This window comes from Salmo salar, chromosome ssa06 (assembly GCF_905237065.1).
Source record: "Salmo salar chromosome ssa06, Ssal_v3.1, whole genome shotgun sequence".
Classification (NCBI taxonomy): Eukaryota; Metazoa; Chordata; class Actinopteri; order Salmoniformes; family Salmonidae; genus Salmo; species Salmo salar.
This window is the reverse complement of record NC_059447.1, coordinates 17,602,984-17,675,072: the sequence shown is the minus strand read 5'-3', so window position 1 is coordinate 17,675,072 and position 72,089 is coordinate 17,602,984. Positions and strand designations below refer to the sequence as shown.

Genomic DNA, 72,089 nt, shown 5'->3' with positions numbered 1-72,089 from the left:
AGAATGCACTCCCAGGACTTCTACTTCAATAACAAATGTTGGTTTGGTCCCAAATAATCCATTGTTATATCCAAACAGCGGCGTTTTGTTCGTGCGTTCAAGACACTATCCGAATGGTAAAGAAGGGTGACGAGCACGGCGCATTTCGTGACAAAAAAATTCTAAATATTCCATTACTGTACTTCGAAGCATGTCAACCGCTTTTTAAAATCAATTTTTATGCCATTTTTCTCGTAAAAAAGCGATAATATTCCGACCAGGAGTGGTGGTTTTCGTTCAAAGAGAGGGAAAATAAAAACATCTCGTGCCCTCGTGCACGAGCCCCAGTCTAATGGTCCTCTGACAGGCCACTATCCAAACGCGCTAATGTGTTTCAGCCTGGGGCTGCCTCGATATCATTCAGCTTTTTCCCGGGCTCTGAGAGCCTATGGGAGCCGTAGGAAGTGTCACGTTACAGCAAAGATCCTCAGTCTTCAATAAACAGAGACAAGAAGAACAAGATCTTGTCAGAGAGGGCACTTCCTGTAAGGAATCTTCTCAGGTTTTTGCCTGCCATATGAGTTCTGTTATACTCACAGACACCATTCAAACAGTTTTAGAAACTTTAGGGGGTTTTCTATCCAAAGCCAATAATTATATGCATATTCTAGTTACTGGGCAGGAGTAGTAACCAGACTAAATCGGGTACGTTTTTTATCCGGCCGTGTCAATACTGCCCCCTACCCCCAACAGGTTAAAACTGGACTACGCTGCGACCATGATGGCCGTAAAGGGAGAGTAGATAACTGCGAAGCCTCGACATTCGACCAAACTCAGAAACATGATAAGAGCTCTGCGCCAGTCAGACGGACGCGCAGCGCTCGCCATGAGAAAGGGTATGACGCCTGGTAGTGACACGCAAGAGCGTAGGACTCAAAGGCAACCTCTGGGAGAGTTAACCATGACAAGTAGCCAGGGATGCAAAATGACTAATGCTCAGCAGTCTAGTGACTCAGTTCACGCGCTGAGAGTAAAAAAGAGAAAACGTGCCAAGGTTGAGAATATAGAAAACAGACGACACTAATGTGAGCTCTGTTGTTATGTTGTTGGTGGCCATAGACAATCTTTGTTTGGTGTGTGCCATGTCGAAATAACTCTACAATAATTACAATAAAAGTGTACCTTCAACAATGAAGACTAGTTAGTGTATAGTGGTTTGTGTCATTTATCACCCTGGGCGACCTGGTTTGACAAATGGGGTGTTGTGTGTATGACAGATTGGGACTGGGTCTGGGAAAGATCAGGGGTCGGAATTACGGGAATATATCACAGGTCAGACAAGTGTTTCGCTTCACTTACTTTTATGTGGCTTCATAATCCGTGACATTAGGCACAAACTGTTCTACCTCTCAGACATATTCATTCATTGACTGCAGGCAACTACACATTGCATGTTCAACCACATACAAACACGGATATTCCGGTTGACTAAAGGGGTATCAGTGCGCAGTGTTCATATTGACAGTCCTTTTCTCAATAAGGTAGAACCATTACATACATGAATGCCTTCAGCCAAAAAGTATTTCTGGATAAGAGCTCAGCTTGGAACCTCTGTGGATGATCAAGGGGAGAGTCCAGCTGTACTCGAAATAGCAGTGGGCCACGATTACAATTGACGACCAGTTGCTTGAGCACTGCTTCCTGGACCCTCAGTCTCAGCTGCTCTTCTCTCAACCCAACAGAAACTGGGCGGAGGAATTACTCAGATTGTGTCAATCTGAATCTGTGTCTCCAGCATACAGGGGAGAACGTGCACCGGTGACCCAGATTCTAGCTCTCTCACCGTATTCCTGTTGTTGTACTGGATGGTATTGTATCTCCTGTTGAACTGGCTGAAGCCGGACAGAGCACTTCTCCAGAAATTGATCCGCATGCTCAAGGTCTCCTCCAGGTGGGTGACGCTGACAGACGACAGGTCGTTGCACGAGTTTAACGTCAGATCTGAGTTCTGTGACAGGCTGATCGGATTTGGTGTCACCTCCCTTGCTGATTGCCTGTTCCAGCTGCTTCGTGATGCTCTCAGCCATCTGCAGCAGCCCCCAATCCTTACAATCACCCTTGAGCCATTCCAAGGCCAGGCGAGGGTGCCTGGTCACCTCACCGAGAAGCTGTCTCACCAGCAGAACCTCCTTGCCTTCGGAGATCATCGAAGCCATCATTTTACTCAGGCTATGCGAGACGCTGGCAGACTTGTGCTCGGAAACCATAGTCCCAACCCCGGATCTCAGAAACACATCTGGGAGCTCGGCTGTGTTTAGCCCAAACATATCGGGTTGCTGGTTGAAGGCCAGGAATTGGGACAGGTTGTCGAGTAAAGGTTTGCCGAACGCGTTGCCCACGGCCGAAAGCCCCGCACGCTGCTGCTCTCCGCGGGATGAAAGCATCACGTCAGCCAGGTGTGTCTGGTTGAGGCCATGGTCAGCCCCTGTATGATCTTGTGAAAGAGAGTAGCCCAGCTCTTGACCATTAGGTGCGCTCTCTTGGCCAACGAGGACAGAGTGGAACCCCCTGACCAGCAACTATCCCACATGGAGATGTGCCTATAGAGGACCCCGTCCACGGTGGTCGTAAAAAGGTCCGTCTCCATGTCGTAGAAGGCCAGACAGGTCGAAGCCCTGCATTCGGGTATGACTGGAAACCGGCCGTGCTCGAAGGTCTTCATCACACCCCACAGGGCCATGATTGCCATCTTCAGCTCTGTTTCCTTGATTGGGTCTCGCTTGAGCGCGATGTCCCGTTCGACCCAGTCTCGGATGATCTTGCACACCACGGAGACCTGCGTCTCAGTGACCGAATGGCTCATCAGCAGTTTCAGGGTGTCTGCAAGTTGATCAAGCGGCACGTCCAACACCGAAGGCAGAGCACGCTCGTGAGCCTCTCGTTCCTGCACGGCTTCCGACGCGGCATCCGGGGGACTGAGGCCGTCTCTGAAGCAAGGTTCGTGCTGTTTGCGTCTGCCCCTACCGACATGGTCGGCTAGGGCTGAGTGGCCAGACTTCCACTGTCTCTCAGGCCTCTGTTCTCCTCTGTTTACTTCGGATATACCTATCATCATCATCATTATCCCCCGGCTTCCTGTAGGCCTCCCTGTGGACTGCCGGGTTGGACGAGACTAGATTGGTTATGGTAGCTTTCCCCGACAAACCTAGGCCGAGAGCTCTGAGTTTCTTCCAGGGCAAGAAAATGCAGGGCACAAAGCCCGCCAAGATAGTCCAGCGGATCTTGTTCCTCAGGGTGGTCTTGATGTGGTCGTGCACATGGTTGGAGGAGTAGTAGTTGATGAGGTACCACACCAAGCAAGTGGAGCTCTCGCTGTTGCTCCCCAAGGCGTTGTAAAGCAGCAACTCCACAGAGAGAGCCGGGCTGAATGTGTTGACAACTTCCTCTATTGCTGTGGATCCTCACTTACGTAAAGCCAGGAGTCAACGTCCCGATGGATAGGGATCAACCCGTAACGCTCGTAGTTGACAATGTCAGACTGACCCCTTTCACGTTGACCAAACTCTCTTTTCCTGAAGATGTCTAATCCGTAGGAACTCGCTCTGTCTTCCAAAGCGGCCTCAGCCAGCTCCTTCTCACAACGGACCAGCTGCTCTCTGGAGGCGCTCGTCGCAGCTCTCGCCATCTCCCTTCATGGTCCGATCGTGTAGCGTAGCGTCTCTATCCTGTCAGTCGTTGATGTCAGGTTAACGATAGCAACATGCTTTCTCGTATACTTACAAAGTTCCCAGCCTAGGAGCTGAGTCTCCAAGATGTTCTGGATGCTGTTTAGAGCCTTCTGTTGTCTGTGTAGTAACAGGCAGAGCCTAAGTAACCTAAACCGAGGCGGTGGTGGTTATTACCACTACTACCAGGATGACAGAGACGACGACAGCAACGATGACAAAGACACAGATAGAAAGGTCCAGGCACGTGTCGTTGAGCTCTCCAAACTCAAACGCAATGCCATCGACGTGACCACAGACGTCATTGCTGCGGAAAACCTGCTGAGACGACACGATGACGATTCCAGTTTACTAATGCACCATGACAAGTGCTCTAATGCACCATGACAAGAGATGTATCGAGCACTCGATAAGCTCCCCAGTACATCACATGGAGCGCAAGTCAAGTGGACTTATAAGCTACCTCTCAACCATATGTGTTACGCTCACGACATTATCTAACTGAAAAATATAAACCTTAACAATGCACGCTGTCCGTCTCCTAGGTTCGTCTTGAGATTCTCTCTATCTCTGCTTTAGCTCAGACAGATCGCCCGGGATTCTGTATAATTCACTCGACTAGAAGACGGACGAGATTGCCCGCATCATGAGTGTGGTAACCATGGACCCGAGCAGCTACACGCTGAAACCACTGGAGACGATCTCGCGTTTGGAGAAAGCTCCCAACTGGTCGCTCCGAACAGCACATTCACTAAGTACATGACCGATAATATAATCAGAGCCTCAGCTACCAACAGTTCCATCTCAGCCGACGCCACTGTCGTGATATCGCAGGCCCACATGGGAGTTACCCTGTTCAGACAACAGAGAGACACGAGTCGCCTACTTGCTGGCTTTGTGTACAAGATGCTGGTCCCCGACGAAGCGGTTCCCACGGGTACGAGATTCTGCAGGCACTACAGGATCACGGACCAGTGCGAGGCTCAGCAGGGCACCTAGGACACAATCAGCAACGGAGTGCAGACCAAAGAGTACAGTCAAGTGTTCCAGCATACGTCCAAGGTTGTCACCATGCATTTTGGGAGCCTCCTGAGCGTTACAGTGCCCTCGGTGGCGATGGAGCTGATCAGAAGAGAGTTGGACAGGGTCAGCACTCCCTGGGAGCTAACTAGGACCATTTGAGGTGCTCAGATATTGCGCCGCTCAACCCACCTTGACAGACAGAGTCGCGCAAAGGACCAAGACCTCCAGTCGTGCCGAGAAATTGGACTCTATATTGGTAATGGCGGAACTCATGTGCGGTATGCTCAACATACAGCCCCACTCTGTCATCTGCACTCTGGAAAACGTACAGAGGATACTGGGGAGTGATAAGCCCGAAGTCATGATTGTGAACACTCTGTTCCGCGTCATCTCCCAGAGAAGCTCCAATGGCATGATATGGTCTCAGATCGTCAGCGAGGACACCAAGATCACCCCCGAGTTCTCTGTGTACACCATGGCCAACGAGAACGGTAGAATCGGAGTAGGCTACGAGTTCACCATGCAACAGGTCACCCAGCACACTCTGGGTGACAAGGACCTACCCTTCACCAACGAATCGTGCTTCCAGGACAGCTCCATTGACATGAAGGTAAACTACATTCGAGTCGGAGGGCCCACCGATAAGATCCCCATTGTGCAGGTGGATGGGGTGCAGATGGAGCACGGTAACAACAGAGACACTTCCACTGAACACAAGGCCTTCTTTAACTCCGAAGGGTTCAAATGGGAGTACTTCACGGTCGGCTGCATGGTGCCTGCTATGAATCAGATCAACCCCTCACATGTCCTCTCCACCACAGACTCCGACCACATCAACTACAAGCAGCTTGCCCAGCGATCACCCTCGGCTTCGTACCTCCACCAGTATGACGGAGTGATCGCCTGAGTCAGTCTTCGTAGCCTACTCCCCATGTGTAACCAGAAAGAGCTGTTCACTCAAGTGCGTAGGCTGAGACTGCAAAATGATGTGAACGCGTTGATGAGAGGCGATCCCAACACCATTCCTGTAGAAAAACTGGCCTGTCTCGGGCACAGTAGAGACTGGTACAGTAAGATAGGGAACCCCGCGTCCATACTCGAGTTCGACACCCGCAACATGGTGGTACCTCGCCCACCGGACAATGGTGACAGAGAAAACGTGGTGCCCGAGTGCTGGGTTGTCAGGCCTAGGGTGGCTCTTTTCAACTCGTCGCCCATGAACAGCATCGACAATGAAATAGCTCAGATCGGCAGCGAGTTACTCACTCACTTTGGCAATACAGAGCACGCCAAACAGGTGGGGGATAACTTGTTGTTCCTCGAACGGGCGCTCCATTACGAACAGGGTATAGCGTTAATGATTACATTGAGACGGTCTATCCTGGATGGAAGTGACACTACCATATTCAATGATGCCGACTGGACCAAGGGAAGATTATTTTGGTCTTGGTTAACTTGTTATGGATAGGGGGCAGTATTTTCACGGCCGGATAAAAAACGTACCCGATTTAATCTGATTATTACTCCTGCCCAGAAACTAGAATATGCATATAATTATTAGCTTTGGATAGAAAACACTCCAAAGTTTCTAAAACTGTTTGAATGGTGTCTGTGAGTATAACAGAACTCATTTGGCAGGCCAAAACCTGAGAAGATTCCAAACAGGAAGCGCCCTCTCTGACTATTTCTTGGCCTTCTTGATCATCTCTATCCAAAACAGGGGATCTCTGCTGTAACGTGACATTTTCTAACGCTCCCATAGGCTCTCAGAAGGCGCCAGAACGATGAATGGTGACTTTGCAGGCCATGGCTGAAAAACAGTAGCGCATTTGGATAGTGGTCGATCTGAGAACAATGAGACTGGGGCGCGTGCACGAGGAGACACCATGTTTTTTTTTTTTCGTCTTTGAACGAAAACAGGGTTTCCCGGTCGGAATATTAATGCTTTTTTTGCGAGAAAAATCGCATAAAAATGGATTTTAAACAGCATTTGACATGCTTCGAAGTACGGTAATGGAATATTTTGAATTTTTTTGTCAAGCAACGTGCCGGGCGCGTAACCCTTCTTTACCCTTCGGATAGTGTCTTGAACGCATGAACAAAATGCCGCTATTTGGATATAACTATGGATTATTTGGTACCAAACCAACATTTGTTATTGAAGTAGAAGTCCTGGGAGTGCATTCTGACGAAGAACAGCAAAGGTAATCCAATTGTTCTTATAGTAAATCTGAGTTTGGTGAGGGCCAAACTTGGTGGGTGTCAAAATAGCTAGCCTGTGATGGCCGGGCTATCTACTCAGAATATTGCAAAATGTGCTTTCACCGAAAAGCTATTTTAAAATCGGACATAGCGATTGCATAAAGGAGTTCTGTATCTATAATTCTTAAAATAATTGTTATGTTTTTTGTGAACGTTTATCGTGAGTAATTTAGTAAATTCACCGGCAGTGTTCGGTGGGAATGCTAGTTACATGCTAGTCACATGCTAATGTAAAAAGCTGGTTTTTGATATAAATATGAACTTGATTGAACAAAACATGCATGTATTGTATAACATAATGTCCTAGGGTTGTCATCTGATGAAGATCATCAAAGGTTAGTGCTACATTTAGCTGTGGTTTGGGTTTATGTGACATTATATGCTAGCTTGAAAAATGGGTGTCTGATTATTTCTGGCTGGGTACTCTGCTGACATAATCTAATGTTTTGCTTTCGTTGTAAAGCCTTTTTGAAATCGGACAGTGTGGTTAGATAAAGGAGAGTCTTGTCTTTAAAATGGTGTAAAATAGTCATATGTTTGAAAAATTGAAGTTTTTGTATTTTTGAGGAATTTGTCATTCGCGCCACGCCTATCATTGGATATTGGAGCAGGTGTTCCGCTAGCGGAACGTCTAGATGTAAGAGGTTAAAGGAACGTCAAATAGGCCCCCGATGTTTATCTCTAGCCACTCTTCCCCGTGATACGGCGAGTCTATTCAACACTGGAGGAGACGAGAGTACCGTGTGCTCTCGAATATCCTGCTAAAGATGGGGTTGATTAAATGACAGGTTGTCTGGATGGGGTTGCAGGCAAATATACCAGTTCCCCTGATTCGAGGCGCTAGCCTATCAATCAGCGTCTCCCGGGTCACATCGTTGACGCACATGAGCTTCTTGTCAAAAATTCAAAATATTCCATTACCGTACTTCGAAGCATGTCAAACGCTGTTTAAAATCAATTTTTATGCGATTTTTCTCATAAAATAGCGATAATATTCCGACCGGGAGTCGTTGTTTTCGTTCAAAGACTGAAAAAGTAAAATGGACTCTTCACGTGCACCCGTCTCATTGTTCTCAGATCGACCACTTACCAAATGCGCTACTGTTTTTCAGCCAGTAACTGCAGAGTCATCATTCAACGTTCTGGCGCCTTCTGAGAGCCTATGGGAGCCTTAGAAAGTGTCACGTTACAGCAGAGATCCTTTGTTTTGGATAGAGATGACAAAGAAGGCCAAGAAATGGTCAGACAGGGTACTTCCTGTACAGAATCTTCTCAGGTTTTGGCCTGCCATTTGAGTTATGTTATACTCACAGACACCATTCAAACAGTTTTAGAAACTTTGTGTTTTCTATCCAAAGCTACTAATTATATGCATATTCTAGTTTCTGGGCAGGAGTAATAACCAGATTAAATCGGGTACGTTTTTTATCCGGCTGTGAAAATACTGCGCTTTGGTCTACTCCTTACGACGAGTGTTACACTTTTAAGGGTTATTTACAGTCATCTGTGATATAATAGACAGAGCCAAGATGTATGTATGCGCCAGGCACCTTTTATTTTGTATAGTAGAAAATATAGCGTTCCATAGTAGGAAAATACAAAAAACAGTGTTAGTGCAAAAGTGTAAACATAAACACGTATACTAGGTAATAACACATCGTATGGTATAACACGCCAATATATCCTGCACTCGCTCTCTCTGATAGCTGTTCAGAAAGGTAGACCTCAAGCAACACTATACAATATATACACAGCGCTACTACCATTTAACGAAAACTGTAATACTCTGTGGTAGTGCAAAGACGTGTGAGACCAATATAATCACAGCCAATGTGCTACTTGCATGCGTATTGGCCGGGTTTAGATTCAACATGACCAACTGTTTCTTAGCAAGACGAGTTTTATTATCTACAGTTTGTGTTGTGAGGGGTTGATCTTGGTTGAGGAAATGTAGACTAGCTATCAGTGTTTGTGCTGAAACTTACATCTGGCTGCACATTTAGCCATCGAGCCAGTTTGAGCTTAAACGATTTAAGCTATTAAAACGAAACCAACTTTCAAATGTCCAACTGCCCCAACTCGGATTGCTTGAGAAAATATTTTTGATAGCATTTATAGACATATCTCATTTTCAGAACCATGGACAGTGATATGCATTCTATACTTTGAGTGGCAGGTGGCATCCGAATACCCATACTAGTGTACTACATACTTAAACGGCATACTATTTACTCATCGTTGCATACTATTTATCATGTACTGTTTAGTAAAAAAATATGCCACAGCCGCCACGCCGTAGTGGCTCCTAATTGGCTGAGTAGGTGGGGTGGGGCCGAATGCGGGAGGATTTTTCCATATTCAACAGACATGAACTGCATTAACCAGCCTGATAATAACTAATTTCCAAGTTGATTAATTTCTTTAAACTCTGAATAGAATAGGAATGGAGTTACAGGCCTACTCAGGCTGGTTATAGACAGGCTATCACATTCGACCTATACCGTAGTTGTCACGCTTGTGTGTAGGATGAGACCAAGGCGCAGGGTAAGTATCGTTCCACATCTTTATTAATATGTGAAACTATGCAAGACATACAATAAACTATAAACAAAACAACAAACCGTGACGACAGAGGTGCAACATGCACTAACTCAAAATAATCTCCCACAAGCACAGGTGGGAAAAACAACTACTTAAATATGATCCCCAATTAGAGACAACGATGATTGGGAATCATACAAAAACCCCAACATAGAAAAAAGAAACTAGAACACAACATAGAACTAAATAAACTAGATAAACCCCCTCCAGTCACGCCCTGACCTACTCTACCATAGAAAAATAAGAGCACACTATGGTCAGGACGTGATAGTAGTAGACAATATAGCCCATCTAGCCTATTTAAATAGGACTGAAGACAGAAACAGATTTGGTTACATTTTAACATATTTATTAGTGAAACATACACTACATGACCAAAAGTATGTGGACAACTGTCGTCGAACATCTCATTCCAAAATGGTAGGTATTAATATGGAGTTGGTACCCCCTTTGCTGCTATAACAGCCTCCACTCTTCTGTGAAGGCTTTCCACTAGATGTTGGAACATTGCTGCGGGGACTTGCTTCCATTCAGCCAAAGAGCATTAGTGAGGTCGGGCACTGATGTTGGGCAATTAGGCCTAGCTCGCAGTCGGCATTCAAATTCATCCCAAAGGTGTTCAATGGGGTTGATGTTAGAGCTCTTTGCAGGCCAGTCAAGTTCTTCCACACCGATCTCGACAAACAATTTCTATATGGACCTCACTTTGTGCATGGGGGCATTGTCATGCTGAAACAGGACAGAGCCTTCCCCAAACTTTTGCCACAAAGTTGGAAGCACAGAATTGTCTAGAATGCTGTAGTGTTAAGATTTTCCTTCACTGGAACTAAGGAGCCTAGCCTGAACCATCAAAAACAGCCCCAGACTATTATTCCTCCTCCACCAAACTTTACAGTTGGCACTATGCATTGGGACAGGTAGTGTTTTCCTGGTATCCGCCATACTCAGATTCATCCATCGGACTGCCAGAGGGTGAAACGTGATTCATCAATCCAGATAACGCGTTTCCAATGCTCCGGTCTAATGGCGGTGAGCTTTACACCACTCTAGCATTGGCATTGTGCATGGTGATCTTAGGCTTGTGTGCGACTACTCGGCCATGGAAACCCATTTCGTGAAGCTCCTGACTAACAGTTATTGTGCTGACGTTGCTTCCAGAGGCAGTTTGGGACTCGGTAGTGAGTGTTGCAACCGAGGACAGCGGATTTTTACACGCTCTGCACTTCAGCGGTCCCGTTCTGTGAGCCACTCCGCGGCTGAGACGTTGTTGCTTCTAGGCGTTTCCACTTAACAATAACAGCACTTACAGTTGACCGGGGCAGCTCTGGCAGGGCAGAAATTTGACAAACTGACTTGTTGGAAAGGTGGCATCCTATGACACGTGCCACGTTTACAGTTACTGAGCTCTTCAGTAAGAACCAATGTTTGTCTATGGAGATCGCATGGCTGTGTTCTCGATTTTATTTCCCTGTAAGCAACGGGTGTGGCAGAAATAGCCGAATCCACTAATTTGGAGTGTCTACATATTTTAATATATATAGTGTATATACATTAAATCAAATAGCCTAGTACACACAAAAACTTTTCAAATCAAAAGGCTACTGCACAGAACAACGTTGACAGTCGGGTGCATCGCAAATTCAGTACCACTGGACAGAAAGATAATAAACTAAAGCACTGATCATCGGGAAAAAGATCAGAATGAGTGCTAAGGCTTGATACATGAATTAAATAGGTAGCCACGCCTACAAAACTAAATCAATCAGTTCAAATTCAAAGGCCTGATTAACATGACATAATTAACGCAGCCACATCCAGAGTCCCCGGTGCCAACACATTCAGGAATCAGAAGATGGTTTACTATTTAGTTTAAAAGCTCTACGCTGCAATACTTGTGATCATTTTAAGGAGAACAAAAACTACTTAGCCAACATTTGAACACCACCGCAGAAGCTTCAGGCATCTATGGGATTGTGTTGTGTAACAAAACTGTACATTTTACAGTGTTTTTTTGTTGTCCCCAGCAGAAGGTGCACCTGTGTAATGATCAGGCTGTTTAATCAGCTTCTTGATATGCCACACCTGTCAGGTGGATAGATTGTTCTGTGTATGGAACATTTCTGGCATCTTTTATTTCAGCTCATGAAACATGGGACCAACATTTTACATGTTGCGTTTATATTTTTGTTCAGTATATTTAGGATGTAAGTATGGGTATTGTTTTGCTGACACGATCTATTATTTTTATTTAAGGGAGGTGGGGTCCACAGAAACTACGTGACACGATACTGATAAAGACAACCTGAAGTCGGTTTACTTTTGAGGAAGAAGAACACAAGTCATGTTTTGTGGATAAAATGTGTCAAAGGTCTCTTCTGTCGACAAACATTTATTTAAACTGTTGCAAACAGAATACTATGTATTTTGCCACTTCAACGTTTATTAACAAATGCAACGCTTGAGTCATGAAGTCCTTCGGGAAGAAAACATTAACCAGCTAAAAGCAGGCATAGTGTGCTGAAGTCCATTCTATAATTTGACTTACTGAATGTTTGAAAACTGAAAACATTAGCCAGATAAAACAATCTTACAGATCACATCAACAACCTAGGGCTGGGTGATATGGCCAAAATATATATTATTATTTATTATTAGAATAAAAGTTCTACATTTGCTGTATGAGTTGTGCATGGCCACATACAATCTAGTTGATTTCAGTGGGGCTTTTCCATTTGGATTATTTTATACTCTTCAACTAAACTTCAACCAGAAGTTCATCTCATTTGAGATCATTTCCACACTGCCACATAGTGCTGCACGATATAGGCGAAAAATCAAGGCCTTCTTTTTTTTCAAAATATTGCAATTGTGATTTGACTTGCGATTTAGATCAAACACTTGGTTGAACTGTTGGAATCATGGAAATATAATACCTGTTCTAATTCTATAGTGAGAATGTGATAGTGGGCAAAAAGCCAGGAGGTGTTCAAAGAATTAGAATACTAACAGGATCTCTATGGAGGAAATACTGTAGATCCATTATTGTGTTACTGTTCTATTATTCTTATAAAACTCTATCATTGGGAAGGGCTCGTAAGCAAGCATTTCTACGTAAAGTCTACACCAGTTGTATTCGGCACATATGACAAATACAATTTGATTTGATTTAATCTTGAATGACAAACCAAGAAACTGATCCTGGGACAGTATTCTTGATTGACAAACCATGAATATGATCCTTTGAGTGGGGGGTGGGGGGATAACTTCATTGGATCTCTGTGGGGGTAAGGCCACATCCAATAAAGAATAGGATCCTAACATCCAAGTTTGGTCTCTCAAGTTTAGCTGGAATTTAGCCCGAAAGGATTTGAGAAATATTGGTTGATGATAGGCCTATATACAGCAACCTATGTACACAAGTGGACACTATAAAATGACATATTTTTTAGAATAAAACCATGGCCAGTTTGGGCCACAGATGTATGCGAGTTTGCTTTGTAAAAACAAATATAATAGGCTAATGTCTGGGCCGCAAATTATTTGTGTTTTTTCAGTATGGCCCTTGCACTGATTGAGTTTGACACCCCTGGCGTACAATATGGACACAGATGTGAAAAATTATCACTATATATAAATATATATTTTCAAGTATAAATTACCAAAGATTACTTGTTTATTACCAACATTACTGAAGATTCAGGTAACTTTGGTAATTTATCGGTTGCTTTGCAACCCTAGTCAGGAGAAAATGAAAATAAATCAGATATTGTTTACATTAAACATCAATCATGCGTGTGTTAGTGGGCATTACTTGAAATCTAAACCCAACCTTCAAATTTGTCAAGGAAAGCAGAGGCATCACAAGTACATCTCAATTCTGTGATCCCTCCTAACCCATAGCAAGTCCCACCCACATGACTACTTCAAAAGGGTGAATGTCCTCAATGGCATTGCCCATGCTAAAACAGGCTTTGTGGCAAGCCATTATGCCAAAGAAGAGCCCTCTATCCAATGGTTGACTCTCATGTATTTTCCAAATGGAGCTTGATGTTTTGGTTAGAAACATCTCAGTCTGAATAGTGTTTTATTTCCTAGTTGTATTGATTGCACCAAGACTGTCATTATCTATTGAGAAAGTAGAGTAAAAACAGAGTGGACTGAATGAGCAGAATGTACCTGAATTGATGCATAGCCTGTAAGGCGTGAAGTCTCATTGGCCCTAACCGCCATGCCTGTAAATACGGGGTCAGTGTATTCAAACCTGCTGCCATAGACAATGGCCGAGATTATGTTGTAGATGGCGTAATTCAGAGGCTGGGTGGTGTCAAATGCTGTACCTGTGATTTAAAAAAAATGAAAATGAAAAAGGAAAATAAACATGAGGCCTACTGCCTGGATTCCATAAGCCATGTGATTCAAACTAGAAAAGTGGATTCTTGACCAGGCCCGGTTGAAGAATTTGCCATTTTAGCAATACAGCCCAATGATACCTGGTGATCTCATTGATAATGTTCTTATTCAAGATAGATTGGGTGACAACATACTTACTGTTTGTAGGCCTATGAAATCACATAGGTCTATGGCGGAAAAGGTTCAGTCATAGGAGCAGCACACCACCCTGCATCCCACTGCTGGCTTGCTTCTGAAGCTAAGCAGGGTTGGACCTGGATGGGAGACCAGATGCTGCTGGAAGTGGTGTTAGAGGGCCAGTAAGGGGCACCCTTTCCTCTGGTCTAACAAAACATCCCAATGTCACAGGCTAGTGATTGGGGATGGTGCCCTGTGTAGGGTGCAGTCTTTTGGATGGGATGTTAAACGTGTGTCCTGACTCTCTGTGGTCACTAAAGATCCCATGGCACCAGTGGAGGCTGGTGACTTGAAAAATTGAGGAGGATGGGAGACCCATGGTGTAGGTGCGGAATGCATGGAGACCACAAAGTGTGTTTCAAAAATCATCAATGACGAATTATTTTAACCTAAAGCATTTAATAAAAGACGTACAATATTACGGGGAATGAGAGGGCTACTTACACAGTGTTGGAAAGGGATCACACCAGTGATTGAATGAGGGTATGTGGCATGAGTTGAGGTGTTCAGAGGTTTGACCAGTGCAGGACAGAATTTTACTGGGAAGACAAAAACAATAACACAAGACACTACACAGTTAGACAAAAGAGCTAAGAATGAGTTAGTCCAAGCAAGGAGTAAAATCTTTGTGTAATAATGTGTTTGTGTATGCGATTGACTCTACATACAGTAATGAGAGAAAATTGATAGGGGTACTCACAGTGCTTGGAAGGGAAACATTCAATGTTCAGTGGATGAGAGGGCACATGAGACGTTGTGGCTTCACTTCATGTCAGGAGAAAGTTGACAATGGTAGTGGAGTGGAGTGGTCATCACCTCTTAAATCAGGGAACATGAGGGGACTTGGCTGTAAATACAAATAGCAGATATGTTCCATTACAGCTGCGCCATCGTAGGTTTGGATGAGTTTCTCTATGAAGTTAAACTCAGACATCTCAACATTCATAAAGTCAAACACAGACTGGGCATCTCGCGCACTTGACACTTCAAAGTAGCCCAACAAACGTTCCTGAATAAAGCCCTGATCATCCACATACCTGACGGTAACCGACAACTGAAAGCAGACTGGTGGCCAGTGGCATAGCTTCAGCCGGTGCAGCTGGTGCGGTCGCACCAGGGCCCACAACATACATGGGCCCCGTGATGGGCCCGGATCTGAATACCTCCCCACCATGCACAAGTATTAACTGTTGACGCAGGTCTATCATGTCTACAATTTGATTTGAAGATCTTTCTTTAATGTAGGCTATATGATAAATTATCCCACTGATGGTTTCGCCAACAAATGTTTTTTTGCCACTACACAAGTCAGTATGATATTTTAGTGTATTCATGACAATAAATCGAATTAATTTGCTAAATAAATCATATTATTCAATAGTTTCAATACCATGTTAAGATAATGAAATGCATTCTGGGATTCATTGTGCAAATACTCTCCAAAGCGTTGTTGTTTCTGTCATCGTTTTAAGCAACAGTTGAGCTAGCTAACAAGAGACAACAGCCCCCCAAACATTTTGAGAGAAAGTCGAGAATAGAAAATTACAGATTTAGAAATCAGCAACGTATCAACACAAAAGTGGAGCCCAAAAGAGGAAGGCCAAAAATGAGAAAGCAAAGGAGGTATCAAAATGAATTAAATTAGATTGATTTTTCAAATGCAGTTCAAGTGCAGCCAGTGTTTGCTTTGGGGATGACCAGTGAAATATACCTACTGGAGTGCGTGCTACGAGTGGGTGTTGCTATGGTGACCATAGATAAGGCGAATCTTTACCTATCAAAGACTTGTAGATGACCTGGAGCCAGTGGGTTTGGCTACGAATATGTAGCGAGGACCAGCCAATGAGAGCATACAGGTCGCAGTGGTGGGTAGTATATGGGGCTTTGGTGACAAAATGGATGGCACTGTGATAGCAAACTGGATGTAGTCTGAGTAGAGTGTTGGAGGCTATTTTGTAAATGACATCGCCGAAGTCAAGGATCGGTAGGATAGTCAGTTTTACGAGGGTATGTTGAGCAGCATGAGTGAAGGAGGCTTTGTTGCGAAAAAGGAAACCGATTCCAGATTTAACTTTGGATTGGAGATGCTTAATGTGAGTCTGGAAGGAGAGTTTACAGTCTAGCCAGACACCTAGGTATTTATAGGTGTCCACATATTCTAAGTCAGAACCATCCAGAGAAGTGATGCTGGCCAATAAGGTGCTAGGGAAGGTTAATGCCAGGACTAAGTTTTTGGCTAGAAAATCCAAGCTGCTTGATAAGGACTCCATGAAAGTGCTAGCTACTGCCCTCCTTCAATGCCATTTTGACTATGCTAGTACTTCCTGGTTTGGGGGCTTATCGAAACTTATGAAGGGGAAGCTACACATAGCCCAGAAGTTGATCAGGGTAGTATTGAAGGTGAGTCCACGCACTCACATAGGCAGAAGCTGCTTTCAGGAACTAAACTGGCTGCCTGTTGAGGCTAGGGTGTCCCAGATTAGACTGGGTTTGGTTTACAGGAGTATTTATGGTCCTGCGCCCAGATATCTAAGTGATTACTTTCCTCGTGTTAGGGATGCACACAATCACAGCACCAGATCAGGTGTTGCTGATGTGTGCTTATACAGGTTCAGGAGTAATGCTGGGAAATGTACTTTCTTGTACTGGAGCCTCAGAATGGAATGAGTTGCCTCTGCCTATAAAAACAACGTCCTCTCCGGACAGCTTTAGAAATAAAGTAAAAATATGTTTGATGTCCTCTGTGCCCATATGAATAACCCCTATGATGTAACTGGAATGAGATAGATGTTCTTCTTCTATGTTTTTGTTTTATTATTTCACTGCCATACTGTGTTCGATCTTGTCTAGCCATCTTGTCTCAAGAGGACCACAATGGAAATAAGTCCCAGACTTTGTGTGTTATCCTCGATGATTTTATTAATGTGCATGTATGGCTTTTAAGTTTTATGTGTGCTTGTTTTTTAAAATGGTCGAATTAATATACTAAACTAAATGCTAGTCAGGCGGGCGGGTGCAGTTAGCGGTCGGTTGAAGAGCATGCATTCTGTTTTACTAGCATTTAAGAGCAGTTAGAGGCCACGGAAGGAGTGTTGTATGGCATTGAAGCTTGTTTGGAGGATTGTTAACAGTGTCCAAAGGGACAGATGTATACAGAATGGTGTCATCTGTGTAGAGGTGGATCAAAGAATCACGTGCAGCAAATAAATAGTATAATTGATGTTATAAACTGGGTGGTTCGAGCCCTGAATGCCGATTGTCTGACAGCCGTGGTATATCAGACCGTATACCATGGGTATGACAAAACATTTATTTTTACTGCTCTAATTACGTTGGTAACCAGTTTATAATAGCAATAAGGCACCTTGGGGATTTGTGGTATATGGCCAATATACCACGGTTAAGGACTGTGTCCATGCACTCTGCGATGCGTCGTGCCTAAGAACAGCCCTTAGCCGTGGTATACCACACCCCCTCGTGCCTTATTGCTTAAATATATTACTTTTAAAGTATGGTTACATTCAATTGGCTCTGTTAATGCAGTGTCTATTCATTGTCCAAATGCATTGCCGCTTTATATTGCTATAGAATTTTCACAAATGCCTTACTATACGTCATTCCCAAACATTTTATGATCACTTAGATATGGTCATTTTCAGGTTCTCAGTTGTCAGAAGAAATACACGAAAAGGTGTCATTCTTCCTGGGGGTGTATATGAACAGATTTTAATACCATTTCATGATGCTAAAATACTGTCAGTTCCACTTTAAGCCTTTATTAAAAGTTTTGGTGAAATCTACTAGTTGAACATTTTACATTGCTGCACAGTGATTGGTTCCCTCTGAGCACAGACAGTAATTCAAATTCTATTCTATTCCAAACCCCGACTCCAAGTTGACAAAATGCACCAAAATTTGACGGACTGGTGCCGATGTCAAGCACACTCATCAACGGGTTTATTGATTAGCAATACATATGGAGCCGTCTGACACGCTACTAATCAAATAGTCAAAGGTTAATCAGAAGCCTACGTCTTAGCTTATTTATCTTTGGGGTGTATCCAAGCTTAGCATGAGTCAATCATCTAGCGGTTATCATTAACTCACATGGTTAGTGTTATGTACCTTTGGTTAGCCCGTTTGAACAGAACAAGAAAGCTTAAAGGTGCAATAAGTTAGATTTTCGTGCCCAAGTTTTCCAATATATTATATGTAAATAGTCACAAGTATCTAATGTGGCTCAAGCTAACCACTAGCTAAGGTCAATGGACAAGGAGTAGCTTAAACTAGCCACCAGCTAGCGAACAGTTTGTAAACTTCACTTTAAGTGAGACCTTTTGGCTGCTTTTACACAGGCAGCCCAATTCTGGTCTTTTGTCCAATTGTAGGCAAAAGAGCTGATCTGGTAGGTCAAAAGACTAAACAGTGGAAAAAGATCGAAATTGGGTTTCCTATGTAAATGTAGTATTTTTGTTTCAAGTCTCCTTCAACAACTGGAACTGCTAATGGAGGGAAAGTAGGCAGTCGAACTTCCACTCCTGCTGGAGCTAGCTAGTTAGTGGTAGTTATTTGTTCTAGCTAGCAAATATGCTTAAGTATGCTTGCTAGTCATATATATACCCTTGTGGGCATGTTTTTATATTAGTGTCAACATTTACATTACATTTTCATCATTTAGCAGATGCTCACAACTGATAACATTAGCTAGAAAACTGATTGACTTTGCTAAGCTTGGCAACAGCTGTCCAGTCCCAGACAAGGCAGGACAGCAAGCAAAAACAACAAGCATTCTGTACATACATAATAGCAGTGCTTTGAATCAATCAATTACATTGTCGGAATGTAGAGCAATCAAATTAAACCAAAACCATTGAGGGACTGGTTTCATCTCAGACCTGGCTCACAGCACAGCCGGTGAGGGAACCCATTTCAGCATGTTTGTCTAAAGTGGAGTATTTATTCATGTATAATATACATTAGGCCCAGACTCATCTCAGATCCGGCTCACAGCACACAGCTGGTGAGGTAAAGGATGAAGGGTGAACCCCACGGATGGTGTGAGGTCCAGATCATCCTCTGTTACTCCAGGAGGAGGAGAGAAACGAAAGCGCTGCAGGAGGGAGGTGAAGAAGAGGAAGAGCTCCATCTTGGCCAGACCCTCCCCCAGACACACCCTACGACCTGGAACATGATAAAATGAGGGAGACAACATATGACAATTAGGTCTACATAGATTTCTATAGTTGACATAAATTGTACACACATTTCCATACCATAAACTCTCCCTGGGTCAAAGCAATTTCCCAAACTCTTAAGTTTAGAGTACCATAGAAGGATTCACTTACCCAGTCAGTATGGATACAGAAACAGTGGAACTCACCTGCAGAGAAGGGCATGAAGGCATCCCTCTTGGTGAATCGACCTTCCTCATCCAGAAAGTGGGCAGGGTTAAAGGTGTGTGGGCTCTCCCATTCGCTTCCGTCTTGTAGGACAGACGTCAGTAGAGGAAAACAAGCGTCCCCTTCTTGATGAAATATCCCTGGAAGGTGACATCTCGGCTGGTGGTGTGAGGGATGGCCATGGGTAAAATGTTGGCCAGTCTCTGGGTCTCATGGATCACTGCATCAGTGTAGGGTAGGTTCTTCCTGTCCTCTACCAAGGGCTGACGACTTCCTATGACGCTGCTGATCTCCTCTTGGACCCGGTCTGAGACAGAAAGGAGGGAGGACCAAAGTTACTACCCTCAGAAAATGTCATCTTAATCTTTTCCCTGGACATTTTATAATTTTTACAAGATGGCTTGATAACTTAAACGGGGCTCCATGTGAACAATATCTTAACCTACGTACCAAAACAGTCACCTTTTCTGCATAGTTCAATGTTCCCACTTAATGCATAACACCTTTTTGTAAAACAGTGGTCCCACTTGTACACAAGACACTTTCTGCAAAACAGTAGACAACAGCTACACAAGACAAAGTAAATTGTATAAAGCATGTCCAACAACTGTTAGTTTCTCAATTGCTTGAACACTTTCCTCAAAACAGGGATAACGCAGCCCACGCAAACAGTATCATTTGTCATAGAATGAATGGTGAGATGACCTTGTCATTCTATAATGGCTCAACAAATACTATCTGTAACATTGAGTCAGGAAGCAGGTGCAGATGGTGAGTTTAATAATAACGACCATAGCAAGTACAAAACAAGCGCCGCGTCAGGACATGAAAACAGAACAAATTCTGCCTGATGACTGGGGTTGGTGAGGGCTATAAGAAGGGAGAGTAATCAGGGTGGTGATGAAGTCCAGGTGAGCTTAACGATGGGAGCAGCTGTGTGCAATGATGGTTGCCAGGTGTGAGCAATGTGGGTGGCCAGGACCGGTGGATAGTAGACCGGTGATGTCGAGTGCTGGAGGGAGAGAGCAGAAGTAGGTGTGATACTATGACCATCAATAACATATATTTTTCTATTAAATAGAGTAAATGGTACGAGATTGTAATCAACTATTTCATAGACAGCTGTATTCTTGTTCTCTGAATTAGCATCTAATTCTAAAGCAGGAAGAATTTCACTAAACCTAAATTGATACTGTTTAGAATTGCAAAAGTGTCCGGTGCTGTATATTGTAACGATGTAAATGTTTACAATGCATTGAAGATAAATCAAAGAGAAGAGATGTTGAAAGTGCAATTGTGACTTTAGTACTGTAAAACCAGTCACTGTACAAAGACAGTTTACATATTAATGGTAAAAGACATGGGAGTACTTGTTATTGACTGTGATATTAATTTAGTTTTGTTTGACATTCTGTACACAATAGGTTTGTGTCCTGTGTAGAGAATTGTCTAGTGTTTTGCCAAACAGTGCTTATCATTTGCATTTAATGTGAAAACAATGAGAAATTACATACTGTTGTGCATAAAAGGCGATTGTTTTGGCCACGTGGATCCCAGTTTTTGCAGGTAGTCTTGTTATTTTGATGGATGTATTTGCATTTTTAGGGTATCTTTAGTTTTGATGGCGCCAACAGAGATGGCAGCATCGCAACTAGCTCTTAGGAAACTGCAGTATTTTGGTTGTTTATGTACTATTTTTTTTTACGGAATTAGCTCTAGAATTGTTTTGTGCCATTACATACAGCCAGGAAGAACTATTGGATATTATAGTGGCGGTAACTCACCAGAACTACCAGCATCACGACCAGGATTACAACCTGGAGCAGATCCTTTGTTTGCTCTCCCCAGAGCAGTTGAACTTATTCCAGAGGCTGACCCAAAACAACGCCGGTGGAGGAGAGGTACTCGGGGTGGTCTTCTGGTCCGACTTAGGAAGCGTGCACACCACCCACCGCTCCCGAGTATTTTACTCGTTAATGTCAATAAAGTTGACTAACGACTTATGGTGTAACTGTGATAACATACAGGAACTCAAGTCCTTCTGTTCACCCAACCTAGAATATCTCACAATCAAATGCCGACCGTACTATCTCCCAAAGGAATTTACATCAATAATAGCCACAGCCTTCTATATCCCCCACTCAAGCCAATACCACAACGGCCCTTAAAGAACTTCAATGGACTTCATGCAAACTGGAAACGACATATCCTGAGGCTGCATTTTTTTGTAGCTGTGGATTTTAACAAAGCAAACTTGAAGAAAATGCTCCCGAAAGTCTATCAACTCTATGTACTCGCACGGCTAAAACTCTCGACCACTGTTACACTACCTTCCGGAATGCATATAAGGCCCTCCCCCGCCCTCCATTCGGCAAATCGGACCATGATTCCATCTTGCTCCTCTCTTTCTATAGGCAGAAACTCAAACAGGAAGCACCCGTGGTAAGGACTATTCAATCGGTATCCCTGCTTCCAGATTGTTTTGATCACGCGGACTGGGATATGTTCAGAGTAGCTTCAGAAAATAATAAACTCATTCACCGTATCAGTAAATGTGTCTATCAGGAAGTGCATAGGAGAGGTTGTACCCACTGACTATTAAAACCGACCCCAACCAGAAACCGTGGATAGATGGGAGCATTCGCTCAAAACTGAAAGCGCGAACCACCGCATTTAACCAGGGCAAGACTGGGAAAATGGAAGAATATAAACAGTGTAGTTATTCCCTCCGCAAAGCAATCAAGCAGGCTAAACGTCGGTATTGGGACAAAGTTGAGTCTCAGTTCAACAGCTCAGACACGAGACGTATGTGGCAGGGTCTACAGACAATCACGGATTATAAAAGGAAAACCAGCCACGTCGCGGACACCGACGTCTTGCTTCCGGACAGGCTGAACACCTTCGCTCGCTTTGAGGATAATACAGTGCCACTGACACGGCCCACTACCAAGGACTGTGGGCTCTCCTTCTCCGTTGCTGATGTGAGTAAGAGATTTAAGCGTGTTAACCCTCGCAAAGCTGCCGGCCCGGATGGTATCCCTAGCCGCGTCCTCAGAGCGTGCACAGACCAGCTGGCTGCTGTGTACACAGATATATTCAATCAATCCCTATCCCAGTCTGTTGTCCCCACATGCTTTAAGATGACCACCATCTCTTTCTTAGGTACAGGGACAAAGGTAATTGAACTAAATTACTATTGCAGCGTAGCACTCACCTCTGTCATCATGAAGTACTTTGAGACACTAGTCAAGGATCATATCACCTCCACCCTACCGGCCACCTTAGACCCACTTCAATTTGCTTCCCGCCCCAATAGATCCACAGACGATGCAATCGCCACCACACTGCACACTGCCCTAACTCATCTGGACAAGAGGCATACCTATGTAAAAATGCTGTTCATTGACTATAGCTCAGCATTCAACACCATATTACCCTCCAAGCTTATCATCAAGCTCAAGGCCCTGGGTCTGAATCCTGCCCTGTACAACTGGGTCCTGGACTTCCTGACGGGCCGCCCCCAGGTGGTAAAGGTAGGAAACAACACCCCTTCGCTGATCCTCAACACTGGAGCCCCACAAGGGTGTGTGCTCAGCCCTCTCCTGTACTCCTTGTTCACCCATGACTGCGTGGCCAAGCATGCCTCCAACTCAATCATCAAGTTTGCAGATGACACAACAGTGGTTGGCTTGATTATCAACAATGATGAGACAGCCTACAGGGAGGAGGTGAGGGCTCTGGGAGTGTGGTGCCAGGAAAATAACCTCTTACTCAACGTCAACAAAACTGAGATGATCATGGACTTCAGGAAACAGCAGAGGGAGCAGCCCCTATCCACATCGATGGGACCTCAGTGGAGAAGGTGGAAAGTTTTAAGTTCCTCGGCATACACATCACTGACAAACTGAAATGGTCCACCCACACAGACAGTGTGGTGAAGGCGGTGCAACAGCACCTCTTCAACCTCAGGGAGGCTAAAGAAATTTGACTTAACACCTAAAGCCTTTGACAATTGCGAGCATCCTGTCGGGCTGTATCACCGCCTGGACCGGCAACTGCACCGCCCACAACCGCTCCAGAGAGGTGGTGCTGTCTGCCCAACGCATTACGGGGGCAAACTTCCCGCCCTCCTGGACACCTACAGCACCCGATGTCACAAGAATGCCAAAAATATCATCAAGGACATCAACCACCCGAGCTACTGCCTGTTCACCCCGCTCTCATCCAAAAGGCGAGGTTAGTACAGGTGCATCAAAGCTGGGATGGAGAGACTGGAAAAACAGCTTCTATCTCAAGGCCATCAGACTGCTAAACAGCCATCACTAGCACATCAGAGACGGCTGCCTATAGACATAAATTTGAAATCACTGGCCACTTTTAGGAATGGAACACTAGCCACTTTAATAATGTTTCCGTATCTTGCATTACTCATCTCATATGCATAAACTGCACTCTACACTATTCTACTGTATCTTAGCCACTTTGTGTTTACATATTGCATCACCCAGCTCATATGTGTGACGACCCTCCCACTCTGTCTGCCGTATTCTCTCTCTTTGCTCTTGTTTCCTTATTAGGATGCCGGTGGGCGGAGTTGGGAGGGTCGTCAGCTACATGGGAAACACCTGGGCCCGGGTGTGTCCCAGGATAAATAGACCTCTTCCACAGTCATTGGGGAGACTCTCTCCATGCAGACACTTTTGTTGATTTCTGTTGTGGTAGTTTTGTGGCTTTTTGGTTGTTTGCTTTGGCACCCTTCAACACCCTGCATTATTACATTTATGCATGCAAAACACTCCACTTACACTACTGATTACTGACTACACACACCATTGTTTATTGTTCTTAGTTTACTTTAGTTAATAAATATATATTTTGATATTCCTTGTCTCCACGTTGTCTCCCTTTTGTTGCGAACTCTGAGCCGGTTCATAACATATGTATATACTGTATTATATACTATGCCACTGTATCTTAGTCCAATGCCACCCTGACATGTATGTATATATTCTTAATCCATTCCTTACTTAGGTGTGTGTGTATTTGGGTACACAGTTGAAGTTGGAAGTTTACATAAACTGAGTTCAAATGTATTTGGCTACGGTGTTTCACAATTCCTGACATTTAATCCTAGTAAAAATTCCCTGTCTTAGGTAAGTTAGGATCACCACATTATTTTAAGAATGTGAAATGTCAGAATAATAGTAGAGATAATGATTTATTTCAACTTTTATTTCTTTCATCACATTCCCAGTGGGTCAGAAGTTCACATACACTCAATTAGTATTTGGAAGCATTGCCTTTAAATTGTTTAACTTGGGTCAAACGTTTTGGGTAGCCTTCTACAAGCTTCCCACAATAAGTTGGGTGAATTTTTGCCCATTCCGCCTGACAGAGCTGGTGTAACTGAATCAGGTTTGTAGGCCTCCTTGCTCGCACATGCTTTTCAGTTCTGCCCACAGATTTTCTATAGGATTGAGGTCAGGGCTTTGTGATGGCCTCTCCAATATCTTGACTTTGTTGTCCATAAGCCATTTTGCTATAACTTTGGAAGTATGCTTGGGGCCATTGTCCATTTGAAAGACCCATTTGCGACCAAGCTTTAACTTCATGATTGATGTCTAGAGATGTTGCTTCAATATATCCACATAATTTTCCTTCTCATGATGCCATCTATTTTGTGAAGTGTACCAGTCCCTCCTGCAGCAAAGCACCCCCACAACATGATGCTGCCACCCCCGTGCTTCACGGTTGGGATGGTGTTCTTCTCGCAAGCCTCCCCATTTTCCCTCTAAAATATAACAATGGTAATTATGGCCAAACAGTTCTATTTTTGTTTCATCAGACCAGAGGACATTTCTCCAAAAAGTACGATCTTTGTCCCCATGTGTAGTTGCAAACCATAGTCTGGCTTTTTTAATGGCGGTTTTGGAGCAGTGGCTTCTTTCTTGCTGAGCGGCCTGTCAGGTTATGTCAATATAGGACTTGTTTTACTGTGGATATAGATACTTTTGTACCTGTTTCCTCCAGCATCTTCACAAGGTCCTTTGCTGTTGTTCTGGGATTGATTTGCTCGTTTCACACCAAAAGTACATTCACCTCTAGGAGACAGAACGCGTCTCCTTGCTAAGCGGTATGACGGCTGAGTGGTCCTATGGTGTTAACTTGCGTACTATTGTTTGTACAGATGAACGTGGTACCTTCAGGCGTTTGGAAATTGCTCCCAAGGATGAACCAGACTTGTGGAGGTCTACAATTCTTTTTCTGAGGTCTTGGCTGATTTCTTTTGATTTTCCCATGATGACAAGCAAGGAGGCACTGAGTTTGAAGGTAGGCACTGAGTTTGAAGGTAGGCCTTGAAATACATCCACAAATGCACCTCCAATTGACTCAAATGATGTCAGTTAGCCTATCAGAAGTTTCTAAAGCAATGACATTTTCTGGAATTTTCCAAGCTGTTTAAAGGCACAGTCAACTTAGTGTATGTAAACTTCTGACCCACTGGAATTGTGATACAGTGAATTCTAAGTGAAATAATTTCTGTAAAGTGTTGTTGGAAAAATGACTTGTGTCATGCACAAAGTAGATGTCCTAACCGACTTGCCAAAACTATATTTTGTTAAGACATTTGTGGAGTGGTTGAAAACGAGTTTTAATGACTCCAACCTAAGTGTATGTAAACTTCTGACTTCAAATGTATGTTGTGAAACTGTTAGATATCACTTGTTAGAGATTACTGCACTGTCAGAGCTAGAAGCACAAGCATTTCGCTACACCCGCAATAACATCTGCTAAACACGTGTATGTGACCAATAAAATTTGATTTGAATTAATGTATTGGCTGTTTTGAGAAGGCAACTACACTGAACAAAAATCCAAATGCTCACTTTCGATGGCCACTGGTACCCTGGAGAAGTTTGCTCTTCACGGGTGAATCCGGTTTCAACTGTACCGGTCAGATGGCAGACAGTGTGGGCTTTGTGTGGGTGAGCAGTTTGCTGATGTCAACATTGTGAACAGAGAACCCCACCGCCACCATGGGGCAATGGTATGGACAGGTATAAGCTACGGACAACGAACACAATTGCATTTTATTGATGTCAATTTGAATGCACAGAGATACCATGACGAGATCCTGAGACCATTGTCGTGCCATTCATCTGCCGCCATCACCTCACGTTTCAGCATGACAATGCACGGCCCCATGTCGCAAGGATCTGTACACAATTCCAGGAAGCTGAAAATGTCCCAGTTCTTCCATGGCCTGCATACTCACCAGACATGTCACACTTTGAGCATGTTTGGGATGCTCTGGATCGACGTGTACGACAGCGTGTTCCAGTTCCTGCCAATATCCAGAAACTTCGCACAGTCATTGAAGAGGAGTAGGACAACATTCCACAATCAACAGCCTGATCAACTCTCTGCGAATGAGAAGTGTCGCACTGCATGAGGCAAATAGTGGTCTCACCAGATACTGACTGGTATTCTGATCCACACCGCTACCTTTTTCTAAAGGTCTCTCTGACCAACAGATGCATAACTGTATTCCCAGTCATGTGAAATCCATAGATTAGGCCCTAATGAATTTATTTAAATGTACTTATTTCCGTAAATGAACTGAACTTCAGTAAACTCTTTGAAATTGTTGCGTTTATATTTTTGGTCAGTGTACATTTTAAAAATGCATTTAGTGTTCTGAAAAATGGCACTGAGTTCTGTGTCTTGAAAATCTAAAACGATGTTCCAAAAAATTATTATACGCAAATAAGGAAAAGCTGCACACAAACAATATACACCTGTCCAAGCTGGAGGGTGGGGAGGTCAAGTTGGAGGGTGGGGAAAGTGCATTATCTGTTCAACATTGAAGGATGTTTTTGCAAGTGTAATTTTCTGAGAATCTTTCTTTAGACTTTTTGCAGACAATATATGGGACTCTTTTTTTATTTATCTTTCTGTTCTAATAATACATATTATAATTGTGTATTCTACTCCAATCACTGTCTCCTTCCAGGTATTTGCTCCACTGCTCTCCCTCCCAAGTTAAGAACCTGTTGTCCTCTATGGCTACGGTAAACTTTATTACCACATAAATACCACACCATAGATAGATAGTACAATAGCATTGTATCTATCTATCTATCTATCTATCTATCTATCTATCTATCTATCTATCTATCTATCTATCAATCAATCACTTGGCTGCCTTACACATGTAGGTTATCCCAATGAGAAAATCTGGTTGAAATGTCGTCACTTCAACACATTTAGTTACATTCATGTAGATTACAGCTTCATTCACAGTGTTTAAGCATTTGAAACAAACTATAAACTGGTCTGTGGTTCAAGTGGGCAATTTGGAAATGTTTACAGCAAGTAACACCTTGATTGTCTTGCATTACTACAATCACTTGCAATGTCTGTACAAAGGTGCGTGTCTGTGTGCTCATTGATGCTTACCCTGTATAAAGGGGTACTTGGCCATTAGCATCAAAATCCAGCTTAGGGTTGTCCCTGTGGTGTCTGTACCAGCAGAAAACAGGTTGCCCACAGAGGATATCAGGTTTTTGTCATGGTAGTGAGAGTTCTTGTTGCCAGATTCCTTAAACATACAGAAAAAGCATTTTAAAGGGGAGAAATGATTTGTTTTCCCCTCAAAAGTCATGGTCTAGCAGTCTTTGCATTCTTTTTCGAAGGTCAAAAATTTGCTTTCAAAAATGTGTTTTTACATGTAACTTCTACACACATTTTACATACATGATGTAGCAGTCTTAGCTGCAGCCTCCAGAACACATACACTGAGTATACAAAACATTAGGAACAAATGCTGTTTCCATGGATTAGACCAGGGATCATCAACTAGTTTCACCCGCGGGCCAATTTTTTTCTCTCAAACCTTTCTTACATTTGTAGACGATCACACGGGTCTCTCTATTATGCATGGGAATACTTGGGAACAGATTTACAAAATTAAAAATCAGTTGGAGCAGATTTCCTAGTGTTTACAGCCTTTTGTAAAAAAAAAAATTATAATAATAATAGTTCTAACCAAATAAAACCACCCGCGGGCCAAATTCGGTCTGCGGGCTGCCAGTTGGGGAAGCCGTACATAGACTGACCAGATAAATCCAGTTGAAAGCTATGATCCCTTATTGATGTCACTTGTTAAATCCACTTCAAAATCAGTGTAGAAGGGGAGGAGACAGGTTAAATAAAACATTTTAAGCCTTGAGACATGGATTGTGTATGTGTACCATTCAGAGGGTGAATGGGCAAGACAAAAGATGTAAGTGTCTTTGAATCGGGTATGATAATAGGTGCCAGGCGCACCAGTTTGAGTGTCAAGAACTGCAACGCTGCTGGGTTTTTCCACACTCAACATTTTTCCATGTGTATCAAGAATGGTCCACGACCCAAAGGACATCCAGGCAACTTGACACAACTGTGGGAAGCATTCTAGTCAACATGGGCCAGCATCCCTGTGGAATACTTGACACCTTGTAGAGTCCATACCCCCAACGAATTGAGGCTGTTCTGATGGCAAAAAGGGGTGCAACTCAATATTAGGAAGATGTTCCTAGTGTTTTGTACAGTCAATGTATCTGTGCAGCCTGGGCCCAATGCGATTTCAGAACAATCTCTCCTATATTTTCTCCATTCTCTATCACATGGGCCATTTACGCATTTCTCAATGTCCACTAAATCCCTAGATGTTATTCATTCAAAGAATTAACATGTTTTATTTCTGGGGGGTAGATCAGCTTTAATATTGCAGATGGAAGCTACAATCTATCAATGTAAATGTCAGCATCATTTCCAAACCCCCATATTGTTTTTGTAAAAATGTACAGTGCATTCGGAAAGTATTCAGATCCCTTGACTTTTTCCTCATTTTGTTTTTTTTTACAGCATAATTGTAAAATTGATTACATTCATTTTCTTCCTCAATCTACAAACAATACCCCATAATGACAAAGCAAAAACAGGTTTAGACATTTTTACACATTTATAATAAAATAGAAAATGGAAATATCACATTTGCAGGGCTGAGATTCATTCGTACTACACCGGCTCCGCTGCGCGTCTTATTTGGCAGGGCTTGCAAACTATTACAGACTACAAAGGGAAGCACAGCCGCGAGCTGCCCAGTGACACGAGCCTACGAGACGAGCTAAATTACTTCTATGCTTGTTTCGAGGCAAGCAACACTGAGGCATGCATGATAGCATCAGCTGTTCCGGACGACTGTGTGATCACGCTCTCTGTAGCTGACGTGAGTAAGACCTTTAAACACGTCAACATTCACAAGGCTGCGGGGCCAGAGCGGATTACCAGGACGTGTGCTCCGGGCATGTGCTGACCAACTGGCAGATGTTTTCACTGACATTTTCAACATGTCCCTGATTGAGTCTGTAATACCAACATGTTTCAAGCAGACCACCATAGTCCCTGTGCCCAAGAACACTAAGGCAACCTGCCTAAATGACTACAGACACGTAGCCCTTTCCCACCTGGACAAAAGGAACACCTACGTGAGAATGCTATTCATTGACTACAGCTCAGCGTTCAACACCATAGTACCCTCAAAGATCATCACTAAGCTAAGGATCCTGGGACTAAATACCTCCCTCCGCAACTGGATCCTGGACTTACTGTTGGGCCACCCCCAGGTGGTGAGGGTAGGTAGCAACACATCCAGGCCACGCTGATCCTCAACACTGGAGCCCCTCAGGGGTGCGTGCTCAGTCCCCTCCTGTACTCTCTGTTCACCCACGACTGCGTGGCCTGGCACGACTCCAACACCATCATTAAGTTTGCAGATGACGAAACAATGGTAGGCCTGATCACCGACAATGACGAGACAGCCTACAGAGAGGAGGTCAGAGACTTGGCCGGGTGGTGCCAGAATAACAACCTATCCCTCAACGTAACCAAGACTAAGGAGATTATTGCGGACTACAGGAAAAGGAGGACCGAGCATGCCCCCATTCTCATCGACGGGGCTGTAGTGGAACAGGTTGAGAGCTTCAAGTTCCTTGGTGTCCACATCACCAACAAACTAGAATGGTCCACACACACCAAGACAGTCGTGAAGAGGGCACAACAAAGCCTATTCCCCCTCAGGAAACTAAAAAGATTTGGCATGGGTCCTCAGATCCTCAAAAGGTTTCTACAGCTGCAACATCGAGAGCATCCTGACAGGTTGCATCACTGCCTGGTACGGAAACTGCTTGGCCTCCGACCGCAAGGCACTACAGAGGGTAATGCATACTGCCCAGTACATCACTGGGGCTAAGCTGCCTGCCATCCAGGACCTCTACACCAGGCGGTGTCAGAGGGCCCTAAAAATTGTCAAAGACCCCAGCCACCCCAGTCATAGACTGTTCTCTCTACTACCGCATGGCAAGCTGTACCGGCGTGCCAAGTCTAGGACCAAAATGCTTCTCAACAGTTTTTTATCCCCAAGCTATAAGACTTCTGAACAGGTAATCAAATGGCTACCCGGACTATTTGCATTGTGTACCCCGCACCCTCAACCCCTCTTTTACGCTGCTGCTACTCTCTGTTTATCATATATGCACAGTCACTTTAACTATACATTCATGTACATACTACCTCAATTAGCCCGACGAACCAGTGCCCCCTCACATTGGCTACCCGAACTATCTGCATTGTGTCCCGCCACCCATCACCCGCCAACCCCTCTTTTACGCTACTGCTACTCTCTGTTTATCATATGCATAGTCAATTTAACCATACCTACATGTACATACTACCTCAATCAGCCCGACTAACCGGTGCCTGTATATTGCCTCGCTACTGTATATTGCCTCGCAACTGTTATTTTTCACTGTCTTTTATATTGTTGTTTTTTTCTGTTGTTTTTTTATTTCTTTACTTATCTATTGTTCACCGAATACCATTTTTTACTTAGAAATTGCACTGTTGGTTGGAGCCTGTAAGTAAGCATTTCACTGTAAGGTCTACACCTGTTGTATTCGGCACACGTGACAAATAAACTTTGATTTGATTTACAGTGGCTTGCGAAAGTATTCACCCTCTTGATATATTTCCTATTTTGTTGCCTTAAAACCTGGGATTAAAATAGATTTTGGGCGGGTCTGTATAATTTAATTTACACAACGTCTACCGCTTTGAAGATGCAAAATATTTTTCGTGAAACAAACAAGAATTAAGATAAAAAAACTGAACTTGAGTGTGCATAACTATTCACCCCCCCAAAGTCAATACTTTGTACAGCCACCTTTTGCAGCAATTACAGCTGCAAATCTCTTGGGGTATGTCTCTATAAGCTTGGCACATCTAGCAACTGGGATTTTTTCCCATTCTTCAGGGCAAAACTGCTCCAGCTCCTTCAAGTTGGATGGGTTCCGCTGGTGTACAGCAATCTTTAAGTCATACCACAGATTCACAATTGGATTGAGGTCTGAGCTTTGACTAGGCCATTCCAAAACATTTAAATGTTTCCCCTTAAACCACTCGAGTGTTGCTTTAGCCGTATGCTTAGGGTCATTGTGCTGCTGGAAGGTGAACCTCCATCCCAGTCTCAAATCTCTGGAAGCCTGAAAAAGGTTTCCCTCAAGAATTTCCCTGTATTTAGCGCCATCTATCATTCCTTCCATTCTGACCAGATTCAAAGTCCCTGCCGATGAAAAACATCCCAACAGCATGATGCTGCCACCACCATGCTTCACTGTGGGGATGGTGTTCTCGGGGTGATGAGAGATGTTGGGTTTGCGCCAGACATAGCGTTTTCCTTGATGGCCAAAAAGCTACATTTTATCTGACCAGAGTACCTTCTTCCATATATTTGGGGAGTCTCCCACATGCCTTTTGGCGACCACCAAACGTGTTTGCTTATTTTTTTCTTTAACCTCTCTGGGCCAGTGGGATGTTTGCGTCCCACCCTAGTCAACAGCCAGTGGAATCGCGTGGCGCGAAATACAAATACCTCAAAAATGCTATAACTTCAATTTCTCAAACATATGACTATTTTACACCATTTTAAAGATAAGACTCTCGTTAATCTAACCACGTTGTCCGATTTCAATAAGGCTTTACAGCGAAAACAAAACATTAGATTATGTCAGGAGAGTACACTGCCAAAAATAATCACACAGCCATTTTCAAAGCAAGCATATATGTCACAAAAACCAAAACCACAGCTAAATGCAGCACTAACCTTTGATGATCTTCATCAGATGACAGTCCTAGGACATTATGTTATACAATACATGCATGTTTTGTTCAATCAAGTTCATATTTATATCAAAAAACAGCTTTTTACATTAGCATGTGATGTTCAGAACTAACATACCCACCGAAAACTTCCGGTGAATTTACTAAATTACTCATGATAAACGTTGACAAAATACATAACAATTATTTTAAGAATTATAGATACAGAACTCCTTTATGCAAACGCTATGTCAGATTTTAAAATAGCTTTTCGGCGAAAGCACATTTTGCAATATTCTGAGTACATAGCTCGGCCATCACAGGCTAGCTAATTTGACACCCACCAAGTTTGGGGCAACCTAAACTCAGAATTACTATTAGAAAAATTGGATTAGCTTTGCTGTTCTTTGTCAGAATGCACTCCCAGGACTTCTACTTCAACAACAAATGTTGTTTTGGTTCCAAATAATCCATAGGTATATACAAATACCTCCATTTTGTTCGTGCATTCAGGTCACTATCCGAAGGGTAACGCGCGAGCGCATTTTGTGACAAAAAAAATCTAAATATTCCATTACCGTACTTTACCTCTTGGGGGCAGTATTTGCACGGCCGGATAAAAAAACGAATGCGATTTAAACTGGTTACTACTCTTGCCCAGAAACGAGAATATGCATATAATTAGTAGATTTTGATAGAAAACACTCTAAAGTTTCTAAAACTGTTTGAATAGTGTCTGTGAGTATAACAGAACTCATATGGCAGGCCAAAACCTGAGAAGATTCCATACAGGAAGTGCCCTGTCTGACAATTTGTTATCCTTCTGTTGCATCTCTATCAAAAATACAGCATCTCTGCTGTAACGTGCCATTTTCTAAGGCTTCCATTGGCTCTCAGAAGGCGCCAGAAAGTGGAATGACGTGTCTCCTGTCTCTGGGCGAAGAACAGCAGGAGTATTTATTAGTGGTCAGGCTGGAAACAGTGACACTGGAGATGCGCGTTCATGAGAATTCTCAATTTTTTTCTTTCAGCCTTTGAATGAATACAACGTCGCCCGGTTGGAATATTATCGCTATTTTACGAGAAAATTAGCTGATTTTAAACAGCGTTTGACATGCTTCGAAGTACGGTAATGGAATATTTTGAATTTTTTTGTCCAGAAATGCGCTCGCGTGTCACCCTTCGGATAGTGACTTGAACGCACGAACAAAACGGAGCTATTTGGATATAACTATGGATTATTTGGAACCAAAACAACATTTGTTGTTGAAGTAGAAGTCCTGGGAGTGCATTCTGACAAAGAACAGCAAAGCTAATCCAATTTTTCTTATAGTAAATCTGAGATTGGTGAGGGCCAAACTTGGTGGGTGTCAAATTAGCTAGCCGTGATGGCCGGGCTATGTTCTCAGAATATTGCAAAATGTGCTTTGCCAAAAATCTATTTTAAAATCTGACACCGCGATTGCATAAAGGAGTTCTGTATCTATAATTCTTAAAATAATTGTTATGTATTTTGTGAACGTTTATCGTGAGTAATTTAGTAAATTCACCGGAGGTTTGCGGTGGGTATGCTAGTTCTGAACATCACATGCTAATGTAAAAAGCTGTTTTTTGATATAAATATGAACTTGATTGAACAAAACATGCATGTATTGTATAGCATAATGTCCTAGGAGTGTCATCTGATGAAGATCATCAAAGGTTAGTGCTGCCTTTAGCTGTGGTTTTGGTTTTTGTGACATATATGCTTGCTTTGAAAATGGCTGTGTGACATAATCTAATGTTTTGCTTTCGCTGTAAAGCCTTTTTGAAATCGGACAATGTGGTTAGATTAACGAGAGTCTTGTCTTTAAAATGGTGTAAAATAATCATATGTTTGAGAAATTTGAGAAGTTATAGCATTTTTGAGGTACAGTGGGGCAAAAAAGTATTTAGTCAGCCACCAATTGTGCAAGTTCTCCCACTTAAAAAGATGAGAGAGGCCTGAAAAAAAAATCCTGAAAATCACATTGTAGGATTTTTAATGAATTTATTTGCAAATTATGGTGGAAAATAAGTATTTGGTCACCTACAAACAAACAAGATTTCTGGCTCTCACAGACCTGTAACTTCTTCTTTAAGAGGCTCCTCTGTCCTCCACTCGTTACCTGTATTAATGGCACCTGTTTGAACTTGTTAACAGTATAAAAGACACCTGTCCACAACATCAAACAGTCACACTCCAAACTCCACTATGGCCAAGACCAAAGAGCTGTCAAAGGACACCAGAAACAAAATTGTAGACCTGCACCAGGCTGGGAAGACTGAATCTGCAATAGGTAAGCAGCTTGGTTTGAAGAAATCAACTGTGGGAGCAATTATTAGGAAATGGAAGACATACAAGACCATTGATAATCTCCCTCGATCTGGGGCTCCACGCAAGATCTCACCCCGTGGGGTCAAAATGATCACAAGAACGGTGAGCAAAAATCCCAGAACCACACGGGGGGACCTAGTGAATGACCTGCAGAGAGCTGGGACCAAAGTAACAAAGCCTACCATCAGTAACACACTACGCCGCCAGGGACTCAAATCCTGCAGTGCCAGACGTGTCCCCCTGCTTAAGCCAGTACATGTCCAGGCCCGTCTGAAGTTTGCTAGAGAGCATTTGGATGATCCAGAAGAGGATTGGGAGAATGTCATATGGTCAGATGAAACCAAAATAGAACTTTTTGGTAAAAACTCAACTCGTCGTGTTTGGAGGACAAAGAATGCTGAGTTACATCCAAAGAACACCATACCTACTGTGAAGCATGGGGGTGGAAACATCATGCTTTGGGGCTGTTTTTCTGCAAAGGGACCAGGACGACTGATCCGTGTGAAGGAAAGAATGAATGGGGCCATGTATCGTGAGATTTTGAGTGAAAACCTCCTTCCATCAGCAAGGGCATTGAAGATGAAATGTGACTGGGTCTTTCAGCATGACAATGATCCCAAACACACCGCCTGGGCAACAAAGGAGTGGTTTCGTAAGAAGCATTTCAAGGTCCTGGAGTGGCCTAGCCAGTCTCCAGATCTCAACCCCATAGAAAATCTTTGGAGGGAGTTGAAAGTCCGTGTTGCCCAGCGACAGCCCCAAAACATCACTGCTCTAGAGGAGATCTGCATGGAGGAATGGGCCAAAATACCAGCAACAGTGTGTGAAAACCTTGTGAAGACTTACAGAAAAGGTTTGACCTGTGTCATTGCCAACAAAGGGTATATAACAAAGTATTGAGAAACTTTTGTTATTGACCAAATACTTATTTTCCACCATAATTTGCAAATAAATTCATTAAAAATCCTACAATGTGATTTTCTGTTTTTTTTTCTCATTTTGTCTGTCATAGTTGAAGTGTACCTATGATGAAAATTACAGGTCGCTCTCATCGTTTTAAGTGGGAGAACTTGCACAATTGGTGGCTGACTAAATACTTTTTTGCCGTACTGTATTTGTATTTCGCGCCACGCGATTCCACTGGCTGTTGACTAGGTGGGAGGCAAGCTAGCCCAGGGAAGTTAACCTCTCTGGGCTAGGCGGGATGAATTCGTCCCACCTACGTAACAGCCAGTTGAATCCCGTGGCGCGATTTTCAAATACCTTAGAAATGCTATTACTTCAATTTCTCAAACATATGACTATTTTACAGCATTTTAAAGACAAGACTCTCGTTAATCTAACCACACTGTCCGATTTCAAAAAGGCTTTACAACGAAAGCAAAACATTAGATTATGTCAGCAGAGTACACAGCCAGAAATAATCAGACACCCATTTTTCAAGCTAGCATATAATGTCACATAAACCCAGAAGACAGCTAAATGCAGCACTAACCTTTGATGATCTTCATCAGATGACAATCCTAGGACATTATGTTATACAATACATGCATGTTTTGTTCAATCAAGTTCATATTTATATCAAAAACCAGCTTTTTACATTAGCATGTGACGTTCAGAACTAGCATACCCCCCGCAAACTTCTGGGGAATTTACTAACAATTTACTAAATTACTCACGATAAACGTTCACAAAAAACACAACAATTATTTTAAGAATTATAGATACAGAACTCCTTTGTGCAATCGAGGTGTCCGATTTTAAAATAGCTTTTCGGTGAAAGCACATTTTGCAATATTCTCAGTAGATAGCCCAGCCATCACGGCTAGCCATTTAGACACTGACCAAGTTTAGCCCTGACCTAAGTCAGATTTACTATTACAAAAGTTTGATTACCTTTGTTGTCTTCGTCAGAATGCACTCCCAGGCCTGCTACTTCAATAACAAATGTTGGTTTGGTCCAAAATAATCCATCGTTATATCCAAATAGCGGCGTTTTGTTCGTGCGTTCCAGACACTATCCGAAATGGTAAATCAGGGTTACGAGCATGGCGCAATTCGTGACAAAAGAATTCTAAATATTCCATTACCGTACTTCGAAGCATGTCAACCACTGTTTAAAATCCATTTTTATGCCATTTTTCTCGTAAAAAAGCGATAATATTCTGACCGGGAATCTCCGTTTAGGTAAACAGAGGAAAGAAAACAAAGCTTTCGGTCGACGCGGGCACGAGCCTGAGTCTCACAGTACTGTAACCAGCCACTACCCAAACGCGCTACTTTTTTTCAGCCAGAGCCTGCAAAGCCACGATTCAGCATTTTGCCGCCTTCTGAGAGCCTATGGCAGCCGTAGGAAGTGTCATGTAACAGCAGAGATCCTTTGTAATGGATAGAGATGGCAAAGAAGGCCAAGAAATGGTCAGACAGGGTACTTCCTGTACAGAATCTTCTCAGGTTTTGACCTGCCATTTGAGTTCTGTTATACTCACAGACACCATTCAAACAGTTTTAGAAACTTTGGAGTGTTTTCTATCCAAAGCCAATAATTATATGCATATTCTAGTTACTGGGCAGGAGTAGTAACCAGATTAAATCGGGTACGTTTTTTATCCAGCCGTGTCAATACTGCCCCCTAGCCCTAACAGGTTAAGGCAAGGGCTGATTTCAAGGTTTTACTGCTAACCTACAAAGCATTACATGGGCTTGCTCATACCTATCTTTCCGATTTGGTCCTGCCGTACGTATCTACACGTACGCTACGGTCACAAGACGCAGGCCTCCTAATTGTCCCTAGAATTTCTAAGCAAACAGCTGGAGACAGGGCTTTCTCCTATAGAGCTCCATTTTTATGGAATGGTCTGCCTACTCATGTGAGAGACGCTGACTCAGTCTCAACCTTTAAGTCTTTACTGAAGACTCATCTCTTCAGTAGGTCCTATGATTAAGTGTAGTCTGGCCCAGGAGTTTGAAGGTGAACGGAAAGGCTCTGGAGCAACGAACCGCCCTTGCTGTCTCTGCCTGGCCGGTTCCCCTCTCTCCACTGGGATTCTCTGCCTCTAACCCTATTACAGGGGCTGAGTCACTGGCTTACTGGTGTTCTTCCATGCCTTCCCTAGGAGGGGTGCGTCACTTGAGTGGGTTGAGTCACTGACGTGGTCATCCTGTCTGGGTTGGCGCCCCCCCTTGGGTTGTGCCGTGTCGGAGATCTTTGTGGGCTATACTCAGCCTTGTCTCAGGATGGTAAGTTGGTGGTTGGAGATATCCCTCTAGTGGTGTGGGGGCTGTGCTTTGGCAACGTGGGTGGGGTTATATCCTGCCTGTTTGGCCCTGTCCGGGAGTATCATCGGATGGGGCCACAGTGTCTCCTGACCCCTCCAGTATTTATGCTGCAGTAGTTTATGTGTCGGGGGGCTAGGGTCAGTCTGTTACATCTGGAGTATTTCTCTTGTCTTATCCGGTGTCCTGTGTGAATTTAAATATGCTCCCTCTAATTCTTTCTTTCTTTCTTTCTTTCTTTCTCTCTTTCTCTCTCTTGGAGGACCTGAGCCCTAGGACCATGCCTCAGGACTACCTGGCATGATGACTCCTTGCTGTCCCCAGTCCACCTAGCCGTGCTGCTGCTCCAGTTTCAACTGTTCTGCCTGCGGCTATGGAACCCTGACCTGTTCACCGGACGTGCTACCTGTCCCAGACCTGCTGTAGAGCGGTAGAGATACTCTCAAAGATGGGCTATGAAAAAGCCAACTGACACTTACCCTTGAGTTGCTGACTTGTTGCACCCTCGACAACTACTATGATTATTATTATTTGACCATGCTGGTTATTTATGAACATCTTGGCCATGTTCTGTTATAATCTCCACCCGGCACAGCCAGAAGAGGACTGGCCACCCCTCATAGCCTGGTTCATCTCTAGGTTTCTTCCTAGGTTTTGGCCTTTCTAGGGAGTTTTTCCTAGCCACCGTGCTTCTACACCTGCATTGCTTGCTGTTTGGGGTTTTAGGCTGGGTTTCTGTACAGCACTTTGAGATATCAGCTGATGTAAGAAGGGCTATATAAATAAATTTGATTTGATTTGATCCCCACAGCATGATGCTGCCACCACGCTTCACCATAGGGATGGTGCCAGGTTTCGTCCAGATGTGATGCTTGGCATTCAGGCCAAAGAGTTAAATCTTGGTATCATCAGACCAGAGAATCTTGTTTCTCATGGTCTGACGGTCCTTTAGGTGCCTTTTGGCAAACTCCGAGAGGGCTATTGTGCCTTTTATTGAGGAGTGGCTTCCATCTGGCCACTCTACCATAAAGGCCTAATTGGTAGAGTGCTGCAAAGATAATTGTCCTTCTGGAAGATTCTCCCATCTCCACAGAGAAACTCTGGAGCTCCGTCAGTAACCATCGGGTTCTTGGTCACCTCCCTGACCAAGGCCCTTCTCCCCAGAATGCTCAGTTTGTCTGGGCGGCCAGCTCTAGGAAGAGTCTTGGTGGTTTCAAACTTCTTCCATTTAAGAATGATGGAGGCCACTGTGTTCTTGGGAACCTTCAATGCTTTACAAATGTTTTAGTACCCTTCCCCAGATATGTGCCTCGACACAATCCTGTCTCGGAGCTCTACGGACAATTCCTTTGACCTCATGGCTTGGTTTTTGCTCTGACATGAACTGTCAGCTGTGGGACCTTATATAGACAGGTGTGTGGCTCCCCAAATCATGTCAAATCAATTGAATTTACCACAGGTGGACTTAGTAAGGGTCTAAATACTTATGTAAATAAGGTATCTGTTTTAAAATCTTAATACACTTGTTAACATTTCTAAAAACCTGTTTTCACTTTGTCATTGTGGGGTATTGTGTGTAGATTGATCAGGGGAAAAAATACATGTAATCCATTTTAGAATAAGGCTGTAACGTCACAAAATGTGATAAAGGGGAGGGGAATACTTTCCGAATGCACTGATTGAGATATAATATATATATATATATATATATATATATATATATATATATATACACTGCTCAAAAAAATAAAGGGAACACTTTAACAACACAATGTAACTCCAAGTCAATCACACTTCTGTGAAATCAAGAAGTCCACTTAGAAAGCAACACTGATTGACAATAAAATTCACATGCTGTTGTGCAAATGGAATAGACAACAGGTGGAAATTATAGGCAATTAACAAGACACCCCCAATAAAGGAGTGGTTCTGCAGGTGGGGACGACAGACCACTTCTCAGTTCCTATGCTTCCTGGCTGATGTTTTGGTCACTTTTGAATGCTGGCGGTGCTTTCACTCTAGTGGTAGCATGAGACGGAGTCTACAACCCATACAAGTGGCTCAGGTAGTGAAGCTCATCCAGGATGGCACATCAATGTGAGCTGTGGCAAGAAGGTTTGCTGTGTCTGTCAGCGTAGTGTCCAGAGCATGGAGGCGCTACCAGGAGACAGGCCAGTACATCAGGAGACGTGGAGGAGGCCGTAGGAGGGCAACAACCCAGCAGCAGGACCGCTACCTCCGCCTTTGTGCAAGGAGGAGCAGGAGAAGTACTGCCAGAGCCCTGCAAAATGACCTCCAGCAGGCCACAAATGTGCATGTGTCTGCTCAAACGGTCAGAAACAGACTCCATGAGGGTGGTATAAGGGCCCGACGTCCACAGGTGGGGGTTGTGCTTACAGCCCAACACCGTGCAGGACGTTTGGCATTTGCCAGAGAACACCAAGATTGGCAAATTCGCCACTGGCTCCCTGTGCTCTTCACAGATGAAAGCAGGTTCACACTGAGCACGTGACAGACGTGACAGAGTCTGGAGACGCCGTGGAGAACGTTCTCCTGCCTGCAACATCGTCCAGCATGACCGGTTTGGCGGTGGGTCAGTCATGGTGTGGGGTGGCATTTCTTTGGGGGTCCACACAGCCCTCCATGTGCTCGCCAGAGGTAGCCTGACTGCCATTAGGTACCGAGATGAGATCCTCAGACCCCTTGTGAGACCATATGCTGGTGCGGTTGGCCCTGGGTTCCTCCTAATGCAAGACAATGCTAGACCTCATGTGGCTGGAGTGTGTCAGTAGTTCCTGCAAGAGGAAGGCATTGATGCTATGGACTGGCCCGCCCGTTCCCCAGACCTGAATCCAATTGAGCACATCTGGGACATCATGTCTCGCTCCATCCACCATCGCCACGTTGCACCACAGACTGTCCAGGAGTTGGCGGATGCTTTAGTCCAGGTCTGGGAGGAGATCCCTCAGGAGACCATCCGCCACCTCATCAGGAGCATGCCCAGGCGTTTTAGGGAGGTCATACAGGCACGTGGAGGCCACACACACTACTGAGCCTCAATTTGACTTGTTTTAAGGACATTACATCAAAGTTGGATCAGCCTGTAGTGTGGTTTTCCACTTTACTTTTGAGTGTGACTCCAAATCCAAACCTCCATGGGTTGATAAATTGGATTTCCATTGATTATTTTTGTGTGATTTTGTTGTCAGCACATTCAACTATGTAAAGAAAAAAGTATTTAATAAGATTATATCTTTCATTCAGATCTAGGATGTGTTGTTTAAGTGTTCCCTTTACTTTTTTGAGCAGTATATATTATACACACACACACACACACACACACACACACACACACACACACAGTTGAAGTCAGAAGTTTACATACACCTTAGCCAAATACATTTAAACTCAGTTTTTCAAAATTCCTGACATTTAATCCGAGTAAAAATTCCCTGTCTTAGGTCAGTTATGATCACCACTTTATTTTAAGAATGTGAAATGTCAGAATAATACTAGAGATAATGATTTATTTCAACTTTTAATTTCTTTCATCACATTCCCAGTGGGTCAGAAGTTTACATACACTCAATTAGTATTTGGTAGCACTGCCTTTAAATTGTTTAACTTGGGTCAAAAGTTTTGGGTAGCCTTCCACAAGCTTCCCACAATAAGTTGGGTGAATTTTGGCCCATTCCTCCTGACAGAGCTGGTGTAACTGAATCAGGTTTGTAGGCCTCCTTGCTCGCACATGCTTTTCAGTTCTGCCAACAAATGTTCTACGGGATTGAGGTCAGGGCTTTGTGATGGCCACTCCAATATCTTGACTTTGTTGTCCTTAAGCCATTTTGACACAACTTTGGAAGTATGTTTGGGGTCATTGTCCATTTGGAAGACCCATTTGCGACAAAGCTTTAACTTCCTGACTGATGTCTTGAGATGTTGCTTCAATATAGCCACATCATTTTCCTTCCTCATGATGCCATCTATTTTGCGAAGTACATCAGACCCTCCTGCAAGAAAGCACCCCCACAACACGATGCTGCCACCCACGTGCTTCATGGTTGGGATGGTGTTCTTTGGCTTGCAAGCCCCCCTCTTTTTCCTCCAAACATAACGATGGTCATTATGGCCAAACAGTTCTATTTTTGTTTCATCAGACCAGAGGACATTTCTCCAAAAAGCACAATCTTTGTCCCCATGTGCAGTTGCAAACCGTAGTCTGGCTTTTTTATGGCAGTTTTGGAGCAGTGCCTTCTTCCTTGCTGAGCGGCCTGTCAGGTTATGTCGATATAGGAATCGTTTTACTGTGGATATAGATACTTTTGTATCTGTTTCCACCAGCTTATTCACAAGGTCCTTTGCTATTGTTCTGGGATTGAATTGCACTTTTCACGCCAAAGTACGTTCATCTCTAGGACACAGAACGCGTCTCTTTCCTGAGCAGAATGACGGCTGCGTGGTCCCATGGTGTTTATACTTACGTACTATTGTTTGTACAGATGAACGTGGTACCTTCAGGCGTTTGGAAATTGCTCCCAAGGATGAACCAGACTTGTGGAGGTCTACAATTTTTTTTCTGACAACTTGGCTGATTTCTTTTGATTTTCCCATGATGTCAAGCAAAGAGGCACTGAGTTTGAAGGTAGGCCTTAAAATACATCCACAGGTACACCTCCAATTGACTCAAATGATGTCAATTAGCCTATCAGAAGCTTCTAAAGCAATGACATAATTTTCTGGAATTTTCCAAGCTGTTTAAAGGCACAGTCAACTTAGTGTATGTAAACTTCTGACCCACTTGAATTGTGATGCAGGTATTTATAAGTGAAATAATCTGTCTGTAAACAATTGTTGGAAAAATTACTTGTGTCATGCAAAACTATAGTTTGTTAACAAGAAATTTGTGGAGTGGTTTAATGACTTCAACCTAAGTGTATGTAAACTTCCGACTTCAACTGTTTATATATACACACACACACACACACACACACTCAAAAGTTTTACAACACATACTCATTCAAGGGTTTTTCTTTATTTTTACTATTTTAATCGTGAAGACATCAAATCGATGAAATAACACATGAAATCCTGTACAGTCGTGGTCAAAGGTTTTGAGAATGACACAAATATTAATTTTCAAAGTTTGCTGCTTCAGTGTATTTAGATATTTTTGTCAGTTGTTACTATGGACTACTGAAGTATAATTAGAAGCATTTCATAAGTGTCAAAGGCTTTTATTGACAATTACATGAAGTTGATGCAAAGAGTCAATATTTGCAGTGTTGACCATTCTTTTTCAAGACCTCTGCAATCCTCCCTGGAATGCTGTCAATTAACTTCTGGGCCACATCCTGCCTGATGGCAGCCCATTCTTGCATAATCAATGCTTGGAGTTTGTCAGAATTTGTGGATTTTTATTTGTCCACCTGCCTCTTGAGGAATGACCACAAGTTCTCAATGGGATTAAGGTCTGGGGAGTTTCCTGGCCATGGACCCAAAATATCGATGTTTTGTTCCCTGAGCCACTTAGTTATCACTTTTACCTTATGGGAAGGTGCTCCATCATGCTGGAAAAGGTATTGTTCGTCACCAAACTGTTCCTGGATGGTTGGGAGAAGTTGCTCTTGGAGGATGTGTTGGTACCATTCTTTATTCATGGCTGTGTTATTAGGTTGATTTAGGTGCAATCTTACTGACAGCAATATCCTTGCCTATGAAGCCCTTTTTGTGCAAAGCAATGATGATGGTACATGTTTCCTTGCAGGTAACCGTGGTTGACAGAGGAAGAACAATGATTCCAAGCACCACCCTCCTTTTGAAGCTTCCAGTCTGTTATTTGAACTCAATCAGCATGACAGAGGAATCTCCAGCCTTGTCCTCGTCAACACTCACACCTGTGTTAATGAGAGAATCACTGACATGATGTCAGCTGGTCCTTTTGTGGCAGGGCTGAAATGCAGTGGAAATGTTTTTTGGGGGATTCAGTTCATTTGCATGGCAAAGAGGGACTTTGCATTTAATTGCAATTCATCTGATCACTCTTCATAACACTCTGGAGTATATGCAAATTGCCATCATACAAACTGAGGCAGCAGACTTTGTGAAAATTTATATTTGTGTCATTCTCAAAACTTTTGGCCACAACTGTAGTAACCAAAAAAGTATTAAACAAATCAAAATATATTTTATATTTGAGATTCTTCAAATAGCCACCCTTTGCCTGGATGACAGCTTTGCATACTCTTGGCATTTTCTCAACCGGCTTCATGGAGGTAGTCACCTGAAATGTATTTCAATTAACTGGTGTGCCTTCTTAAAAGTTCATTTGTGGAATTAATTTCCTTCTTAATGCGTTTGAACAGTTGTGTTGTGACAAGGTAGGGGGTATACAGAAGATAGCCCTATTTGGTAAAAGACCAAGTCCATATTATGCAAGAACAGCTCAAAAAAGCAAAGAAACTACAGTCCATCATTACTTTAAGACATGAAGGTCAGTCAATACGGAAAATTTCAGTGCAGTCGCAAAAACATCAAGCGCTATGATGAAACAGGCTCTCATGAGGATGCCCACAGGAATGGAAGACCCAGAGTTACCTCTACTGCAGAGGATAAGTTCATTAGAGTTACTAGCCTCAGAAATTGCAGCCCAAATAAATGCTTCACAGAGTTCAAGTAACAGACACATCTCAACATGAACTGTTCAGAGAAGACTGTGAATGAAGCCTTCATGGTCAAATTGCTGCAAAGAAACCACTACTAAAGGACATGAATAAGAGACTTGTTTGGGCCAAGAAACACAAGCAATAAAGTTGGAACTTTGTCCTTTGGTCTGGAGTCCAAATTGTAGATTTTTGGTTCCAACCGCCGTGTCTTTGTGAGACACGGTGTGGATGAACGGTTGATCTCCGCATGTGTATTTCCCACTGTAAAGCATGGAGGAGAATATGTTATGGTGTGGGCGAACTTTGCTGGTGACACTGATTTATTTCGAATTCAAGGCACACAACCAGCATGGCTACCACAGCATTCTGCAGCGATACACCATCCCATCTGGTTTTGGCTTAGTGGGACTATCATTTGTTTTTCAACAGGACAATGACCCAGCACACCTCCAAGCTGTGTAAGGGCTATTTTACCAAGAAGGAGAGTGATGGAGTGCTGCATCAGATGACCTGGCCTCCACAGTCACCCAGCCTCAACCAAATTGAGATGGTTTGGGATGAGTCGGACCACAGAGTTAAGGAAAAGCAGCTAACAAGTGCTCAGCATATGTGGGACCTCCAAGACTGTTGGAAAAGCATTCCAGGTGAAGCTATCACGTTTGAAGGTAAGACCCATTGCAGCTGCACCCTGGACGTAGGCTGAGGCCAATCCACCATCACTCTCACCTTCCTGGGATCCATCTGGACACTCCCAGCAGCGATGATGTAACCCAGAAAGGGGATGGTGGAATGATGGAATTCGCACTTTTCCGCCTTCACAAACAGCTGATTCTCCAGAAAGCGTTGAAGAAGCTGTCTGACGTGGAGTACGTGTTCTTGGGGGGAGCGGGGGAAGACGAGGATGTCATCAATGTAGACGAAGACAAACCAGTTCAACATGTCGCTGAGATCATCATTTACCAGTGCCTGGAACACTCATAGTGGCCGCTGGCCGTGTTGAAGGCGGTCTTCCACCCGTCCCCCTCTCGTACCCGCACCAGGTGGTAGGCATTCCGTAGATCCAGCTTGGAAAGAACAGTGGCCCTCTGGAGGGGCTCGAAGGCAGAGGAAATGAGTGGTAGCAGGTAACTGTTCTTCACAGTAATGTAATTAAGTCTCTGGTAGTCAATGCATGGGCGCAGGGTCTTTTCCTTTTTCTCCACGACGAAGAACCCTGTGCCGGTGTGAGATGAAGCGGGACGGATGAATACTGTAGCTAGGGAGTCCCCAATGTAAGTCTCCATAGCCTTGGTCTCTGGTCCCGACAGAGAGTACAGCCATCCCCGGAGCGGTGTGGTGCTCGGGAGAAGGTCAATCCCACAGTCATAGGGTCGGTGCGGCGGAAGCGAAGTGGCCCGGGCCTTGCTGAACACCTCCCGGAGGTCCTGGTACTCCGCGGGAATAGTGGAGTGGTCCGGGGCACCTTCCGAGCCCCCAGGAAGACGTCCCATGGCAGGTTGCGCTGACTTCAGGAAATGTGTGTGGCAGAATGGACTCCAGCCCATGATGGCACCAGTATACCAGTTGATGAGGGGATTGTGTCGCTGGAGCCAGGAGAATCCCAAAACTATGGGAATCTGAGGAGACTTGATGAGCAGAAATTGCATCTTGTCGCTGTGATTCCCTGTCACCTGTAGGTGGATGGGAATGGTATTGTGTGTGACCTGGCCTATAGAGCACCCGTCCAGGGCTCTAACATCCATGGGAATGAAGAGGGGCTGAGTGGGGATGTTCAGCTCGGAAGCCAGGATAGCGTCCAAAAATCTCTCATTGGCCCCAGAGTCAATTTTTTTTTCTTTTTTTTCTTTCACCTTTATTTAACCAGGTAAGCAAGTTGAGAACAAGTTCTCATTTACAACTGCGACCTGGCCAAGATAAAGCAAAGTAGTGTGACACAGACAACAACACAGAGTTACACATGGAGTAAACAATAAACAGGCCAATAACACAATAAACAAGTCAATGATACAGTAGAAAAAAGAAAGTCTATATACAGTGTGTGCAAAAGGCATGAGGAGGTAGGCAATAAATAGGCCATAGGAGCAAATATTTACAATTTAGCAGATTAACACTGGGGTGATAAATGAGCATATGATGATGTGCATGTAGAGATACAGGTGTGCAAAAGAGCAGAAAAGTAAATAAAATAAAAACAGTAAGGGGATGAGGTAGGTAGATAGGGTGGGCAATGTACAGATGGACTATGTACAGCTGCAGCGATCGGTTAGCTGCTCAGATAGCTGATGTTTAAAGTTGGTGAGGTAAATAAGTCTCCAACTTCAGCAATTTTTGCAATTCGTTCCAGTCACTGGCAGCAGAGAACTGGAATGAAAGGCGGCCAAATGAGGTGTTGGCTTTGGGGATGATCAGTGAGATATACCTGCTGGAACGTGTGCTACGGGTGAGTGTTGTTATCATGACCAGTGAACTGAGATAAGGTGGAGCTTTACCAAGCATAGACTTATAGATGACCTGGAGCCAGTGGGTCTGGCAACGAATATGTAGCGAGGGCCAGCCGACTAGAGCATACAGGTCGCAGTGGTGGGTGGTATAAGGTGATTTGGTAACAAAACGGATGGCATTGTGATAGACTGCATCCAGTTTGCTGAGTAGAGTATTGGGAGCTATTTTGTTGATGATATCGCCGAAGTCGAGGATCGGTAGGATAGTCAGTTTTACTAGTGTAAGTTTTGCGGCGTGAGTGAAGGAGGCTTTGTTGCGAAATAGAAAGCCGATTCTAGATTTGATTTTGGATTGGAGATGTTTAATATGAGTCTGGAAGGAGAGTTTACAGTCTAACCATACACCTAGGTATTTGTAGTGTTCCACATATTCTAGGTCGGAACCGTCCAGGGTGGTGATGCTAGTCGGGCGGGCGGGTGCGGGCAGCGAACGGTTGAAAAGCATGCATTTGGTTTTACTAGTGTTTAAGAGCAGTTGGAGGCCACGGAAGGAGTGTTGTATGGCATTGAAGCTCGTTTGGAGGTTAGTTAGCACAGTGTCCAAGGAAGGGCCAGAAGTATACAGAATGGTGTCGTCTGCGTAGAGGTGGATCAGGGAATCGCCCGCAGCAATAGCGACATCATTGATATATACAGACAAAACAGTCGGCCCGAGAATTGAACCCTGTGGTACCCCCATAGAGACTGCCAGAGGTCCGGACAACATGCCCTCCAATTTGACACACTGAACTCTGTCTGCAAAGTAGTTGGTGAACCAGGCGAGGCAGTTGTTAGAAAAACCAAGGCTATTGAGTCTGCCGATAAGAATACGGTGATTGACAAAGTCGAAAGCCTTGGCCAGGTCGATGAAGACGGCTGCACAGTACTGTCTTTTATCGATGCCAGTTATGATATCATTTAGTACCTTGAGCCTGGCTGAGGTGCACCCGTGACCGGCTCGGAAACCGGATTGCACAGCGGAGAAGGTACGGTGGGATTCGAAATGGTCAGTGATGATGAGGACCCGGAGAGATTTGGACTGGTCTCCCCACAGCAGAATGGCATGAAAAGGGGTGTGAGCAAGGCAAGCCCAGCTCTGCCTAATTGCCTATGCTCGGGATGCGGCGAATCAGCCGTCTTCGGCAACTCCCGGGGTAGGTCGGTAGGTAAGCCTCGGGTTCTCTTGGCAACGAGACCGTCGGGGGCTTCCAGGATGACTCGGAGGCTCAAATTCTCTCTCCCTCCGTCATTCCCGTAATCACCCATCGATTCGGGTGGTCAAAGCGATGAGGGAATCGAGATCCGTAGGTAACTCCTGAGCAGCAAGCTCGTCCTTGACCTCCTCCGAGACACCGTGCAGGAACATATCGAACAGTGCTTCCTGGTTCCAAGCACTCTCCGCAGCCAATGTGCGGAAATTCACCGCATAATCTGCCACACTGCGGGAGTCATGCCGAAGCTGAATTAACTTCCGGGCAGCCTCTCTTTCGGAAAACGGTGAATCAAAAACCTTTTTCACTTCTCCCATGAACCCCTCCAGACTAGCGAATATGGCCGGCTGTTGTTCCCATACAGCAGTAGCCCAGGTGAGAGCCCTCCCGGACAACAGCTTGATGAGGTAGGCTATCTTGGAGCGGTCCGAGGGGAAGGAGGAGGGCTGAAGCTGGAAAATGAGGGCACACTGAGCCAGAGACCCCCGACAGGTGCTCGGCTCTCCATTAAAAGCGTTCTGGAGGAGGTAAGCGGGGCTCCCGAGAAGGTGGAGTGACCGATGAGACGGCGCTACTCCCAGCTGAGTTACTGAGGTGCTGTGGGGTTACCGCCGTAGTAGGCTGCCTCCCAGACAACCCGTGTAATTTCTCCAGCAACATGTCCAACGCCCTGTCATGGCGTTCAGACAGCATTTGGACCCCCTCCATAAGGCCACCAAGCAATTCCTTGTGCCTATCGATGGTGGCTCCTTGGGAGGAGATGGCGTTGCACAGCTGGCCCGGGGCTGCTGGGTCAGTCATGGCCAGTTCGTACTATCACGTTTGAAGGTAAGACCCAGGTGCAAACAATGTCGAAGTAACAAAAGTTTATTAATTCGAACACGAGCATGAAAAGGTACAGGACGGCAGGCAGGATCAGAGTCAGGTCAGGCAGAGGTTGGTAATCCAGAGTAGCGGGGCAAAGGTACAGGATGGCAGACAGGGCCAGGGCAGGTAGAAAGGTGAAAACCGGGAAAACTAGATAACAGGCACTATAGACAGGATAGGAGCAAGGGGGAAAACTCTGGTAGGTATGAATTAATAAAACAAACTGGCAATAGACAAACAGAGAACACAGGTATAAATACACAGGGGATATTAGGGAAGATGGGTGACACCTGGAGGGGGGGTGGAGACAAGCACAAAGACAGGTGAAAGATCAGGGTGTGACAGAAGCTGGTTGAGAAAATGCCAAGAGTGTGCAAAGCTATCATCAAGGCAAAGGGTGGCTATTTGAAGAATCTCAAATATAAAATATATTTTGATTTGTTTAACACTTTTGGTTACTACATGATTCCATATGTGTTATTTCATAGTTTTGATCTCTTCACTATCATTTTTACAATGTAGAAAATAGTAAAAATGAAGAAAACCCTTGAATGAGTAGGACTAAAACTTTTGACAAGTAGTTTATATGAGAGAGAGCGCGAGAGAGCAAGTGAGCGAGAGAGCTTTTTGAAATACATTTTCCTTTATTATTTCCCCTAACCCTACCACCCCTCCCCTAATTGGAGTCAACTAATGGACAACAACACTTAGGCTTCTACTTCCAGTTTATACAGTACATACTATATACATTTTATGGACACAATGTATTTTAAAATAGTAATATTTTGTTTGTTTTTAATCCCATCCTTCAGCTATCCTCAACCCAACTCATCTATCTCTGAAGACCATTGTTTGATCTCTATTTGCCATATATTTATAACTGTGCTGTTTCACAAAAGTTCTGAACCTATATACATTTTACCAACACAGTATATTTTACATTAGTTATCTTGTTTTTAATTGAGATGTTTTTAACTGTAGTGAGATTTCATACCTCCAGGGTCTGCTGTTGGACAAGGAACGAGTCCACAAAGCCTCTACACATCTGAGGGTTGAGAGTCTCCTTCAGCCCCCTCACCAGCTCCTCCATCTCCTTCTTGCTTTTCTCAATATTCTTCAACAAAAGCTTCCTGCTTTTCAGCCAAGGGCCCAGCCAGGGGAACATGTTGTACAACTATCTCCCCATAAACAAAAAGTAAAGCATGAATTACCCTCTATTATTCCAGTAGCCTAGTACAAATTTGAATAATTATCAAATTTTCCTGGTTTAGTCAAGTGTGACCAGTTTTCCATTATTCTCTGAGTGAGAAACAAATGAAACATAATGTACCTGTATTGAAACGGAGCCGCTAATTTGGAGGTTGTCATCGACTCGTTTTATAGAGGCTTTGAACTTGGGGTCAGAGTATTCAAACCTGCTGCCGTACACAACGTTGGAGATTATGTTGGAGACAGCATAATGCAATGGCTGGGTTGTGTCGAATGCTTTACCTGTTACAAAGGACATCAGATATTGAATTAGCAAACCTAAGGGGAAAAAATTATGTAACCTGTTTTTTGGTTTTCAAATCAGAACTACAAATTCTTACCCTTGTGATTTTCAAACACTTCAATCAGGTAGTGAATTTCCTCTAAGATTTTCTCTTCAATCCTTTTCTTGCCCATCCCAAAGTCTCTAAGGTTTGTCAGGGCAAAGCGCCTCATCTCTTTCCATGAGTCTCCATTGCCAAACAGAATCCCTGTTGAAAAGTAATATTGTGCAGGTGTCAGGAATTAATCATGTCAGGAGAAAATAACAAATTTGTCAAATATTTGGGGCTGTTGTTACAGCCCCAAATATGCTTGCTTGACAGAATATTGTCGAATGCAACAGTTAACCGGGATTACAAGTTTCACATATCCTACATTACCATGTCCATTGGTGAAATCATACAACACAGGGAGCATGCCCCTGTCCCCAAACTCCTCTGCATGGTTGACCAGCGCCTGCTTGACCGTCTTGTATCCTGCCAGGATGACCACTTTTGTGGGTCCAAGGTGAACCGTGAAAACAGACCCATATTTCTTGGACAGCTGTAGAACATAAAATAAGACTAAATGCATGGTTTATTAAAGGTCCCGGACAGTGAAAATCATGTTGTTCGTCAAATTGGATGATATTTGAATGTAACTAGTTCATAGTAGGTTGACCCAAGTATGAAAGAATTACTGTAGCTGGTACATTGACAAAGTTGATCATAAAGTTACTGGTCCCTTCCCTCATGTCAAACACTTGGATTAATGAGGCAGGCATTACTTCTGGCTTTATGCCATGTCACATAAAGCCGGAGATGTTATACACCAATGGTAGAGTCTTATAATCTTAAGTAATTTAAATATGTAACACCTTAAAACCATCATCACATGTATGCATCATACGGCTTTGTTTACAAACCGTAACATAGCTTAAGCGGAACTTGGTAGAACTAAACTGGTAACTAACCCCTTTTCATCTGCGATGTGGCTTTTAGCTAGTAAGCTACTTACCAGAATTCCACATGTCAGTGTTCATTTTAACTACACTGATTTCCAAATAATGAAGACATCCAACAGCATTGGCTGCACTGAAAGTTACAATCATGTCACGTGAGTGCAGTGCATATTTCGAGCGAGGTTGCTTTATCAATTGGGGAGAACATTCAATGGGTCTTGTCAGGATGCTACTCCTGAAGACAGATGCTGTACCATCATTGACAGTGGATCTTTCAAGTGCTGTCCATAATGTAGTCTGATGCGGTTGCTGTAACTGTTTTGACTTGTGAACGGTATATTTTCTGTAACACACCTGATAGCGATGGAAGAACAAAAACCATAGACTAAGCCCCCTGCATTGAGACTGAGAACTGCCAACATATAGCTGACATGAAGGAATGTTGTCCACACGGAGTATAGTCAGGAGTGCAACTTGAGTTTAAGTAGTGAGAGGGACACAACATTTAAAAAAAAAAATGTAATTGAAAAGGCACAATGTGCACATAGGTTAGGCTACTATGGTGAGCGAGCGTTGCGCCTTTTCATTTTCAATAAGTATCGATTACTCATTTGTCTCTGCCTGCAAATTGTTCTCCTAAAAAGGTAGACTGTAACCTATAAGACTATGCAAAACGTAGCAAGTGTAGCCGTCATTGTTGCTGCTTCCAGTTCAGTAGCCATACCAGCGAGATCAGGTGCACACCTGGTATCAATTAAATAGAGTAGGCTTTAGCCGGTGATTGTCACACAAGTAAATGTAGTAATGGTAATGGTGGTTAATTAACATAAACACATTTAGCATCTCCTGGCTTCCACACAGCCTATAAGCCACTGATGCAGACCTTTGGAACATCTACATTTTAAAAAGTCTAATAAATCCATGTAATACAGCCTACACCATCACAATAAATCCATTATTTATTTTAGACAGGTCTAAAGAAGCATGATATGAAGAAAATGTAGTCTATTTCAGAAAAACAGAATAGCATACTCTGAGTTGTCCTTATGTTAGGCCCTGATATGGCTATGCCATATGGCTGTGGGCTGCACTAGTTCATTTAGCAGACAAGATTTGCTTAGAATTCCATGGCATTATTTTATAATATGTTATAGTATGACGAATACAACGGAACAAAGCTGAATATAAATATTTTCTCCAAACAATTTGAGGTAGTGCACACATGGATATTCTGTGTTGAGCGGTTAACAAAGAAATAGGTACTCCTATATGCTTCATTTAGATATTCTTTAGTTGTTCTACAAAACACGAGCTATATGTTTTGATTTTTAATACACTAAGGCTGCATGATGAGACTTATTTGAACAAAGGTGCTTGAAAGGCATGAGCTCTGCTTTGTACACACTTCATTAGGCTCTCATTCACAATTTGACAAGCACTTGATAACGTCTTGAATTTCACAGCAGCATCCCCTTTGTGGCCGGTATGCACCCTAAAAAAAATTAATGCGTTTGTTGTGCCCTTCTGAGTGCTGCATGCTCTCCATCACGTGATCGGGTCTTTCTCACAGGTTACAAGTGAAGACAGACATCGGGGACGCAACTGCTTGCGTCCTTATCCAATTCCGTGATGCATATTGAAGATGTTGGAAGAACAGTCAACATTTACTTTTCATCAGCCAACAAGATGAGTAGGCCTAACGAACGGCAAAAGCACTAGCCTATGTCAATCTACTTTCCCCATAGTACAAAAGTCAACCTATTCTATTCTAGAAATAAATATTCCGGACAGTTGTGGGATGCAATAGATCCCAAATTAATACAACCACTAACAAAATAATTTTTTTACGCAATGTGGCTGACGCAACAGGTCAGAACGTTTAGCTTAAAATGTTAAACCATTAGGCTATTTCTTCACATTATAAGCACAGCAATGCTGTGTCTCCTTCACTCACGCTGCCAAACATACCCTCGTAAAACTGACTATTCTACCGATCCTCGCCTTCGGCGATGTCATTTACAAAATAACCTCCAACACTCTACTCAGCAAACTAGATGCAGTCTATCACAGTGCCATCCGTTTTGTCACCAAAGCCCCATATACCACCCACCACTGCGACCTGTATGCTCTAGTCGGCTGGCCCTCGCCACATATTCGTCGCCAGACCCACTGGCTCCAGGTCATCTATAAGTCTTTGCTAGGTAAAGCTCCACCTTATCTCAGCTCACTGGTCACCATAACAACACCCACCCGTAGCACGCGCTCCAGCAAGTATATCTCACTGGTCACCCCAAAGCCAACACCCACTTTGGCCGTCTTTCCTTCCAGGTCTCTGCTGCCAATGACTGGAACGAATTGCAAAAATCGCTGAAGTTGGGGACTTATATCTCCCTCACTAACTTTAAGCATCAGCTATCTGAGCAGCTTACCGATCGCTGCAGCTGTACATAGCCCATCTGTAAATAGCCCACCCAATCTACCTACCTCATCCCCACATTATTTTAATTAACTTTTTTGCACACCAGTATTTCTACTTGCACATCATCATCTGCACATCTATCGCTTCACTGTTAATTTGCTAAATTGTAATTGCTTCGCTACTATGGCCTATTTATTGCCTTACCTCCTTACTCCATTTGCACACACTGTATAAAGATTTTTCTATTGTATCATTGACTGTACTTTTGTTTATCCGATGTGTAACTGTGTTGTTGTTTTTGTTGCACAGCTTTGCTTTATCTTGGCCAGGTCGCAGTTGTAAATGAGAACCTGTTCTCAACTGACCTACCTGGTTAAATAAAACAAAAATTCTAAAACAAAATGCGCTCATGGCAGCAGGCTATAAGCTGGAATGTTCCATTAGCAGGAAAACACCATTATCAAAAGTGACCGCAAATGCGATTATGCATGTAATGCTTTTATTATACATTTGCATTTCTTTGGAGAAAATGATCTTCCCCAAACTTCAAACTTACGCGCTGCTTATGTATGCCATTTAGGCTCTACACCCGTTGTAAAGTGGATTAATGGGCTCAAAATTTAAGAAGTTATTTGGCAACTTTAGTTGTGATACAATACTTATCAAAACATATAGGCCTATGAGCTCGGCTACATGAGGTGTGCAACTATGATTCGAAAAAGTCGCACAAAAAGGCTGTTTCTATTGCTGGGCATCATTCACAAGTGATAATACATAACTCACAAGTGATAGGCTAATATTGTGACCTATCAGACTATTCTTGATTGAATATTGTCTTTAGATATACCAAATAATATGTATGTTAGAAATTTGTTTTGATTTAGAATGGACCATTATCATACACCTGTCTCGAAACAAGGGTCAGCGGAAAAAATACATTTCATCTATGCACTTAGAGCGGATGGAGAGCACTTTTCCCATGATTCATTTTCATGCCAATCAGGTAGTCTATACTCCTGTTGTAAAGGTAAGCAGTGTGCTTAATATTAGGGGGTGGGGGTACACGGGCGGGCGGATGTGACTAAAGGGGGAATGTGTCGTGGCCATCTTTATATGCATTTATTTTTTTATCTGTAACCCTCTGAAAAATAAATAAACTCAATAAAAAGTTTATCACAAAAAAAAAAAAACATTACAGGCTACATAGATTGGCTCCTGGATCTCCTCAACGAGGTCACCCTTGATCCAACGCCGTATGTGGGGAAGTTGTGCGAGCTGTCCATCCCAGGACCCCTATATGCCCAGTGTGAGAGACCTGACAAGTAGGAGGCTATAGCTGGATTTGTCTCCCTGCTCTTATGCATGCGGAGTGCCTGGATACAGCCGTTAGCCGTGGTATATTGGCCATATACCACAAACCCCCGGAGTGCCTTATTGCTATTATAAACTGGTTACCAATGTAATTAGAACAGTAAAAAGTAATATTGTCATACCCGTGGTACATGGTCTGATATACCACAGCTTTCAACCAATCAGCAGTCAAGGCTCGAACCAGGTTTAGAATTGGAAATAAATCCCCTTTGGGCATGTGCATAACTATGGATAAATCTGACAGGAGTTTGAGTAATGAAAGTTTGCCAGAGGATCTTGAAATCTCTAAGCAAGAAATACTTGGATTAACATTTAAAAAAGAATGCTAGGCTATTTTCTGGCAATTGTGCTGTTACTATGTGCCAAATGTTAAGACTACAAACTGTTAAATGCCCATTTGTGAGATTGACTTGTCATTTCAGTAGGCATAGGCTCCAGACTAAAATCTGGGTTTATGGTTGTAATTCAATTTTGCCATGGTTTGCTTAGATAAAGGCAGGTAGCCTATGATGGGCCTACATCTCATTTCCGATAATCTAAAGTAGCCTAGACAAGATGCAGTGTCAAGTGTGCTCCCTCTCTGGCCTCTAGGTCATCAGGCTGCTCATTATCCCTCACACCTGTCACCATCGTCACGCGCCTACGAGCAATTTTTCTATAAATTGGTTTTCCAGGACCAGATAGGCTACACAAGTGGCACACATTGATTTGTAATGACTCCAGTGATATCGTCATTTCCACATATTTATTGTATCAAAATGGTAGCCTACAATGGCATATACATGAATAGGCTACTTGATGGCCAACAGAGGCAAATGTATCATTCTTCATATTTAATGTCAGTTTCATTGAGGATTTCCATTAAAAAGAACCACGCGAGGGAGTTCCAAAACTTCCATTTAATTTCCACTTGGGCAGCCCCTGAGACCCAAGAATTAAGCATGCATAAAGCACTTCACATGATATCGTTTTCTCTAAGCAGTCAACACTAGAATGCAGTTTAAACCCCCACTGAGTCGTTTTCCAGTGCTTCATCTCCATTTTTTCTTAATGTATCCAGGCTGTATCACAACCATCTGTGATTGGGAGTCCCATAGGGCGGCACACAATTGGTCCAGCGTCGCCCGGGTTTGGCCAGTGTAGGCCGTCATTGTAAATAAGAATTTGTTCTTAAATACTGGTAGGTATTCAACTGACTTGCCTAGTTAAAAACGTATTAACACGTCCGCTTCTTCACTCAATGGATCCCGGATGTCCTAGGCATAATCAACTTCACCAAGCCGCTGGAAATCGAACACGCCCACAGAACATCAGCGCCGAAACCCCGGCCAGAGGAGCCCCCACGTGCCGTTCTGGTCAGGTTCCTCCGTTTCCAAGACAGAGAGAAGATACTGCAACTCGCAAGAGCCAAAGGGGACATCACCATCGATGGCAAGAGGGTCAGCCTTTTCCCGGATATGAGTGCCGATCTCGCCAGACGTCGCAAGCAGTTCAGACCTGCCGCCAATGCACTGAAGGAGCAGAACATCACCGGCTACCTCATCCACCCTGCGCGGATGAAAGTTCAGTACAAAGGCCGATGCCATATCTTCAACACACCGGGAGAAGTATTCACTTTTCTCAAAGAACCGAACCGCGACTGAAAAACGCTCTCTCTGGGGGATAAGATCCAATCTGTTTGTTTTCTCTTATCTGGGCTGAACTGCTGATATCGGATCCGTTTACCCCGCTATCCGGTCGCTATAATTGATTTGTACATTTTCAACTAACCGTTTTTCCCCGGGGTGAGTTCTATTACATTTACAGGAGACTATATTTTGGTTTAGTCAATATCCACTGGGCGAAGCAATAAGTGGGTTTAGGCCCACCGCTTCCCCCCCATTTATGTTTCTCCTCTCCCGAAAAGAGACTCAAACAGCCCTTACCGTGGGCAGTAATTATTCAGCCATAAATGCCTATTCACAACGTTTGTTTTCAATTTAGAGAGCTCGCAGGTTTTAGTTTACGCAAAGGTTTAGCTAGTAAGAGTAAGGTGGAAAGCGAGCAGCAACGTATCTCTACAAGTATATTCATGTTTGATTGTTGGGATTGTTGTTTTAGTCTGACAATCGGGGTGGGTGGGTTTTTTTTCCCCTTTTTTTCCATGTTTATTGTTGTTTCCTTCCTAAAGAGGCACATAGGTCACTTCTGTGTTCAAACCAAAGTTGAAACATTTCCTGACTATTTCCATATGAGAGATTTCCATTCGGTTACATATTTCAAACCCAACCTATGCTTAATCCACTAAAATATGTCACATTCAACGTAAAAGGCCTTAACAGCCCGATTAAAAAGGAAAAGAGTCTATACATACCTTAAGAAATTAAAGGCTGATATTGTGTTTCTACAAGAAACACATCTTACAGCCAGCGAACACAAGAAATTGAAGAGGGAATGGGTAGGACAAGTTTTTGCGTCCTCTTTTAACTCCAAAGCAAGAGGAACTGCAATTTTGATAAGTAGACACATCCCCTTCTGCGTCAACAACACCATCTCTGATCCCTCGGGCAGGTTTGTTTTGGTGCAGGGGCATATGTTTTCAGAGTCTTGGACCCTGCTGAATATTTATGCTCCTAACTTCGATGACCATATGTTTATACAGAATGTCTTCCTTCAGGTCGCTCAAGCACCACCAGGATGGCTACTGGTTGGAGGAGATCTAAATTTTTGTTTAGATACAGTCCTTGATAGGTCCTCTGATAAACCCTCCCTTCTTACCAAAGCCGCCAAGCTCACCATGTCATTCATGAAAGATCTTAATTTACTAGACATCTGGAGACAGTTGCACCCACAGGATAGGGACTACTCTTTTTATTCACACCCACACAAGACACACACACGCATAGATAACTTTTTACTATCGACCCAACTGTTTCATAGAGTGTTAGATATCGAGTATCTCCCCAGATTGCTTTGCGACCATTCTCCTCTGGTATTATCAATCTCCATTCCTAACAAGGTAAACGGAGCATATAGATGGAGACTAAATCCTACACTCCTAAAGCAACCAGAATTTTGTGCATTTATCAAAGAGCAGATCAATATTTTTACTTTGACAAACAAACCCTCCGCTGCTGACAGTTTCATTCTTTGGGACACATTGAAAGCCTATCTGAGGGGACAGATCATTTCCTATACTAAAGGGTTGAAGAGAAAATACGGTGCGGAACTGAATGTCCTTGAATCTGAAATCTCTGAGCTGGAGAAAACCTACCAAAGAGGCCCGACTAAAGATCTATATAGGCTTTTGGTAAATAAAAAACTGAAATATAATATTCTGAACACATATCAAGCTGAGAGGGCCATCACTAAATCAAAACAGTGTTATTACGAGCTTGGAGAGAAAGCTCACAAAGTACTGGCATGGCAACTGAAAGCAGAGGAAAGTAAGAGGACAATTAATGCTATAGAAACCCTTACTAATGAGATATCTTTCGACCCTACCGAAATTAATAATACCTTTAAGAAATACTATGAAGACCTCTACACTTCCCAATCAAGCGATGATCTGTCGGAGATCGACTCCTTTCTCTCCTCTCTCAACCTCCCATGGCTGTCAGAGGAAGACAGAGAGCGCCTGAGTGAAAACTTCTCTGTTCCTGAATTGGTGGAAGCCATTAAATCCTTACCTTCTAATAAATCTCCTGGGGAGGATGGTTTCCCTCCAGAGTTCTATAAAGAATTTAGGGAGGTACTTAAAAAAGCCGGGGAAGACAACTGCTTTCCAGAGTCTTTCTCTCAAGCAGTGATTACTGTAATCCACAAGAAAGGGAAAAACCCGCTAAAGTGCGCCTCCTATAGACCAATCTCTCTCCTTAACACAGATTGTAAACTGGTCACCAAGATGCTATCTAAGAGACTGGAGTCATGTCTTCCCCTGTTGGTCAACCCAGATCAGACTGGCTTCATAATTAATAGACTGTCCTCCAATAATCTCAGAAGGTTCTTCGATATAATTCACCTTGCTAACAAAAACAAAATACCTAGTGTCGCAGTCTCCCTCGACGCTGAAAAGGCCTTTGATAGGGTTGAATGGCCATACCTCTTTCGCGTCTTGGAAAAGTTTGGTTTAGGTACCGTTTTTGTAAATTTGATAAAATCACTCTACAAATCTCCTAAAGCTAGGATTGCTACCAATGGGATTACCTCCTCCTCTTTCCCTCTCTATAGGGGGAACAGACAAGGTTGCCCAATTAGCCCCCACCTCTTTGCCCTCGCCATCGAACCATTGGCTGAGGCTATTAGATCGTGCCCTGACATACATGGCTTTGAGGTGGGCCCCCATACCCATAAACTATCACTCTTTGCGGACGACCTTATCTTATTTCTAACAAACCCAGAACACTCCCTCTCTCACTTGCAGATCCTACTACAGTGTTATAGCTCTTTCTCTGGATATAAGGTTAACTTCGATAAAAGCGAAATCGTACCGCTGTCTGTCTTTAACCATCATACCATCAAGCACAAGTTTCCTTTTCGATGGTCGCCTCTGGGCTTCACATATTTGGGCATAATGGTGGATGGTAACCTGAACAACCTCTATAAACTCAATCTGGCCGGCTTGTTGCAGAAGGTGGAGGGTGACCTGTGTAGGTGGATGGACTTGCCTCTCACCCTACTGGGTAGAATCAATGTGATTAAAATGAATATCCTGCCCAGATTTCTATATTTGTTTCAATCTCTCCCTATCCCTGTGCCCGCAGCATTCTTTTCCTCTCTCAACAAGTTGACCAGACGGTTTATCTGGCATGGCAAAACCCCGAGGGTTAGCCTGGACAAACTGACCCTGGATTACGGTCAAGGGGGCTTAAACCTCCCCAATTTTAGAATGTACTACTGGGCTGCACAGTCTAGGTTTCTGGCTCAGAGGTTTGACAATGGTCCCTCCCCCTCATGGTTGAACATTGAAAAGCTTGAGATGAATGATGACACGGGGGCAGAATTGTTCTACAAATGGGACAGAAAATCTATAAAAACCAGGACAGACAACCCTTTAATCATACATTCTGTCCTGGCATGGTGTAAACTGCATGAGCTGTTCGGATGAGGGGGATTTCTCTCCCCTAAAACCCCTCTATGGAACAATAGATTGATCCCTATGTTTTTCCAGAATAGTAACTTTAGACCATGGTCTGTTAAGGGGATCACTCTTCTGGAACACTGTTATGAGGAGGGAGTTCTTATGTCTTTTGAACAGCTGAAACAGAAATACCACTTGTCTAACAGGGACTTCTTTAGCTACCTACAACTACGAGACTTTATTAGGGTGACTCTCAAGGGACAATGGAACCTACCTAAGATGTCACCTATTGAACAACTCTGCCATGCAGACCAACCACTACTCAAGACCATTTCCCGTGTTTACAATGCTCTAATGTCAGCACTAACACTGCCTGAGCTAGATAAACCCCGACTTAGATGGGAAAAAGATCTGGGTATTGATCTTGATGAGGGCCTATGGAGTGACCTATGCAGGGATGGTGTTACATCCATATTGAACTCCAGATACAGATTGATCCAGTTTAATTTCCTCCATCAGCTCTATATCACCCCATCTAGACTGCACAAGTTCAACCCTGATATCTCCTCCCTATGTTTTAGATGTGGCTCAGATGAAGGAACATTCCTCCATTCCACTTGGCAGTGTTCAAAACTACATGGTTTCTGGCAGGGGTATGCGATACCATATCCTCAATCCACGGGGTTGCATTCCCTTTAGATCCCGAGGTCTGCCTACTGGGTAACTATACTAACACCAATCTTAGGCAAAGTCATACTATAAAGCTAACAGAAATATTGCTAGCGATTGCCAAGAAATGTATTGCCTTGAAATGGAAATCGGATTCCCCCTACCAGTGGCAATGTGGCTATCGGAAGTTAATAGTTGTATCCCACTGGAGAAAATCACTTACTGCTTGAGGAATAAGTTAAAGACATTTTACAGAATTTGGCAACCTTTTATTGACTATATGGAGAATCTCCCCTCACACCACATTGATTGAATCTCTATATAATTGTTATGTAATGTTTCACACGTAATGTATAATATGTAGCTTACAGCAGGTGACCATATGAATCAATGTCTCATTATTATTATTAATATTTATTTTATTATGATTTATGTATCATGTATGTTTTTTATGTATTATGTATGCCCGTATATATAATTTTAATTTTTTATTACGCTCGTCTGTTACCGTCACTTTGTCCTTTGTTGTCTAACATATTTTCACTTTTGTTTTGAATGTTCTTAATTGGAAAATGCAAAAATAAAATATAAAAATAAAAAAAATAACGGATTAACACATTTTATGGAAAAAGGGTTGGAAATAGGTGTCTCCATAATGACTATTTAAATAGCCTACCTACAACTGGTAAAAACTTGTCACAAGGTGCACTGCTCTCTTATCTCTCGCTCAGACAATAACTGCAGTGTTCTCTCAACACTCCTCTGGCCCTCCCTATGGGGGCGGGAGATACGTGACAGAATTAAGTCTGGCTGTGTGGTGACACAGACAATTTTTATTTTTTTTTACCAGCGGCAGATGGGATTTTCGAGAGTGCCTGCCCCAGATACTTTCATTAGAGACAATGTTTGTTTTTTCGCATTGTTGGTAATTTTGTACATAATGTTCCTGCTACCGACTCTTATGACCGAAAAGAGCTTCAGTATATCAGAACAGCGATTACTCACCTCGAACTGGACTCAGATTTTAGTGAAGAGAGCATGACAACACCTTTTCCCTCTCAGGAGACTGAAAATATTTGGCATGGGTCCCCAGATCCACAAAAGGTTCTACAGCTGCACCATCGAGAGCATCCTGAACGGTTGCATCACCGCCTGATATAGCAACTGCTCGGCATCTGACCATAAGGTGCTACAGAGGGTAGTGCGTACGGCCCAGTACATCACTGGGGCCAAGCTTCCTGCCATCCAGGACCTATATACTAGGCAGTGTCAGAGGAAAGCCCAAACAATTGTCAAAGACTCCAGTCACCCAAGTCATAGACTGTTCTCTCTGCTACCGCACGGCAAGCGGTATCGGAGCGCCAAGTCTAGGTCCAAAAGGCTCATTAACAGCTTCTATTTACATTGACCCCCCCCACTGCTCCTTGTTTTTACACTGCTGCTACTCATTGTTTATTATCTATGCATAGTCACTTTACCCGATTCCTACATGTAGAAATTACCTCGACTAACCTGTACCCCTGCACATTGCCTCGGTACCAGTATCCCCTGTATATAGCCTCGTTTTTGTTATTTTGTGTTACTTTTTACTTTTGTTTATTTAATAAATATTGTCTTTACTCTATTTCTTGAACTGCATTGTTGGTTAAGGGATTGTAAGTAAGCATTTCACGGTAAGGTGAATGAATGAAGAGGAGGGAGTAAAATGTAGGCAAGTAATAAACATTTCAGATCAACTACTAGTTGAATAGGACATGGGAGAGATGACGAATTTGGTTTGAACTGCAGATTGTACCTGTCACAAAAAGAGCCGTGTTGAATAGACCAAACTGCAGCGGGAATATGGATGCTCATGTTTTAATTCAAAAAAAGGAGTAACGCATCCACTGGAAAACAATATACACGACAGGAACAGTTTTGCAGGCACACAACACGCAGTGCAAAAACAACTACCCACGAAAACCAAACAAACACACACCTACTTATGGGACTCCCAATCAGAGGCAACTAGAAACACCTGCCTCCAATTGAGAGTCCAGCACCCAAAACTACACATAGAAAAACAAACCTAGAACCTATACCAAACTAATACACCCCACTACACCACACACAAAACCCCATAATACAAAACAAATATACCTCTGCCACGTCCTGACCAAATATAATAGAAATAATACCTAAATATTGGTCAGGACGTGACATTACCCCCCCTAAAGGTGCAGACCCCGGAATGCACCTTAAAAGAAAAACACAAAAAATCCCCATTACCCCAACAAAACCAAAAAGCAATACCCCCTAAACAATAAGGGAGGGAAGGGAGGGTGGCTGCCGTCAACGACGGCACTGTGCTACACCCTCCCTCCCCAACCCACCTATCCTGGAGGTGGCTCCGGTGCAGGACGTGGACCCTGCTCCACCCTCGGCGTCGCCCACTTCGGTGGAGCCGATAGCTGCGCCAGGCAGACGGACCCCTCGGGCCGGGCCGGAGGACAGGAGGGCCCCTCGGGCTGGGCCGGGGGACAGGAGGGCCCCTCGGGCCGGGGGACAGGAGGGCCCCTCGGGCCGGGCCGGAGGGCAGGAGGGCCACTCGGGCTGATTCTGACAGGCCGGGCACCCTGGCAGATCAGGGCAGGCGGACCACTCGGGCTGGGCCGGAAGGCATGCGGGCCACTCGGGCTGGGCCGGAAGGCATGCGGGCCACTCGGGCTGGGCCGGAAGGCATGCGGGCCACTCGGGCTGGGCCGGAAGGCATGCGGGCCACTCGGGCTGGGCCGGAAGGCATGCGGGCCACTCGGGCTGGGCCGGAAGGCATGCGGGCCACTCGGGCTGGGCCGGAAGGCATGCGGGCCACTCGGGCTGGGCCGGAAGGCATGCGGGCCACTCGGGCTGGACCGGAGGGCAGGAGGACCACTCGGGCTGGACCGGAGGGCAGGAGGACCACTCGGGCAGATCAGGGCAGGCGGGCACCTCTGGCAGAACCGGGCAGTCTGGCCACCCTGGCAGTTCAGGGCAGTCTGGCCACCCTGGCAGTTCAGGGCAGTCTGGCCACCCTGGCAGTTCAGGGCAGTCTGGCCACCCTGGCAGTTCAGGGCAGTCTGGCCACCCCGGCAGTTCAGGGCAGTCTGGCCACCCCGGCAGTTCAGGGCAGTCTGGCCACCCCGGCAGTTCAGGGCAGTCTGGCCACCCCGGCAGTTCAGGGCAGTCTGGCCACTCCGGCAGTTCAGGGCAGTCTGGCCACTCCGGCAGTTCAGGGCAGTCTGGCCACTCCGGCAGTTCAGGGCAGTCTGGCCACTCCGGCAGTTCAGGGCAGTCTGACCTCTCTGGCGACTGTTGACTGGCGGGCAGCTCTGGCGACTGTTGACTGGCGGGCAGCTCTGACGACTGTTGACTGGCGGGCAGCTCTGACGACTGTTGACTGGCGGGCAGCTCTGACGACTGTTGACTGGCGGGCAGCTCTGACGACTGTTGACTGGCGGGCAGCTCTGACGACTGTTGACTGGCGGGCAGCTCTGACGACTGTTGACTGGCGGGCAGCTCTGGTGATGGTTGACTGGCGGGCAGCACTGACGACTGTTGACTGGCGAGGCTGGGTTGACACACTAGACTCCTGATGCGTGGGGCTGGTATAGGACGTGCCAGCCTGGAGACACGCACCTCCATGCTAGTGCGTCTGGCGGGAAACACCGGACCGAAAGGGCGCACTGGCGGTCTTGAGCGCAGGGTTGGCATCACCCCTTCCGGCTCGATGCCTACTTCGCCCCTGGCACATGCGGGGCGCTGGTACCTTGCCTACCGGCCTGAAAATCCCAGGCCTCACCACAGCCCCAACCCCAAAGCACGGGACCTGTCCAGTCTGCCCTACAAGGGTACGGGGAGCTGGCCTGGGGCTGTAATCTCGCCCCGCCAAATAGCCCTTGTGCCCCCCCCTAAAAAAATTATTGGGGCTGCCTCCAACATTCCTCCCTCACTTGCCTCTGTCCTCTTCTCCGCTGCTTGGTCCTTTGGTGGTGGGTAGTTCTGTCACAAAAAGAGCCGTGTTGAATAGACCAAACTGCAGCGGGAATATGGATGCTCATGTTTTAATTCAAAAAAAGGAGTAACGCATCCACTGGAAAACAATATACACGACAGGAACAGTTTTGCAGGCACACAACACGCCGTGCAAAAACAACTACCCACGAAAACCAAACAAACACACACCTACTTATGGGACTCCCAATCAGAGGCAACTAGAAACACCTGCCTCCAATTGAGAGTCCAGCACCCAAAACTACACATAGAAAAACAAACCTAGAACCTATACCAAACTAATACACCCCACTACACCACACACAAAACCCCATAATACAAAACAAATATACCTCTGCCACGTCCTGACCAAATATAATAGAAATAATACCTAAATATTGGTCAGGACGTGACAGTACCTTTAACTAAGCTCTCAAAGCATCTAGAAGTTACTCAAAATAAATTAACCAAACAGACTGTGGAGATCAGTGTGTGACTTAATAAAATGCAGGTGCTACAAAAAGCCCTGTGAAGTTAACAATGCATGAAATGTAAATATAAACTTGAACTAAAGGTTGTTGGAAGCAGTTCTGTAACAAATAATGTATAATTCTATGTTGATACATATCTTCTGGAGTGATATCGTTGCAATATAAGTTGGATTGAAGTATGTGTGAGCTATTTTGGTGAGTTGTTTGGTCTGTGAAATGAAAACTATTGAGATTGGGGTAAAAACACACAAAAAAAACAATCCCTTTAAGCATTTATGACAGATACGATTCTCAAGCCAAATGCCTCTATTATGTGAGTGAATGCACGGTGGTCATCATTTCACCTGTATTATTTGACAACACTTGGCATTTAAAAAAACTGAAATGGAACATTAACGGAGGAACATTCTCTGAAAACATTCATAAACTCAGAGCGAGTGTGGTAAGTAGGGCCACATCAAAATAAAAACATTTTAGAGGGCTCCTGTGTTGACAAAAACTATTGCTAACTGGTTGAAACACCATGTACTCAACATATATTAATATGTTGCTTTGACAATACATGCCTATTGAAACTAACTGGAAGTTTTAAAACTGCTAAAATAAACATTTTGAAAATATTTAGCCAGATAAAACAATGTCACATATCATCTCAACAACCATAACATAGTTTAATCTCAGAACTTCCTCTCACCTCACAGAGGGTGCGGTAGGGCCTCTTGAGATCCAGCTGGAGCATGTTACCAAGCAGGGGCAGAGGCCTGGGTCCTGGAGGCTCCTTCCCCTGTTCCTCAGAGTTGGAACCAGAGGAGAGGCGGTAAAGGGCCAGCAGAAACAGCAGAGCCCCCAGCAGTGTCACTGTGCTCGATGTCTGGAGAAGACATTCTAAAAGAGACATCTTCAAACAGCTCTTATACCTGCACAGGGCTAAAAATAGTGACTACTTCCTGCTCATTGATCTGCCTGCCAATGGAGGCTCACCTTTTATAGAACATGGAACAGCCTCAGGGGAGGGGCTAAACATTCTGAAAAAAATGATCTTATCTATGCGAAGGTCATCGTCCTATGAGACTAGATACAATTGAAAGCAAGAGCAAAAATAAACATTTACAGACCTTTGAGGTTTGACTGTGTTAAAGACTATCTTTTGAATGTCATTTAGCAACTATTAGATACATTTTTCCAATCTTTTTTCTCAAATGCACACATTTTGGGGGCTTTCACATTTGACACTTTAGTGGGGTGTAGAAATATGAATGACGTGGAAACAACGTTGATTCAACCAGTGTGTGTGCCCAGTGGATTGATAGATCACAGTGCTGTGCCGAGGTACTGTATGGCAAGAACTGTGTGTGTTTATATCAATCCTTACACCAAATTATGGGGGTACCTGGCAATTAGCAGCAGACCCCAGCGCAGGGTTGTCCCGGTGGTGTCGGTACCAGCACCAAACAGGTTAGCAACACTAAATACCAGGTTGTTGTCATGGTAGAAAGAATCCATATTGCCATATTGCCAGATTCCTAAAAGAAACAGACCCTCAGATGACATATGAATTATGTACAACAGTTACTTAAGGAGCTGTTGTAAGTTATTCACAGATAATCAACACATTCTATTAAAGCAGCTTGCGGACGTGTTTGAGTCTGTGAGTTTACATGAAATTCTGCTGATAAGGAGAAATGTAATTCTATCCTCCCTCATCTGGCATTCAGTCATATGTATACTGGGCACACACTGGATGAATCTACGTTGTTTCTACTTAATTTCAATGAAATTACGTTGAACCAATGTTGAATACACGTTGAATTGACATCTGTGCACATTGGTATGTTAGTGGTGGACAAGTCAAGTTAGTTGTGTTCTGCTGCAGTATCCAAGTGCACCACATGGTGGCATAATTAGAATTATAAACTGGGTTCAAATCAAATCCAATCAAATGTTATTTGTCACATGCACATGGTTAGCAGATGTTAATGCGAATGTAGCAAAATGCTTGTGCTTCTAGTTCTGACCATGCAGTAATATCTAACAAGTAATCTAACAATTTCACAACAACTACTTGATACACACAAGTGTAAAGGAATGAATAAGAATATGTACATAAAAATATATGGACGAGCGATGGCCGAACGGCATAGCCAAGATGCAGTCGATGGTATAGAGTACAGTATATACGTATGAGATGAGTAATGTAGGGTATGTAAACGTTATATAAAGTGCCATTGTTTAAAGTGGCTAGTGATACATTTATTACATCCAATTTTTCATTATTAAAGTGGCTAGAGATGAGTCAGTATGTTGGCAGCAGCCACTCAATGTTACTGATGGCTGTTTAAGATAGAAGCTGGCCTTGAGATAGAAGCTGTTTTTCAGTCTCTCGGTCCCAGCTTTGATGCACCTGTACTGACCTCGCCTTCTGGATGATAGCGGGGTGAAGAGGCAGTGGCTCGGGTGGTTGTTGTCCTTGATGATCTTTTTGGCCTTCCTGTGACATCGGGTGGTGTAGGTGTTCTGGAGGGCAGGTAGTTTGCCCCCGGTGATGCGTTGTGCAGACCTCAATGTGCATCTTGATTGTGTATCTGTAAAGGTTTGAGTGTTTTTGGTGACAAGCCGAATTTCTTCAGCCTCCTGAGGTTGAAGAGGCGCTGCTGCGCCTTCTTCACCACGCTGTCTGTGTGGGTGGACCATTTCAGTTTGTCCGTGATGTGTACGCCGAGGAACTTAAAACTCTCCACCCTCTCCACTACTGTCCTGTCAATGTGGATAGGGGGCTGCTCCCTCTGCTGTTTCCTGAAGTCCACGATCATCTCCTTTGTTTGTTGACATTGCGTGAGGTTATTTTCCTGACACCGCACTCCGAGGGCCCTCACCTCCTCCCTGTAGGCCGTCTCGTCATTGTTGGTAATCAAGCCTACCACTGCCTGCAAACTTGATGATTGAGTTGGAGGCGTGCATGGCCACGCAGTCATGGGTGAACAGGGAGTACAGGAGAGGGCTGAGAACGCACCCTTGTGGGGCCCCAGTGTTGAGGATCAGCGGGGTGGAGATGTTGTTTCCTACCCTCACCACCTGGGGGCGGCCCGTCAGGAAGTCCAGGACCCAGTTGCACAGGGTGGGGTCGAGACCCAGGGTCTCGAGCTTAATGACGAGTTTGGAGGATACTATGGTGTTAAATGCTGAGCTGTAGTCGATGAACAGCATTCTTACATAAGTATTCCTCTTGTCCAGATGGGTTAGGGCAGTGTACAGTGTGATTGCGTCGTCTGTGGACCTATTGGTGCGGTAAGCAAATTGGAGTGGGTCTAGGGTGTCAGGTAGGGTGGAGGTGATATGGTGCTTGACTAGTCTCTCAAAGCACTTCATGATGACGGAAGTGAGTGCTACGGGGCGATAGTCATTGAGCTCAGTTACCTTAGCTTTCTTGGGAACAGGAACAGTGGTCACCCTCTTGAAGCATGTGAGAACAGCAGACTGGGATAAGGATTGATTGAATATGTCCGTAAACACACCAGCCAGCTAGTCTGCGCATGCTCTGAGGACGCGGCTAGGGATGCCATCTGGGCAGGCAGCCTTGCAAGGGTTAACACGTTTAAATGTTTTCCTCACGTTGGTGGAAGTGAAGGAGAGCCCGCAGGTTTTGGTAGCGGGCCGTGTCGGTGGCACTGTATTGTCCTCAAAGCGAGCAAGGAGGTTCTTTAGTTTTTCTGGGAGCAAGAGATCGTGGTCTGCGACGGGGCTGGTTTTCTTTTCTTTTTTTGGATCCTGGATGCTGATTGGCCGGTATGATGCAAAATTACTAGTTTACCGTTCTAATTATGTTGGTTAACAGTTTATAATACCAACAAGGCACCTCTGGGTTTGTGGTATATGGCTAATATACCACAGCTAAGGGCTGTATCCAGGCACTGCGCCTAAGAACAGCCCTTTTATTTAAAAAATAATTTTTAAGAACAGCCCTTAGCTGTGGTAAATTGGCCATATACCACACCCCCTCGGACCTTATCGATTAATTCGATTCTGTAGTTATACTGAGCAATATTAATGCAACACGTTATTTAATATGCATGAGATGCAGATTCTGGTCAGTGTATTCAAACCTGCTGCCATAGACAATGGCCGAGATTAAGTTGGCGACGGCATAAATCACAAGCTGTGTGGTGTCAAATGCCTTACCTGCAATAGGCAAAACATCTAATCAATTACTAAATAAGCTTTCCAGAACTGACACGATCACTAAACAAGCTAACTAATTTATCTATTTACTAATAATATGGTTAAATATAACCAGGCAATTAGGGCTACACATCACTTAAATACATTATGCTAATTCTACTACTACAGTGTAGAGATACCGGTATTGCTCTTACCCTCAGGTTTTTCATACACTTCAATCAGGTAGTGAATTTCCTTTAAGATTTTCTCCTCACTCCCTTTCTTGCCCATCCCAAAGTCTCTAAGGTTTGTCAGGGCAAAGAGCCTCTTCTCTTTCCATGAGTTTCCTTTGGCAAACAGAATACCTGTAAAGAATGTAGTCAGTTTCCATGATAATTCAAAGTGAAATAAAAAAACATATAATATATTCACAATAATATGCCATTCCATAATTAATTGACTCATTCATAATAATTATCATATACCAAGAAAATTAACAATCTGCCAAATGATCTATGCATCCTTTCTGGGCATGAACATCTGTAAATGCTAATTAATCATAGACATTTATATTATTTGCAGAGGATTAGTATAAGAACCTTTGATGGATTTGCTTTCAATGAGAATAACATATCTATAACTCACATTTCTATGTGAACTTGGTCAGGTCGCCCAAAAACGTACCTATTGCAGCTTTAAAGTAACTCTCCAGTGAAAATCCCACTTTTAAAAGTTAATATTCTGTTAACTTATACCCACATAATGTTGTTGACTCCTCCTTGAGGCCTAACATAAAAATGCCAAAAAGTAGTTGACTCGCATTAATATTTTGGTATATGCCCACACAATTTTGTTGTGGTACGCCCACAACATTCCAACACAGAAAAGCTTATTTTTAACATGCTCAATTACATTTGTTTTGGAATGGAAAATATGTCCCTCATATTGTAACTAATTATCGGTCATATTTCATAGATATCTGGAAACACTGGGCAATTACTTTAACCTCTTCACTATAGGGGGCAGTATTTTCACGGACGGATGAAAAACGTACCCAAATTAAACGGCCTACTACTCGGGCCCAGGAACTAGAATATGCATATTATTCGTAGATTTGGATAGCGAACACTCTGACGTTTCTAAAACTGTTTGAATGATGTCTGTGAGTATAACAGAACTCATATGGCAGGCAAAAACCTGAGAAAAATCAGAATAGGAAGTTTGACCTCAGATGGCTGTAGTCATTTCAAATGAAGTTCTATCTAAAATACAGTGTCTGTGATGTCATATTGCACTTCCTAAGGCTTCCACTAGATGTCAACAGTCATTAGAACCTCGTTTGAGGCTTCTACAGTGCAATTTGATTGAATAACACCCGGAACAGTATGTGGTCGACCTGGGGTCATTGCCTTACCTCGCGCACACTCACGAAGGATTAGCCATTTTTCTTTTTCTTTTGTAATGAATCTGCTATTGTCCGGTTGGAATATTATCGCAATTCTACGATTATAACTCCCTAAAGATTGATTGTGAACATGGTTTGACATGTTACTACAAACGCTGAGGGAACTTTATAACTTTTCGTCGACGGTGGAAAGATGCATTTTGGAATTGGGATCTGGACGCGCCATCAAAACGGATTTATTTCGACATAAATGATGGACTTTATCGAACAAATTAACATTTCTTGTGGAAGTGGGAGACCTTCCGAGTGCATTCAGCCGAAGATCAGCAAAGGTAAGATAATAGTTTTAAGATGATTTGGACATAAAACGCTAAACAAGCTAATATATGGGGACATTGACTTGTATTGGATTAG

General features: G+C 43.8%; 1 pseudogene; it reads right to left on the bottom strand.

The window, feature by feature from the left end:
* Positions 1-17,928: 17,928 nt before the first annotated feature.
* On the bottom strand, positions 17,929-68,097 carry LOC106593315 (cytochrome P450 2K1-like; annotated as a pseudogene).
* Between the last annotated feature and the right edge of the window lie 3,992 nt (positions 68,098-72,089).